This window comes from Chlamydotis macqueenii, chromosome 5 (genome assembly GCF_036417535.1).
Source record: "Chlamydotis macqueenii isolate bChlMac1 chromosome 5, bChlMac1.mat, whole genome shotgun sequence".
Classification (NCBI taxonomy): Eukaryota; Metazoa; Chordata; class Aves; order Otidiformes; family Otididae; genus Chlamydotis; species Chlamydotis macqueenii.
The window spans coordinates 57,106,489-57,167,436 of NC_141560.1; the positions used below are offsets into that span (position 1 = coordinate 57,106,489).

Consider the following 60,948-nt stretch of genomic DNA (forward strand, 5'->3'; position numbering starts at 1 on the left):
GGCCAGGGCAGACACAGAGTAACCATGCTCTGCAGATTGGGGAGTGTGTGGGTAAAGCAAGGAAACCTAAACCCCTCCTCCAGGAAACAGAATGAGATAGAAAAGTCATGTACAGTTAATTGGACTCCACCCTATCCTGCTCAATTCACTCCATTAGTGAAGGCCTGCTCAGATGTAGGGGGTCATCTGGCTTCTCCCTCAACTGCAGAAGATGGGCATAAAGCTACTGAAGAAACTGGTCCTTGTTCTCCTGGTCCAGATGGAAAGGCTCAGCCAATTCCTTGCAGAAGCTGTGTAGGACACAGCAGTCCTCAGGGCTGCACGGATTTGTGCTGCTTATGTGGTTTGTGCATTTCTGTCTAGTCTATCAGTCAGGGCCTGCCATATTGTAGTCAAAGAAAAAAGCACATTCCACTTATTCATAGCATTTCATAGCATGTGGTTTAACTAGCCCTGTCCTCCATTGTTGTGTGGGTATAGCTCCATCACCCAGCAGCACAGAAGGGTTTCAGGCTCTTCCACTTTATGCTGTGAATGATGTGTAAGGAAGGCTTCAGCATCCTCTTTGAACCTGATGCTGGAGGCAGGGAAAAACACAGATATTAGCCTGTCATGATGTCTGTAAATCTGTGTTGGTGGGTCCACCAAACCCTACTCATAATGGAGTAGTAGCTGTTGTGGGTTAAGTAGTTGTAGCTGCTCTGGGATGGGCACTGGATGGAAGGGTGGGCCTTGTCAGATGGGGAACCTGTAGAGAGTGGTGGCCTGGATGGATTCAATGACTGACTTGTGCAGTCTAAACTGAGAAGGTTTGGAGGATGGCCTCAGGATCTTTAATCATGACTTTGTCCGTGTTGGTTTTGTTCACCACAGCCTGCTTGGCTCCTGGCTAGTGAGACTCAGAGATCACTGTGAGGGACAACCACCGCACAGCACAGGGCCAGTGAGACAGTGGTTCCAGCAGGGTTCACTTTGAAGTTTTGTACCTTTCTGCTGGTTGAGCCACTGGTCTGAGCTCATCTCTCTGGCTCAGAGTCTTCAGCTGACAAGGGACAAAGTGAGTATAGCAATAAAGACTTCCAGAAACTCAATGCCTTTATCTTCTTCCCCAAGCAAAGGGTTGCTCAGGAAGAGCCGGTTCATTCTGGGTGTCCTCCTAGAGAAGCTGCTGTGACTGCAGTAGGAAGCCTCTCATTCTGCCTCCAGCTGTAGCCAAACACAGCACTGTGAGGAGGTCTGGAGAGCAGGCCTACAGTATCACCTGCAACAGGACAAGGAAGGAGTGAGGCAGGAATATAATCTGAAGCAAAAAGTTTGTGCATGGGAGGCTTTGTAGCAGGGAGGATGGCTGAGGTGAGATGTGGCAGGAGGAAAGACAACTTGTTGGAAGACAGAGCTTTGAACTTCATGCATGGATTTTTGGTCTGGGGAACCAGACTGGCTCTTGTCCGAAACAGCACAGCAGTGCATACCACAGTTGTAGGGACCTCAGCACAGTTGAATTTAATCTCCTGATCCACTCCTGTTTCACTGTGTTCCTTGTTAGCAGGCAGTGCTCAAGCAAGAGCTTAAATGTTTTCATTTGTGGGGAGCCAAGTGCACAAATATTTGCTTGTGTCTTATAAGCTGTTTTGTAGAAGTGCAAATCTAATGCACTAGACTTGATGCCAGAACCCAGCAGAACTGCAGGTCGCTTACTGTGCTTCCCTACAGGGCTCCCCACAACGTGATAATGTGAGAAAAAATTGCTGGTTTCCTGTGTGAGCTCTGCCGTGGCTGGGGAAGATGTGCTGACCTCAGGGCGAGATATCTTACAAATGCTCTCGTCACCACTGAACATGTTATTTAGCATTGTCTCTGCTGGTTTCCATCTTCAGTGCTTTCCTCCTTTTTATCCTTTGCTTTTTAAAACATTGCTGGTTAAAGTCAGGCCCTAGCCTTTGGAATTGCTTTTGGAAAATATCCATACATGAGTTCTACATGGGGAAGCAAGGAATTATTTAGTTGGGTAAGAGTTTGCTGGAATATTACTGATTAGCATTCATTTACTATAAGGTAGTAAATAAAAATGCCATTTTAAGCACAGGAGTGAATTCAGTGAGTGGTGAATGCCTGCATTTCAGTGGGCTCACAGTGTAAGCTCCTCAATGTGACTGTTTGTAATTAATAGAAAGATAAATATAAGTTTAATGGTAGGTTACATGATTATTACAATTTGTTCTATTATTATTTTTTGTGATTACTACTTTTTAAAAAAATATATATTTTCCCCTAATAGAAGATTTGATAGTAAGCCAAAGCATCTTAAAAATTTTGCTTTACTGTATTATGGACTTTTAAAAGAGGGAGTCGGAGTTGATAGTAACGTAACATCCTGGACATGTGTTTATTTGATTTTTCTGAAGGAAATTATTTAGCAAGTAGAACATTCATCTTGCACGATGTTTATCAGAGAAGACAGAACTAAAAAAAATTATACATTGAAAAAAATAGTGTCTGATTACATACAACATGTTCTGCCAGATATTCTGAGACAGCACCAGAAGGCACCACATTTCAAGTGGTAACAACATGTCATGGAAATATCTGAAAGTCTCCTTTTCAGCAAAATGTCTGTTTATCATGCACTTGTTATCAAGCTGGCCTGTTTGTTTTTACCTTAATTTCCCCATTCTTCAATCAGTAGGTACATTTTCGCTTTTCATATAGCTTCTGATTTTCAGTAATTTAAGAGCATAAACAAGCATAATATAATTTTTAATAATATATATTTAAAATTAATTAATTCCTACAGTAGATATATTGATCTAATTGTTTCATATTGACTTCAGTCCCCTGTTCTCATGTACATAAAATATTACAATAAAACCAAAATCTATTTCAACAGCTTCTTCACCCGTGGTGCTGCTGGTGGTGAATTAATAGGCTAATTTAAAGGAAGATACAGAGTGTCTGGAGAAGGAGCAAGTAAAGGGCTTGTGTTGTTTATTCCCCAATATGGCTTACTTGACTGATGTAGGCTTTCTGTGTATCAGGTTTATTCCTTAGCAGGTTCGTGCTTGAATGCCCTGTTTGCAAACGGGATAATAATATTTCTTCTGTCTATTTAGACAGTAATTTCTGTGTGACATAAACTGGGTCTTACCACATGTTGGTACAGAATCCACCAGTATGATCCACTAATACTGGTTCTGTAAATTGGTGTTAAAAAACAACTTGTACAAACATGAAAAGTTAAATGGTAATTCCTTAGCTGAAATCTCAGTATAAACTAATTTCCCATATTTTAACAAGTGCTTTTCTTCTTGTTAGCAATAGGCCTTGCTGGTCAAAACATGACAAATTTGGCAAAGTCTGCTGACATCACCTTTGAACCAAAAGCTCAAGTGCCTCTGAAGCCAACCAGAAGGTACTCTGAATATAGAGTATTCTGCTATGCATACAGAGTTTCCTTGAGGTATGTGGATTGGGGCAGGAGGAAAAGGAGAGGAAAAGGAATTGCTGAAACTCTGAAACAACCTATTTTCTCACCTCCAGTCTTCTTCATCCACTCCTCTTTCCTCACACCTAAATTGGGGCAAGCAAGAAGACAACAATGTTACTTGAGTAGTCTCTGTTGAGTTCTAGAAAAACATCCTTCCTAGTGTAAGCTGGTGTTCAATGGTACCTCAGAATACCCCAAATCCTGAAAAGGGGGTCCTTGGCCTGTTGATGGGGAGAAGGTGGAAAGGGAGGTGACTTCACTGTTCATTGTGTGTTAAGATGTACAAGGTGTGTGATGAGACCGCTAGACTGCAGAACGTGGTGGAGGAATCTGAGGACAAGACTGGCAGAGGAAATCAGTAGAGAGGGAGTTTGCCAACAAGGAGTTGCCTTCAGAATGGGAAGAGAAAAATGGTAAGACAGGAGAAAAGATACATTTTACAGGATTTTTACATTGGCATCTTGATTCTCATGTTCAAAGAAAATGAACTGCTGAACCTTCTCCTGTTCACCCTCAACTAATCCTTACTTGATGAAATGACAGTGACTGAGGCAAATTTTTATAGGCTAAGAAAACAGTTTCACTAAGCAATCGCAGTGATTTCAGCAAGATGTGACATTTGAAAACACAGACTAGCCTCTCCTTTGTTTAGAAATTAGGAAAAAAATTTTTACGATGCGAGTTATAGAACACTGGAACAGGTTGCCCAGAAAGGTGGTGGAGGCCGCATCCCTGGAAACGTTCAAGGCCAGGCTGGATGAGGCTCTGAGCAACCTGATCTAGTCAGGGATGTCCCTGCTCCTTGCAGGGGGGTTGGACTAGATGACCTTTGAAGGTCCCTTCCAACCCTAACCATTCTATGATTCTATGATTCTACTAGCAGTATGAGATGCCCTGTGATGTTTAATAGGCAACCATGGTCAGTAGCTAAGAGTTGACCAAAATAGTAAGGGAAGCTTCAACTGTTTGGGCATCTTGGAAGTATGAAGAAACGTGGCATTTTGGTGACAGGATGCATGAAAAAACAAGTGGGGACAGGAAAAATATCTTCTTGAAAGAAATGCATGACCCCAAGCAGCTTTTAAGCCAGAGAAAGAATAACCTTTATATATCTGTGAAACTCTGTATGGACAGAATTTTGCTGTACAAACCCCATTGCTAACGACAGCACTATTTTAAGACACCACCTAGGTGAAGAATCCTTACTGCTCTATTTTTAGCCCTGCTCTATTTTTAGGCCTATGTTTTATTTGAGGAAATTTAAAAGGTGATTTGAGCGTTTCGAAGGACAGCTCTTCTGGCTAGATTATCCACATTATATGGATTTTTGGTTGTTTCAGTCGCTACCAAGAGATCAGAATGTGACATCTTGAAGACTGAACAGAGGGTTTACTGCCACCAGAACAGTTCTGATGGTTCAAGGAAGAATGCTACATTTCATATAAACAAAGGGCAAACCTTCTACTGTCCTCAGAATGTACCCGCGTTGCACAGGTAAGTGCACACTGTAGAGGAAGAGTGGGCATCAAAAGCATGGATCCATATGTAAATGTGCCTATTCAAAAATACCTCCTGTATCTCTACCCTATACTGCAATCTCAGTTGTTTAAACCACTCCGAAGTACTGCATCTTTTAAATCTCACCATTTCATAGTCTCAGACATCTGGTAAACTCCATCTGTGCTATGGAACTATGCTATTTCAAGGTCATGCATTTCAGTAAATGATTCCTAGTGCATTTTGCTCCTGTGTGGATTTAGATTTCTCAGAATTAACCAGATGGCTCTCTGTATCCAGCTGAGGTATAGAAATACGGGGACAATGAATTCTAGAAAAATCACATCAGAAAATCGATGGGAATGGGTCATGAAGGGTAAAAGGAAATAGAAATGAGGCTGCAACTGAGTGGCCTTACATAAAGTGAGTTTATAGGAAATAGTGGAGTTGGAAGTTTGCTAAAGAAATGCTGTGAAGCACAAGCATACATCACGGTGCAAAAGGAGGACAGGAATTCTAGTAAGACCAGAATGCCTCAGTCATTAGCTCTCCTTTGATCTCAGAGTAAGAAGGAAACATGCAGAAAATGAAATGTAGGCCATCGTACTAAGGAGTTATACCAAAATGATAACACAAGCATTTTAGGTGGAAATTACAGTATAAGCTAGCAGGAGAAATAAAATGCAAGGAAGGCTATTTCTGAAAGCATGTAAGCAAAAAGAAGGAGTTCAAGCTTAAGTGTTGTATAATACCAAGAAGTGAGGGAAGGCACAAGGGAAGGGGAAAGTTGTGGGGTTGTTTTCTTTTTCGTTCTTTTCTAGTATACTTAACTGCAATCAAATAACTAACAAATTCATATGGAACAATACACATGTTGTTTCTTAATTACATTGTCTCTTTTTAGACGTTTTTTTTAATTCTTGTAGTCATTCAGAATTTCTGTTCTCTCCACCAGCATGCAGCTTCTGAAAATGTAGGGCATGTGCTTTCTTGTTTCATCATCCAGGTTATTACTGAAATATTTAATAATACTAGACTGTATCCGCTCTTCTGGATGGTTGTGTGGTACTATCCTCAGTTTTATCAATGAACCAGTGAAAATCACTGAGGCCAGTGTTCCCATCTGCCCTGCTCCTGCTTCAGTGCTGCCATCTAATATAATACGGGGAACTAGCCTGTTTATAAGCACATCATGGAAAACAGTACCAGAAGCTTTACTAAAATAAAGATATAGAATGCATACTGCTTCCTCCTACTCACATACCTGTTACTGGATCATAGGAGAAAAATATTTTTATTTGACACAATTTGTTCTTGGAGAATCATAGAATCATAGAATGGTTAGGGTTGGAAGGGACCTTCAAAGGTCATCTAGTCCAACCCCCCTGCAAGGAGCAGGGACATCCCTGACTAGGTCAGGTTTCTCAGAGCCTCATCTAGCCTGGCCTTGAACGTTTCCAGGGATGGGGCCTCCACCACCTTTCTGGGCAACCTGTTCCAGTGTTCTATAACTCGCATCGTAAAAAATTTTTTCCTAATTTCTAATCTAAATCTACCCCCCTCTATTTTAAAACCATTACCTCTCGTCCTATCGCAACAGGCCCTACTAAACAGCCTATCCCCATCTTTCTTGTAGGCCCCCTTGAGGTACTGGAAGACCGCTACCAGAACATATTGGTTGTCCGTTACCTCCTTGTTTTATTCTAGGTATTTACAAATAGTTTAATTATTTGTTTTAATACTTTTTTTTTTTTTCCAGAAAATGAGGTTAGGGTGATTGATCCATAATTCTGTACTCTTCCTTTTCTTCCTTTTAAACATATTTATCCTTTTCGGTTTCCTGGAGTTCTCACCTGTCTTTTATAAAGTGCTGAGGGTGACCACCAATGCTTCTGACCTGCTCACCCTGTACTTTACAACAAACGTTGTCAGACCAAGCTGATTTAGTCCAATCTGTCTAAGTAATTTCTCACTCTTTCTTCCTGTATTCAAGTCTAACTATCACAATTAAGTGGATATAGAAGAGCAGTACTGGTGTGAAGGCTTTGTGAGAGTAGTGGAAATGTGGATTTGACATCGCAGCTCTCTTGGCTGCACTATTTTACCAACTCCAGGAAAGCAATAGAAGCCAACTAAGATGTGCCCACAAACCCCCAGGTTTTTTACAAGGTGACTGGCAGAGGTTTCTTGGGGAAGGTGGTAAAAGCTAACTGCCTCTTTCCATTTTGGGGCAGTACGATCATGCATGACCGAAAGGCATGTGAAAATCTGGCTCTTCCCAAAGTTTGAGATTCAGAGGCTATTTAGGATATCCAGGCATTTCCTACACAAGAACTATCTTTTTGTTACCCTGGCTCTCTCATCGCTCTGTGGAAACATCACAAATGCAAGAAAGCAAATAGGCTTACAAGTGTTAGGGGAAAATAAGCAGTTTCTGATATCCTGAACGAGGGGAAAGGAAACCAGCAGTGTCTTGCCTTTTGGTGGTGAAGAAAAAGAAACCCCGGGTTCTGTGTCTTGTGTGGGGCAGAGGTTCTGGTCATACTGTGGTACACAAAGTGGCTGTGTGCATCAATCACGGTAGCTCATTTTCTGGCCAAGGAAATCCAGCTGTGGTTTGTGGGATTGTCTTTCACAGGACTGCTGGTTCATTCCGGTCTGATGCCTCCCAAATTGTGGAGGCAGTGGGCAATAGTGAATTCGGCTGCTCGGCACCATCAGGCTGGAGGGGGCTCTCCTGCAGTGCAACATGAGAGATGGGCAGCTCACTGGGGTGCGAACGTCAGCCTGGCTGGCTGCAAATCCCCCAAACTGCCCTCATGCAAGTGGAGTGTGCTGCCATTGGGGACGCACACTGAGACGAGCATGGGGACAGAGAGCTGCAGGTGTTACCTCAGCTCTCAGCCCTGAACTTGCCACCCATGAGTTCACTGCAGCAAGTCAGGAGTTGCAGGGCTCTGCAGCAGCCGTCTCACCGGGGGCATGTTCTGGTGCCGCATGGCAGCTGCCTGCTCCTGAGAGACAGTGCTCAACATGCCGCCTGCATTGGGAAATTGTGGATGCAGTTATCCACTGAGGCATAGGCACCAGAACACAAGCTCCTCTGGGATGCTGGGGGCCCTCTAGCCAGGAGGGTCTGAAACAGGTCTCAGAAGGTGCCATGGAGATCCCTGTGATGGTCTCGGGCAGCTCTCTGGCAAGGGGCACAAACAGCATCCGAGGGCATGCGTGGGGCTCGCCAGCCTCCAGGGAACACTCTGGTGTGGTCCTGTGCTGCGAGGAAGATGGGTCAGTGGTGACCACAGTAGATGGAAAGAGGTTTGCTGTGTAAGGGATTGAAGGCATCACGCTTCACAGTGAAGCATGGACATGGCCATTCTGCTCCAGAGGACCCTCGTGCTGAACAGCATGGAAATGCTGTCTGCCCCGAGGTTGCTTCTGCTGTGTATCACAACCAGTGGTTGTACTCCTATTTACTCACTTTATTTGGAAAGAAAGCAGAAAAGGTACAGTCTCCTTTCCAACAGAGTAAGGGTCTTCTTGCAAGTAGCAATTTAAAGGTGATGTGCAGAGCAATTTTCTTTTGGGCTTGGTTTCACATTTTTAGGGTCTATGGGGAAGGTCTAAAAGTTTTGGGTTTTTTCCTGCTTCTTTTTTATCCTAGCAATAAAGAAATAATAATAAAAAATATATATAAATAAATACCTGTGTAGAAATATATAAATACATAACATCTAAATATGTATGGGAAAAAAATAATCAAGATTGGATTGCTTGCTTTACTAGAGGATTGCCTAAATTCCTGGGTGTGCAAAACCTGACCTGCTCACTAAAGAACTGATGCTGGTGCATTCTCTAAAAAAAGATAAATTCGCCCACATGTTAATTACTCAGTGCAGTTATGTAAGTGTTAGGGAAAACATATACCATCATAAACTTAAACAATCTTGTCTAAAAATCCTGTTCCTACACAGTTTATTTTACTCTTTTCTCTTGGGATGTTATTGTTTTGTAATTACTATTGGGTATAAATGCACCTGAATTGCTAAATTAATCATAATAATTCATAAAAATTTACAAGCCCATCTTACAAATTACAGGAAAAAAAAAGGGAGAACACAGTATTTTTCCTTTGTAGATTAATTTCAAGCCTCAGAGAAAATGTCACATTTTGAAGTGTTTACTACAGACTACTTTACTGGAATAGGTAGATACAAAAATAAATGAACATTTATAAAAAGCTGTAGCTACTTTGCTGAAAATAGTTTTACTTTTTACTCAGATAGAAACTGATAAGTGTGTCTGAAGAGATGTGGCATATCTTTTCTTTTAGTTTCTGGGTACTCACTGTAAGTGTAACAAATAGTTGACTTTTTTTATACACAGGAAAAATTATTGCCTTTTATGCTGAATTAGGTTTTACATTTGGATCCCCAGGAAAATCAAATTGTTTATAATTTTTCTCCCTAAATTCTTGTTTTACAGCTTTGAGAAACACAGTTTCCTCTCGTCTTCTTACAGTGAGCAGTGGAGTTCTTGGTGGGAATTGCAGCACATGGATCTCCTTAGGTCACAATATCCACACAGTATTGGGGTAATGTTGAAGGCCTGCTTGAACGAGGTAAATAAACAAGTGCCACCATGCATAGAATCCTAAATTAGTAGAATAGCTCAGTGTTAAAGTTACCCACCATGCTGACTCATGTCCCAAAGATTTTGGAACTTTTTGCTGTGATAAGCCTGTGAACTAGTTTTCTTTTAAATAAGCTGTTCTCACAGAGCACTTTTAGCTTTCAATATGTCACTTACTGCGTACACGTCTTCTAACCTTCCAAACCCACATCTTTGCCAGGCTGCCAATGTAAAACAAAGTTCTAGATCTTTCCCCCAAGCACTTCCTGAAATCTTTTTTTTCCCTGTCGTTACATAAAGCGCTACGGTGCTCTTTCTTTTAAGCTTGCCATCTGGATGTCATTCTTGATTTTGTCTCCTTTTAAGTATGCATATTCAGGCTAGACCTGAAATGACGCAGCTTCTTTCTATGTAATGGTTCTAAAAGCTGTAGTTGCTTTCCCAGACGTTTCATCAAAACTTTGGTCATGTCTTCGTCATCTCAGGTCTTGGTATTTCAAGTTCTTCCTCTCTGTTATGAAATCCTGTGTTTCAGGGATATGCAAACTGGTGCTGCAAAATTTGCTTTCCTGCCTGCATGGACTATACAAAATGCCTTTTGAATCATCTTCCCCTACCATCTTGTATCAGTCACAAGTTTCTTGTCTTCACCTTCTAGGCACCTCACCACTCAACCTTTCCTAGGTTGGCTGATCTTGAAATGAAACCTGGCGTGTGTTGTATCCCCATCTCCATGTCTTTATTCACATGTAAACCCCTTGTCTCCTGAAGCCAGGGCTCACAGCAAGAGCTGCTGGTGAGGGAAGACAAGGTGCTGAATCTCTGCCAGGGCTCAGGGTGCAGGGAGTAGAGACTGGCACTTCCAGGGCTGGTGCTGCCCTGGCTGCCCTGGTACCTTCCTCTGGAGGGTCCAGCTTCTGTCCATTGACAGCACGGGGAGTACAAGACAACAGTTTCCATGTATAAAACTACTATTGTGCACTGATGTATGAACATGTAAGGTTTAGGCTATAACATCTCTGTAACTTCAGACTTTCTCCCTCTGCCTATGTTTATATAACAAAGAGAAAATAATTCTTACTGCGATCTCTGGATGCAGCTATAAAACTACAAAAAAAAATATGCTGTTCATTAATTGCCATCCATATCTTGTATTTCTGTGGTCACCATCTTGTGCTTTGCAAGAATATAACTCTATTTGTGAAACTAGATTTCATCACCAAAAATAACAAATCCAAAGAATTTAACAGTAATAGTTTTGGGTTTTGTTTTTTTTTTGCAATAGAGACTTTTTAAAATTAATGGATGATTGTGTAAATTGTTTTAATCTTTTAACATATCTGCCAGTGTTGTTGTTTAAAAAAACCTCAAGATTTTCTTGCAGAATTCCTAAGATTGGATAGTCATATCAGTGAGAATACCTATTTAAAAGGATATATAATAAAACTGAAACCTGAAAAAATATAAGGGAAAATAAAAATGTTTGGTTTTCTAGATATTAGTGTGTTCTTAAAAGTCACTTAAAATCTGCTTTTCCTGTCAGTGCCATTCCTGACAGCGTAGTTTGCTGTTTACTGTACTAATTGCCAACTATGAGATCGTAACTTATTTTATTTAAAAACAGCCAATACTTGATAAACTAGCAGCAGTTCAGTTTCTGCTTTCACTTCATCATAGTCGGAACTTTGTCTTTTTTCTTAAGCTAGAGAACATAACTAAGAATTAGGAAAGAAGACTTGTTCTGCTGACTTAACACTCACACAGGTTCCTGATCCTGACAGTGGCCAGTAAGCGATTTGTAGGCGAGAGCACCAGAACTAGGACACGTATAAAGTAATTCATTCTTCATAGCCTTTTAGAAGCTTCCCAAGTAAAAACTATGTCCCTGGTCGCTGTGCTTAATAGCTCCTTTATGGTCTGTGACTTTGTCTGACCTTTTGTCACTCAGATGCGGTTTTGTCTTGCACAGCCCCTTGTGGCAGCGACTTCCACAGTTCAGTGATTGTGTCTGTGGAAAACAATATCTTTTGTTTGTTTGTTTAAACTTGTTTCTTCATACTATCACCAAGTTCTCCTATTTTGAGACTTTCTCTGTTCAACTTCTCTGTGCTGCCTAGGACTTTCCAGACCTCTGTTTCACCTCCCACTCACTTATCTCTTTTCCAAACTGGAAAATCTTAGACTATGTATTCTCTCCTGTGTGAGTTGTTCCTTATTTCTGATCAGACAGGGCAATAAGGAAACAGATGTGAAAAAGTGGCTTATCACTACAGGAGAATACCAAACCAAGAGGGCCTGAGTCCTGTCATTCCTCTTCCAAAATACGGTTGCGAATTCCAGTGGCAGAGTGCTTCCCTTGTTTCCCTCTCATAGAGTTACCCCATTAACTCACGAAGTAATGGTTTGTTTCCTGAATGTTCAATGCTCTTCCACTGAGCCAGAATGAGAGTTGAAAGATGTTATTTATTATATTGTTTTTTGGTTTTACAGTTTTGCTTTTTTAAGCAGAGAAATCCAGTGCAAGAACTGCAAAGTCCAGCATGATAAATTAGGAAGATTATGGGTACATCATTGATTTACCCCATGTGTATATATGGTATCATGTTAGTTCTTAATTAGCTCCACAACATGTTACTTCTTTGCTAGTCACTGCCTCAGGCAGAGAGCTAACTAACGAGGTCTTCATAGGGAAGGAGGCTCCTGCCTGTGGGACCCTCACTTTAATTGTTGCAGCGCCAAAACGTGTCAAATGCAGAAACTTTGGGTTTCTTGGGTGAATGAGCAGAAGGCTACCTGGATTGCTGTCCCTGCCTCCCCACACAGCTTCAGTGTTGTACTGGGCAAGTCCCCTCCACAAAGCTGTCATACCTACAGGCCGCTACTTCTGTTTTCATTACTTTCCACGTGGCAGGAGTGTACCTGCTTTAGAGACTTCTTGGTGTGGCTATGCCATTTGCAAGCATGATCACAACTGACTGTTGTTCTGTGCTGGCAAAAGGCTGTATGTGTGTTTATATATGTAAAAATTATATGATTTTACTGCTAAATTTCTTTTCTAAAAGGGGAGAGGAAGGGAAGAATTAGCTGAAGGTAGGCCTACCAGCAAAAATTCTGCTTTGTAGGATATGCAATGGCCATCTGCCTCGTGTTTCGGGTGTCCAGAAACATGTTGGACAGTAAATTATGACCCAATAGGCAGGTCACTAGTGAAAGCAGCAGCCTGCCCCCAGCAGAGGCAGTAGAGATGTAAAGGACCAAGATGAATTTACCACAGACTGCAACCAGAGTGCTCTGACCATGTACAGAAAACGATTAATATGGGGCTATGACAGTCTGGGGTGGGTGATGGCCTTGATCTGAATGGCCTAAATGAGTGGGAAATCCATTCACAGTCACAAGGAGATGTGCTGAGGAGTGGGAAGGGCTGAAGTCTCAGGGACTCTTTTTTTTCCCCTTTTTCCCCCTGGTGAATCTGGGCCTCACATCAACGGTGTTTTGGCTTTACACGGCACTGTGCCTTGGCTCGATATTTCTACGTGGGGGGACCCTGCCCGCCGCGTGGGTATTCGAAGAGCTCGGTAATCTGGACGAAGCACTGGGCGGCGGGAGGACGGGCGCCCCGTAAAGCCCGTGAGGAAACGCCCGGTGACCTCTCCAGCGCGCTGCGCGGGAGGAGAGCGCGGAGGAGACGGGAGCCGTCACAACCTGCACGCTGGAACAAAGAGCTGCGGTGCCCCCGGCCCCAGTAGCCAAACCCCCCCCAGCTCCCCCGGAGGTCCCGCCGGGCCGCCCGCCCGCAGGAGCGCAGCGCCGGGGCAGTGAGCGACAGGCCCCGCCCCCCTCATGCATATACTCGCGCTCATTAGTATACCGATGAGGCATGCCCCGCCCTCCGGCGGCCATTTGTAGCCGCGGCGCCCTGGCTGCGGGGGCGGGCGGTGCTCGCTCCGTTGGGCGCTGCGGCACCGCACGGCGGGGCGCTGCCGGTGGCGCACGGGGGCGGCGGGGCCTGCGGCTGCTCAGCTTCGGCAGGCCGAGGAGAAGGAGAGGGGGAGCGAGAGAGGCGCCGGACACGGCGGCGCTGCCGCGATCGGCTCCGCTCGACTTCCCCATGGCCGCGGGCTGCAGGGACGGCCCGGGGCAGGAGAAGTACCGGCTGGTGGTGGTGGGCGGCGGCGGTGTGGGCAAGTCAGCGCTCACCATCCAGTTCATCCAGGTGAGGGGCCGTGGCGCCTGAGCGGGGGGAACCGCTCCGCCTGGCCGTGGTGCCGGGGCCTGGGCGCTGCCCGGCGCGCCGCGCGGTGGCGGGGGCGGGGGGGGGGAGCAGCTCCCGGAGGCGCGGCGGGCTGGTGGTGGCGGTGGCGGCGGCGGGGCTCGCTGCGCTGCCGGGCGGGGAAGCCGAGGGCAGGGAGGTGGCGGCGTGACCTTGAGGGGCGCGGGACGGCGGTTGGGCGCGGCGCCCTGGGGCGGCGCGAGCCCCCAGGAAGGTTCTGGAGGGCGGGAAGGGGCAGACGCCGCGCCTGGCCCGCCGAGGGCCTCCGTCGCGCCGCGCCGCGCGGCTCCAGCGGCCGGCGCCGCTGGGGTGGGGCCACCGGGGCGCTGGGACCGGTAGTCTCCCGGTGGGGCGGGCGGGATCCGCGCCGCGCTCCTCCCGGGAAGCGACAGCGGCGGTGAGCAGCCGCGGCCAGGGGAGCGGTGACACTTGGCGTCCGGCTCCGAAACAGCCGCCCCGGGGCTGAGCCTGCGCCTCCTGTGCCGGCCCGACGAGGGGTGGGTGGGGAAGCTCTGGCAGCCTCCCCAGGAGGAGAGGGGAGCACGCTGAGCTGGCTCAGGCCAGCAGTCGCCCACCGCCTCTCAGAGCTCTTACTGTTGGTGCATGCTTCAGCTTCCAGATCCTTGAACTCTTTTTTTTTTTTTTTTTTTTTCCCTATTCAATTCCAGTAAAAAAACCATGACAGAATAGGTGGTGTAACGTATGTGTATCAGTCTCTTGAGGAAGAGGCTTTTTTTCCTGTTCCACTACTAATTCAACCATACCTCTCTTATTTGTTTTAGTTTTTTGCCCTTTTGCTTTTAGCATTTCTGCTGCTGCCATGGGAGCATTGTTAACCTGCCTCTGTGGTCGAAGGAGGAGACAACTACTTGCATGTGTGTTGCTGGTATTACTGGTGGCAGATGAGCAGATCTGGAGAGAATGACTTTTTGTTTGTTTTCTTTAATTCTACTGACAAGAGGCTGTAATACTCTACCTACCCGTAGGGCTGACTGTTTGACAGCAAGGGGAACTTAATGCTTGGGGTAATGATATTCTCAAAAAAAAAAAAATTGTTAGAACAGATGATCTGATAGCAAATAGACTATTTTTTTACTTCAGATTTTCTTCACTAAGGTATAGATCCGTGTGCTTGTTAGCTGTTGTCTGCTGAGAATTTAAGCTCTGCAGTGTAGACTAAGTAACTACATGGAAAACGACACCTTCAAAATCTGAGTAAGTACTGGATACTGGGTGCTTAGAAGATCCAGTATAGCACAGGACATTAAAATACTCACACTTTAGGATAATTAGGTCTTTGGAAATTAGTTTGAACAGTGTGTTTGAGATGGAACAGGAATCTGTGTTGTACAGGTAGGTACCTTGTTTGTCGGACGTGTAGGTAAGCTGGTCAGATAGTGGTAAGATACTGACTCACTTTTCTGTTTGAAGGTGATGGAACTAGAACAACTGCAGTCCTCTTGATGTGTGGATTGAACTCCTCATTGCTTGTATATGGAGATAATTTCTGTGGTTGACTGAAGCTGATTTAGAACAGCTTCACTGTTCACTGTTTAGAACAGTGCCATTCACTCAAATGTGGTATTATTGCTTTAGATGATATTGCATGCCTCTTCCTGTGGGCATCTAAACTGGTTGTGACAGTAATGTGTGCAGCTGGACATAGTGTAAGTTCAGCTCTGAGATGCTACTGTCTTGGAAAATGTTGCTGAATGGATCTCTGGAGTTTCTGTGTTAAAGGCTTTTGCATAATTTTAACTTCACTAAAAAAAAAAAAAAAAGCTGTAATTTCTGTTAAAGACCTAAGCAGAAAAAGAGAAAGTGAAGTTCACACTTTATGCCTTGGTATGTCCATTTGTCTTAATAGTAGTAAGGTTCTGCCAAGTACTGGATAATTTCAGTATTTGAGTTCTGGTAGACATTCATTCTATAAACTAAAAGCTTGAGCTACACCCCTATAGCAATAAAAGTTTTTGCTCAAGTGCTGTGACTGATGCTTATCTTCCAGTGAATATCTGAAAAGAGGAACCTGCATCTGCTTTGTTACTATGAGGATGTCTTCAAATTAGTGGCAGAAAAATAAATCGTTCACTTTGAAAGAGTAATGAGGGAACAGCACTGTAGCACAAAGCTGACATATTGAGGGTGAATTTTTTGAAATAACCTAATGTCAGTTTGTTTTATGTTATGTACATATTTTTTTCCTCTCTTGCCTCTTGAGGTAAAATCTTAATACCACAAAGTGATGTTTAGCAGAAAATTAAAGCTTTTGACGAAAAAGAGAAGTAACTGGGAAGTAAAGACCTTTTGAGCAGAACTTCAGGTGTCTTAGAGAAGAGTTTTATATTGTTTCCTTGCTTGCCGTGTAGTTACGGACAATAAGAGATGAGGCTTGGTGTATGATTTACATACCACAGTATCTTCCTGATATATGATATTATCAAGCGTGTGCGATGCTGTGCAGCTACTTCTGTAGTTTTGGTGTAGCAAGTGTATTGCCAGATACATTGTTTGTCTTTTAAGACTGCATAGGAACTACTCCAATTTGTTTTAAAATTAACTACAAACAAATCATGTGCTTCATTTTTGGAATTTCTTAGGATTAAGTGACAAACTCGTAGTTTCCCTCACTAAAATGTGAGTGAGTACTAGTTTTTGCCACATGACAAATTTTGATGTCAAATGAAGGATTTAAATTCTCTTTTGTTTCTTTATTGCTTGTGTTTAAAATACAGTTGTCAACTACCTGATTTTGGAAGCTTAAAAATGAAAGTATCTTCTTACTTATACCAGCAGATATTTCCACACTTGGTCTTGCTTTCCAATAATCCTATATTTAACTTTTAGTAAATCAGTACTCAAGTACAGTTACTCTTGCTTCTCCCTCAGTGGTGTTGATTATTTTCTAGTAAACAAGACTGTTGTGGTGGTAGGATATAATGGGAAAGCATGTGCTGTGATTTATATTGTATCCTTAGAAGACTAAGGAGAATTTGTATTTGAAAATGGGAAAATTCTTCCTTCCTTTGAGATGAAATAAATGAGAACAAGAGGAACTTAAGATGTAGGGAGAGCCAGTTAATCTTCTTTCTTTTGCCAGCTTTCTTGTGCGCAGTGCATCCTTTCCAGCCTTGTTTAGGTGTTGGTGGGCAAACAGGTCACATTCGTTCTAACAACAGTAGCAATGGCTGAGGTTGGACTCTTATTGTGGTAGTGATCACCATGTAAAGTGTACCGTGTCTGTGTGTGAGAGTACCAGTTCCTGAAGATTGTTGTGCCTCAGTCTGAGCTGAAAAAACAATGTTTTTATAAGGAGGCTGAGTGAGCAAATCCGTGTCATACAATGAAAGCTCTTTTGCATACTGAGTTCAGCATGGTTGTGCTAACAGTCCAGTAGAAATGGTACATGAGATGTCACTTGTGTATAATTGCCTGTGATTTTTGGATTCACTTTTCAGAAGTTCATATAATAACTTGAAGAAACATTAGAGTACAGATTAGCAGATCAAAGCTTTTAGTGGTGTGTTCCTCAAAAATTCTTCCTCTGGGGAGGTAAACACAGCTTAATATTGCCCTTGGTGGGCCAGGATTTCATCCTGGAAATATAAAATAATGTCCTTTAAATCAGGATGTGATATATAATTTACTGCTGTCAAGTCTGTGCACTGTTAAGACAGGAAGTGAAGATGTTTGAATTGTAGAGGAGAGTTGATGGGATCTGTTGCAGCTATAAACTTTAGGAAAGCAGCAGTGAATGATAGTTCAACATCACACCACAGTATTCTGGAAAACTGTAAGTGATAGAACTAAGCATTCTTTCTCTTATTTAAAACATACACAAATAATCCATCATGCTCGCACCCCAAGAGGCTGAAGACGTTAAAAATGCATTGCAGCCAGTTAACTGGCCTCTGAGCAGGCTGAGGTATTTGGGAGAGTGAGCTGTGCAGAGCACACAGCTGTTGCCACAATAGCTTTTCTCCAGCTGTCATGCAGAGGTCTGTCACAAAATACCCCACATTCCCTTCTAACTCAGCCCTTTGTAATATTCAGGTTTCCTTGCTCAAAGGGAGCCTAGCAAATACCTAATCACCCTCTGCATTTTTTTATCCTGCAGTTGCCATTTGTTTCATGCCTTTTTTTTTTCCTTTGTTTGTTTGTTAAACTGAACAGTGTGTAGCTAGTTGTAGCAGTATGCAGCAAGAAAGCCACTAATGTTTTATTCTTCTAAATCTGCTTTGCAAATTAATGGATGCTTTTGATCAAAATTGTTAAAATTATTTGTCATAACTTTTTCCTCTTCGTAAAACTATAGCTTTTGTTTGGTGATAGTGACATGTATCTTTTTGCATACACTGACGTTGGTGACTTACAAGAATGTATTAGTTAGTGTCACTAGAGCCTTGAGATGGTATTGACTGGATGTAATCCAGTGTGGCTTAATATTAACTATGGTAATGCATGGACGTAACTGAGACTGCTAAAACACTTACTGTAATATAAAATGTATGTAGTGGTCCAGTGCCTTGGGTTTTTTGTTTGTTTACTGATTTCATGCTGTATTTACAAGCTTAATTCTTACTGCCAAACTTGTAAGATAAAATATTTTCCTACTGCTCTTAAACTGTCAGTATCAAGTTCTAATTGGAGGTGAGCTTACTGTTCTACTAACTAGTGAGTAAAACGAGTTGGATGTAGATTTGTTGACTCTTTAATGTTAATATCGGACACTTGTCTGAAAGCAAGCATATATGCCTTGCAGATGGGAGGTGAGCAGCTGTTCAGATTTTTTTTTTTCCCTTTTCCAAGCTGCTACTTTCATAAGACTGTTAGTTCTCATTAAATAGCAATAAAGCTAGAGGTTTGTTATCTCAAAGTGTCTTTTATCTGTGATGTAGCTGTTGGGCAAGAAAATAGCTTGTTCTTAACTTTATGGTAAAGCTCTAAAATAAAGTAGTAGAGCAGATTGAAAAGCAAGAACTGAAAATGCAGCTGGTGTTTGAGCCAGTGTGCTGGATGTTTGACAGACCCCGATGTCTTAGTGTACCACTTTCGTAGGCTAGACTTAGGGGATGTGCAAATGCCTCTGCAGTTTCTAGGTATTCTGACTTAAGTGTTGCTGACCGTCAAAAAAATGTTCTTCGAGTAAGTGCATAAGAAAATCAAAGGAATAAAATGCCATGAATTCCAGGCTGCAGATTCATGCAGGGCTACACTAGGACTGGTATGCTTACATTTTGATAAAGCGTGGGGCCTTTTTATGGTAAGTAGTACAATATAGCGCAAGGTGACAAAATACAGTTTAGGAGAGTGAGTGACTGTTAGCATCTATTGAGGTTAAAGGTGGGAAATAACCTAGTGGAAACAAAGCACTTGTGATGCAGTCACCTGGAATAATAAGGGCTGCTTGTTGCACTTGTGAAACTTGAACTGCTTGACTCCTCACTTCGTAGAGCACTGCTAGCAAACAAAGGATTTGTCTCGCTTAGGTTAGTTATAGATCTGCAATCTGGGGAATGTAGTAGATTACGTCAGGTATAGGTATATATAACTTGCAGGCAAGAAGGAGCCATCAGTTTGCCTGTTAGTGTTCTGGTATAGCTAGCAGTGGTACAGTGGATGGTAACTTGGCTAGCAAGGATGCTGTGTATTAACATACATATAGGGTAGAACTAAGCTGTATTCGAAAGCTGGCATACATTTGGAGGATGCTTAAATTTTGACATGCTGATAATTCCAGTTTTGAGGGATTTAGAATCCTTTCCCAAAGTGAAATATCCCAAAGTGGGATAACTTAAACCACACTGCAGTCAGAAAGTACCTTTCTGTGTGTTGACCCCTAGCAGCAAGTAAATATTGACATACCTTTTGGTTATCAGGTTGTCTTCTGCCACTTGCACAAGGAGTACTGGCACAGCTTTCCAGATTGCTGCCTGGTGTGCCCTTTGCACTCTTGGGGATGAATAGGCAGCTGCTGGCTCGTAGCCCTGTTCCTCCTTCCCGTGCTACAGGGAGAGGCTCCTGCTTCTGATTTTGGCTGGAGCTCTGAATTCCAGTATTCAGTAGTGGTGGTAGAGGGTGGCTGTTACAAGTAGAGCCCTTATATTAAGAGAATTTTGAAGGACCCAAATGGCTCATGTTTGTATACCTTATGCAACCTGTCTGCTTTTACCAAAAGCATTACCAGCACTGAAAATGTGTCTGAGCTCCTTGACGTACCCGAAGATAAATACCAGCTTCGTGAAGTGAAATGTAGCAGTCTTCTGGCTAGCTGGTAGGAAGCTAGGTTTTTTGGAGACCTTCCTATATGAGTCACTCTTTGGGTCTAGACTGGTATGACACAAGTGGATGATTTCTCCTTTGGTTCTGACTATTCAGGTGGCTTAACTGCACTGGTTTGGTAGTCTTGTCTTCAGTTACGGCCATAAGCACGGTTAAAGGAAAATGTAACATCCAGGTAAGTGTAGCACTTGCATACTTGAAATAGAATGTATTTATAGTAAAACCAGCAACAAGACTGAAAACACACCCATAACTTCTCTTTTTTGTTGTTGTTGTTTTTGTTGTTGTTTTTGGTTTTTTTTTTTTTGTTTGTTTTTTTCTTTTTTCCCTGTTACTTTCTGTAAAACATGTCCAAAGATTTCTGGATGTAGCTTTGATCAAGATAGGTTTTTGCTGGAAGAGATAGAATGGGATCCAGATTGAAAAGCTTAGTTAACGCCGGTAGGCAATATTTGCCTGGCAAATGGTTTGCCTTACAAAGCTGCTGCAGTTTTGTTTTGAAATGCTGACAGGTAGTAGTGGTAGCCTGTTACTAGAAATTCAGAGAGATGAGTTGAATCCCAGGTGAATTATTTCTGTCTGAGCAGTGAGTGAGACCCTACCTATTTATTGTAAACTGTTTCTCTCTTTACTAAGAGAGATATGCCCTATGATTGTGAACAATTTTTTTTCTTGGCTCTTTTTTACCTTCTGTCCTTTGCTGCTTTTATGTTCTGTCTTGCACCTTAAGTGTGATTGTGGCTTGGGTCCAGGATAGACTGTAAGGCACTCTGTGGGAACAGGTAATACGAAAGAAAATATTTCTTTCCTTTCTTTATAACTTAATTACTTGAAGTAGATGGCAGACAAAAAGGATGTTTACTTAATCTGTTTGCTTTGCCTTTTCTTACTCATTCTCCTCCAACAACACACCATGCGTATACTTAAGCTAGACACATCCCAATGTGTGAACTGGCTGATACGCAGCACTGCTTCTAGGTGGAACTTCCATGAGATTGAAATTACGTTTTTTATAGATTGCTTGCTCTTACTAGTTGCTTCTAAGAGGGCTGGCTGGAATGCAGTGCATGGGCTGTTCGTGGTTAAGTTAATAAAGGTCATGTATTCGTGTTTGAAGTGCTTGGTCTTGAGACTGATCAAGCATTGTGCGCAAGGCTGCTTGTCATTAAAGTGAGGTCAAGGTTTCTTATCTGCTGCTGGAAAGGGAAAGGGTGAAGAACTTGTGCTTTAGCTGTCCTCAAGAATACACAGAGCCTCGAATCTGATTTGGGTGGAGGTTTCTGAGGAGTAGTGCCCTTCTCTAGTTACGTGGAGAAGTGTTTTAAGCTCTACTTGCAAATGGTGATTCTGTCGGATGATCAAGTTTTGTGGTGATTTTTGTAACAAAATGTGCTCACACAAAAGCTCACAAAGGACTGAAAAGGAGAGGGTGCATTTCCAAAAGCTTGTGTGGAGCTCCCCAAAACCACGATGGAAAGTGAGGGCTGTGTCTGCAGCTGTGAAGGATGTGCTGAAGCTGTGACAGGTCAGAGTGGTATGCAGGTGCAGCTGGAGGAGCTGTTTGTTTGTTTGCTTCGTAGAAGGGGCAGCCAGTGAGTAAAAAATGGTTTTACTCTTCAGGCCTGAAGAACAGGGCTTTACTGTAATTGAGGGCTTAGTTTGATAAGCTAGTACTATCAGTAAGGCAAAATGCTCAGCAGGTCCCTGTGGTGCCACAGCAATTTACCACTACAGCTATTTACTTGATCTAATTCACTGAAACTCCACAAGTGCTCAGTGAAAAATAATGGGGAACTTTTTTGCCTGATGTCAGTTATGCCGTCAGGTTCACTGTGCACCTCTGCAAAGAGAGGCAGTTGTGCTGTTTTAACCAGACCAGCACCACCTTCTCAGATGTGTCCAGAAAGTAAACTATAGTTTCTGGTGAATCTTGACAGGAGTGAGTTCAGATGATAGGAATGTACACAAAAGGGCGCTAGTAAAGATAGTGTAAAGTACTAATTGCTAGGACCAGCATGCATTAATGATTAACTAGATGTTAGTACTGACACATAAAAATGCTACAGTTCAAGACAAAAAAAAAAAAAATCAGTGTAACACTAATAACCAAAGTATTCTGCAAAGATCTTTATGCAGAAGGCCTATGAAAAGCGTTATTTCTCAGCAGATTAACCTTAGATACTCATAGTCCCAACTATCATCTGTCACTTTCTTCGAGTCTTTTAAGCCAGAAAATAAACTTGAGCTTCCCCAGAATGCAAAAGGAAATTTTTTTTCAGGCTTATTCTGAGTGTTCTGTAACTGTAATAATATAATATGTTGAGTCACTGGTTATATTTGCTAGGAAAATGTGAAATTTTAAAAGCACTGCAGTTACCGTTTTGAGTTTTTCTGCAAAACTTAACTTGCTCGGCTCATACTGTAAAGCATCTTCAGCATTGCTCATTTAAACAAACATAAATTTATAAACCTGCCAGCAAATACCAATATTTTGATGCTTATGTGGTAAGTAAACCATGAAATTGTTAGATGCCGGTAATAAATCTGTGTGAAAAAATCTGACATATTTGAGTAGAAAAGTGATCTGCTAAACTTCTGTTGTTAGACTTAATTCTGTGTAAGGAAAGTAAATAGGATTGCAATAATATGCACTGCTTGAGGTAGGGGGCTTATAAATTGTTTTCCTAATAGTATTTCTGTATTTGTCTCTCGTTTTATGAATGTGCTTTATAATCATGTGTAAAAAGTCGTTGATAATACACAGTAGAGCTGTGCTACCAGCTCTACTACTTAAGAAAAGAAATTGTGTTATAAATGCATAAAATGTTTTCCTCTATTAGCTCATGCTAAGAAGTCCAACCCAAGAAAATAAGTAATGGTGATGCATTTCAAAGGATTCTGGCTTTGCATGACCCAGCAATACTAAGAATGCACTTGTAAGTGTGTTTTAATTTTGTCTTGCAATTTCAGTTGCTGCTTAGGATTTTTTTCTAGTTGTTTGTTTTCAGAATCCTGCAGAAACATACTGTCCTTGCATCTTCTTTCTGCCTCCTCCAGACTCTAAATAAAGGTCTCTGAATCCTGACCACATGTCTTGATTGAGATTTCTAAGACAGAAATATATATGCTGTACCACTTGATTTCCCATGCTTTGACTTTCCTTTAGCTAGTGTCCCTCCTCCCCATGAACCAGGTTCTCGGCTTGCTGGGAGTTCTCAACTTGAGATATTGCTTGGGGTCTTAAAATATTATGGGCGAAGGCAATATCCTCCTGTGCTCAGCAGCACTCCTGTAGTGCTGCAGTGAATTTGGAGAACTTTGTCCATAGGTTGTGTGCCATGATAAACAACTTCTGGACTGTCAATTTGGAAGTGAACATGTGAGGCCAAAGTCCTTCTTAGCATGTAAGCAAGGTAAAGCAACTTTATCAGTTAAGCCAAGTGTGTCTTGCTTTACCATCTGAGAGTATTAAAATGAGAAGTTTTAAACTGTGGAAATGTATCTTATTTCCATCTCTGCAGGGGTGGATTGTGTATGGTGGTTTGTTTTTCTAGAAAATAAGTCTTCTGCCTGTGGCATCCAGTGAATGGACCACTTGGAGTATCTTGCTTTGCTAATTTTGATGCTGGCTCTTAACAGGTTCTCACCAGCCAACGGTGCTGTTGACTTTGGTCCCATGCTTGTTCTTCTAGCTTTTTGAAGTCCAGAAGTCTCTTCCCATAAACTAAGGGGAAAGATACTAAACTGCTGTACAGTCTTGTGTATGGTTTTCTCTAGCTTTTGGTGCAATATTATTTTGTTATACAAATGATACTGCCAAAGTACAAAACTATAATGCTCTCATCTTGTTTGATTGCTCCAGTAACTAAACATTTAAGCTGTATTCCGTACCTGGGTTATTGGAGGATTGATCATCTGGAGACATCTTCAAAAAAAAAATAATCAGAAGGGAATTGGGTTGCTTACTGTAACTTCTTGAGCATGATTGTAGCATTAAATGTTTCATGAAAACAGATCTTCAGCAGTAAATATAATTTAAGATGCTTCTGCTTTTTAGCAGTTACATGGTTCATAACTTGCTTTGTTACATCGCTTCAACCATCAAGGACGATGCTGTAAAAAGGATTACAAAAACACAGGAAAAATTCTTTGTAGCTAATGTGGACCAACACAGTTATGCTGAGATCTGTGTGCAGGCAGAGTGTGGGGGGCAGGGATGGGACAGGCAGCAACTTCTGCAGCGGGTTAACCACTGAAGATGTGTGTGCAACTGCGTGAAGGCTTGTGCAGTGAGGGGAAGTTAACCTGTTCCAGCTCTGCTCAAGATGGAGAATGCCACTTAAGAGTGGTTGCTCTTACTGTGTGAAGCAGACTGAAGAAGATTTGCAAAATGCGTCCTGTGGATAATACTGATGAGTGAGTCCTGTTATCTTATGAGAGCGTGTTCAGCTGAAGTGTCCAACTTTAGGCTCTATCGGATCAGCTAATGGAGCAAGAGGTTTGATTTCTTTCAGGTTCAGCTAGAAATGTCCAGGCAGCTCTGAGGCATCAATCTATTGTCTTCTAACTAGTCTAGCTAGAGTAGGTGCCTGTGCATCTCTGAGACCACTAAGGCTGAAAGTTAGTTTATTGTCTGGCAGTGGGTTAGCTCTTTGATTCCCTTGGTTCTGAGAGTATTACTTTGTGCAAGGAAATGTTTTTAATTTGAGTGTTTTACTTTTAACAGGGTTGTTTAAAGCCTGAAAAACTTAGAAATTCCTGCATCTGTGGCCTAAATCTACTAACTATAAAAAATGTTATGTCTCCTTTGGAGTTTTTGCTTTGTTTCTGTCTTGCTGAAAAGGTACACTCAAATATATTGTTGCATACATCTCAACTTCTTTAATTTTAAAAGAGACACTTCAAAGCTCAGCTTTTGAAGTAGTTAAAGACGCTTTTTCCTTTTGCTAGCTGGAAGTTTTTGTACCTGTTAGAATGGATATAGTGTGTATCAGGTAACCGAAGGATTTGGCAATTTTTTTTTTGTCTGTGAAACTAATTTTCAGTCATGTATATTCTAGAAAAGTTGATGAAATTCACTAGTATTTGTATAAATTTGAAATTGCCCAGTATCTATGTTGATGGGACTGTATGGGACTGTATTTCTCAGATCTGAAGTAGTAGACTTCCTTGTCCCGGTATTATCAGCCTTCTTCCAAGTAGGTTACATTCCACACATTTTTGATAGTGACTTCCCCTCCTCCATAGTTGCTTTGACTTGTTTTGTGGGAGGACTTGAATACTTCAACTGACACACTGGAAGCCTTCTCCCAAAAAAAAAAGGAATCTTATAGTAGAATTGTTCATGTTGAGCAGAATTTGAAAATGATCTGATCTGTGCTGACTGGATGGCTGTTCATAGGAATTGTGACCTGGAGTCTTAAAATTCTGCTGAGTTAGGGATATTACTCAAGGTTTAAGAGTTTGGGAATTTTCTATCTTAAGAGCTAAAATTGCACCTTGAAATTCTGTGTTCTGTGCATTTCTTCAATTTACAAATATTGTGAAAAAAGTAAAAGCCCTGCATCTCTTGACATAATGTCCTGAAAAAGGCGCTGGCTGCCTCTCTGCGTGAGGGAAGGTGGTGATCTGGAAGAATTTATTCGGGATGATTGCGGAAGATTAATAATTTAAACTGCAGCCACTTGCTTCAAACTAGGTAATTGAGATTGAGTTTTTTAACAGCTGAACAGTTTATGTTAAAACTTAACCTTTTACAGTTTTACTGTACTGCATGTACGTTAGCTAGGTGTTTTTTACACGACTACTTCCATGCCAGTCGAGTAGCCTGAGAAATGTAAAAATATCTCAGCTTTTTGACAGTGCTAGTAGTTATTATGAGATGCTAACGTGATTGCCTAGCACTATTCAGCTAGGTATTTATCATCTTTGTGTAACTTCTTTCTTGAATGGATTATGACACCTGTGGTCTCTCAAGTCTAGAGAACACATGAAATGTGGTTAGTGAATGTGACTCTGGTACTTGATTCTCCTGGGCAAAACCTTGTGGGTATCTGTTCTGTTATTGCTGACTCAGCACCTCTGCGCTGGAACACTGACTTTCTGCCAGCTTCCACACTAGCACTTGTAAGTGTGTGCTGTTGCAAACCAGTGACAGCCTGCTGTCCTATCAGTGGGCTACCACAGTGATTCACAGGAAGATATCCCTAGATTTGTTTTTATTTCTTCAGGATCTGACGGTAATTTCCTAGCACCTAGGCTGTCAGTGCCAAAACATATTTGAAGAGGACTTTATTGTAACTCTGCTTTTGTTCTGAAAAAAAAAACAACAAACCAACCCAAACAAAAAACAACAATGCATTAATGTGGTCTTGAGTCTGTTCAACAAGCTCGTAGTGTATATGGCCCATCTAATCAGTTTTGAGTTTTGGTCATTATGAAAGGAAATGTCTAGAAGACTTAGGGTTTCAATTAAAATACTTACTAATGCTGGAAGAAAGCTCAGAAGAGAAACTGCTTGCCTTTAATTGATAGCATCCACCTTGCCCTTGTAAATAACATTAGTTTTGCTAGTGTTAAAAGCTGGCAGAGCTGCGTGGTGGTAATGCTGTGTTCAGAGGTTACGTTCACGCTTGGCTCTGTACGAGTTAACCAACAAGAAGATAAGGTCTTCTGAAGGGTTTCTGCTGTCATACTGATGTACTGCTTGTCTGGAGACTTCACCTGTGATTGCTGGAAATCTGAATAACACTGAATAGTCCATTATTCTAAGTATGATAAAGTTGAAGAACCTGTTTCTAATCTGTAAAAATGAGAGAAACTAATGTGCTTTCCTGTGGTTTCAGTGCAGAAGGCTGGCTGCCTGTGCGTTTCACTCTGTTTTCTCTTCACTGAGTGCCTTTACCACAAGATCACAACTCAGTAGAATATGGGAGCGGAAATAGCAGTAGGTTGGTTTTTTTTTTTAACAAAAAACAAAAGCCAAAAACCCCTCTGATCAAACCCCATGCATACTAAAACCTTCTTCTGAAAGTAAACAAATTGAAGGTCTTTGCACACTGCTCACATATTTTAAGATGGCATTCACTCTGCTGCTGCCTCTTTATACATTTAAACAAAATGTTTGCATAAGTTCTTTGCTCAAGAAAGCAATCAAATAATTATGTTCTCTACTTACTTAAAGTCATACTTCACTGTCTATGCCTGTCAGACCAGGGAAGAATATTGCACATTACAATTTGAATTTAGGAGTTGCTGTATAGGTGGCTCTCTTTAGGAAAATGCGTGCTTTTAGGTCATGGAGTATGTTCTTTCCTTCAGGACAATATGTTTTAAGCTGTCTTCCCCACTAGATGTATGATAAAGCTGCTTTTTCAAGTGCTTCTAACCTGTTAGAGTATTAGAGGGCTGCAGCATGCAATGAATTTGGCTCGTTTGGTATGAGTTCCTCACTTCTGTACATGTTGTGAATTGGGCTCTGCTAATTTCTTTGTTAGCTGCTCAGTTTCTATCAATATGAACTTGCTTGGAGAGAGGAGAACTTGAATTTGTTTTGTTTCTAATGTTTTTGTTTGGTGATTTTAATTGCTCTTTTTCATGCTACAGAAACTCCTGGGTTGTCTTCTTTCTTCTTGTACTTTGCATGGAATAGCGAATTGTTCTGGTGCTGTGCTTCCTGCACTGCAGCATCAGCCTCTGCTTCAATTATGGCCTCCAGAAATGAGCTTGGGAATGGATGGATTGCTTTGGGAGGGGTCCAAAAGGCAACTTAAGAGCAGGGTGGTTACATTTCAGGAGTAAAGGCTTCCCTCCTGGAAAATCCTATTGGACCTGTCAAGTTGAAAGACTGTAAACTAGTGCAGCCATTTATGGCATTTGATAGTGTTAAGTTTTAATTTGTCATGTCAGGATAATAAACAAAAAAGATCTTCCTTGTGAGTCACTACTAGTCTTTGTAAAAGTCTAATACTTTCTGTGCTATTTATTGTATTCATACTAGTATCCTGAAGAAGGTAGCTTAATTGAAGATTTCTTACAGGTAGGAATCTTCAATTAGAGAGAAATAGTGGGATGTAGTGGAATAAACTTGTTTTAAGTGGAGAAATACAGCTAGCATGATTGAGTTATTTTTCATCAGCCCTTGTCCTTCCTTGCTTTGATCGTACTTGTACGTGGTATAGATAATGTTTACTGATGCTTTTCATTACCTCTATTCATATGATGTGCACCTGAGTTTTCCAGTTAGTAAAGCTTTTCTCCTCAACTGATGTCTGTAAGGAAATAATATATAGAGAAGTTGGCATGTATTTTCTAATGCAAATGAAGTAAGTCGTGATCTAGCTGCTTGTAAGTTTAGAAAACAAATTTATTTGAGAATTTATGTAAATTCTTTGTAAGAGTGAGAGCACACAGGGGACAGAAGGGAAAACACCTTTCTGGAAACCCCCAAAACAAATCTTGATTATATGCTGTTACTGAACTGAAGTGTCTGAATCTGAACCCTTAGTTTTTAAGTTCACACCTCTAATGAGCCTAAAAATCCAAAAAGCCTGGCCGTCTTGAGGATGAAATGATGAACAGTGTAGGAGAAGCACAGATGCTTTAAATTTTTAGTGGTGTGCATTCCTTATTTTCCTTTAAAACTTGAAAGCCTGCTAAAATACAAGATTGTGTTTTATCTAGAACAGGAGTAGCAGGAGAGGGAGATAATTGAATCTATTGAAAGTAAAATTTGGTAAAGAGCTTCCTGAAAGGTTTGTGTGGACCTACATGGTGGTCCTGAAGATTTAGCTGTGCTGCTCTAAGAAATGCCAACAGGAAACTGGCTCAAATGTATTTAAGCATAGAAAGTTAAAATGTTGCAAAAGGATGAAGAATATTTCGCTTGACTGAATTGAGCTGAGATCTGTTTCAGATAAATTGGTGGTGCTTCTGCCCTCTTCTAGCTTGGATGGGGCATTTCCCTAAAGTGAAGCACATAAAAGGATAAGCTACTATCAACAGAAAGGAAAGAGGGGAGGGTACGAAGCTTCAGGACACCAGAAGAGACAATACTAGAAATATCCTCTTTGAAAAGTTTGTGTGTCTACAGTGCAGGTGGTTTCCCCTGAGGTTTTTAATGTGAGGGTTAGGTAAAGAGAATGGAAGAATGCGAAAAGGAGGATGAGCATTTTTAGATCTGATGGGAGTTTGTGTTCTCTTGATCATAAGTTTTGTAGATTCATTTAATAGTCTCCACAGAGTTTGCTGCTGTACCGGAGGAAGAGTATTTTCATGTTAAATCTCCATTTGCAGTATGAATTTGCTAGCCAATTACTTAAGCAAAGCTGTGTTTACCAGCTTTAGATGACAGAACCAAGAGTGGAGAATGGCTGTCTCAGTGCTGTGCTATCAAAGGATATGTGGCTACATTAATATTTGGAGCACTTGTGCTTCAAACAGTGAACTGCCCCACCTGTAGTTGCATGAGAAAAGCTCTTCACTGGAGAGCTCAGGTTTTGCCTGAGCATCCAACTCTTCAAAGAAATAAAGCACTGTTTCTTTCTAGCAGTTTGTGTGCTTCTGAATGAGACTGTCTATACTGTTTGCTCTCAATTTGATCTTTAAGCTCTCCTTCCCCTTGAAGAAACCTCACTGGTGAACTGTGGGTAGAGAGCTATTCTGGAACTTGCTCTAACATATTGCTAAACAGGATGTTTGAGGAAAATACTAAACCTTGCTTTCCAGTGATCCTAAGGTCTACATGACTCTAGGAAGTGCTTCTGGCTCAAACTGTGAATTCCTGAAACAACAAGGGATCATCTGTGGATGTAATGTTTAATGCAAGTCATGTTTTTTGTCTGTTACTTAGAATCACCTCCACCATGGGAAGTGATGCTGCTTGGTGTAAAACTGCTCCAATCTTTCGTTTGCCTTCTTTACTGCTACCATAAATGGCCATACTGTAAAAACATTTGTTGACTGCCTGTGGTGTTTGGTTATGTAGCACCTCAGCTGAATGTTTGCCTGCAGTTTCTTGATGTGGTTTGTAATAGATGTGGCTTTTTGTAATGTGAAAGTAGGTATTTACAGGTAAAGCTTTAGTTTGTGGCACTGTATAACAAGAAGCAGATCATAACATGAGAATAAGTCTACTAACGCTCGTCTTTAGCATACTGTGTCACTGGGTTTTGTTAGTTGAATGAGGATGGTGCTTTTTTTTTTTTTTTTTTTTTTTTTTACCTTGGTTATAACAGCACTTGGTTTGGGGTAATTATATTCTCGCTGAGTTAAAGCAGTCTTTACTATTAAGATATGAAGTTCTATAAAGGAGTAAAAGACAGGATTAACTCCTAACTGCTTAGATCCTCTAGCTCAAACATCACATGAAATATTAATCTAATATTGTTAATCCTGTAGATGTTAAGTAGTGTTGGTTATCTCTGCCTCTTTCTGTTCCATGTGTTGTCTATGATAATTCCAAACAAAATGTATGGTGACTCTGAGTTTTACATGTCTCCCTGCTCTCTGATTTAGGGTGATGCTGACTAAGAGTTGAACTACACCTGCAGGTGCAGAGATGAAGGAGAATAAACACTGTGGTTGGTTTTAGAATAAGCAAATATTTTCCTGGTAAATATGCTTTTTTTTAGATGGAAATTGATGCTTGCTTAAATATGTAGACTAAATAGTGAAGGCAAAAGCATTTTAAATAAAATTTGAGAACATAAGCATGTTTCCATTTGACAACTTGCTCTTTTGACTTTAAAATCTAAAGTTACTGAGGCTGAAAACTCTGGCCCTGCTTAACAGCATTTGAATTGTACTTACTGGGGCTTTAGGATCTCTTCCTTTTCTCTGTAGATCATCTACTGTGCTGATTTTAGCAAGACAGCACTCATAAGCGGTTCTGCACTGTGAAATCTTGCTCACATATCAGGATTAGCAACTGTAAAACCACTCGATAGTTTCTGGTTCCTGGAATTTGAATCTGTACATGTTTCCCCATATGTAAGTTGCAACAACATTGGTCACATTGTGCTTTAAAAACCTTCTTTAATTGGGAGTATAACTCCACTAAAAAACTTACTTCACTCAACCTCTCTAGTAAACATGGGTACTGTCCAGTTTGATATTCTTGAGCTAAGCATAAGCAAGTACAGAATGGGGGTGAGGTGTACAGAAAATGTTAGGTTGTAACATTTCAGGTGTTTGACACACTTCAGGTGTTTGTCTGCAAATTTGCTGGTGTAAAAGTGAAATCACTGATTCAGAGCAACTTTCCACCACTGAGGTGCGGATATAAGTGTAACACAGGCATGGGCACAGAGCTCAAAGAGAAATAAAACTTGGAGGCTAGAGCTACTGCAGGATAGTATGTTTGGGTTGACTTGTGGAACACTGGCACAAAGCATGAAACAGTAACTTTTAAGACTTCAAAACCATGAGTCTGTGGTTTTGGTTTTTTCTTTTTGTTTTTTTTCTTCTATTTAGCATAACATTTTCCCTATTATCTCTTGTGTTTCTTCTAGAAACTTCAGCTAACTGTCTCTAATGTAAAAGTTCCAGTACACATGGCTTTGCTTCTGAAAGGTCAGAAATGAAATGCTACATTTCCTGTTATAAGTAATCCTCACGCGCTGTCCTGCAACTTACCACTTGATGAGAAAGCCAGTCTGAATTACACTGTTGTCAGAGTTGATCCAAAAATCTCCTGCTGGTGGTAGTGGGAGACTATGAAGACATTCTCCAAGGATGTTAACTTCTCTGCGAACACTGATCAGGCTGGAAAGAAAAGTATTGTACTCTGCTGTTACCTGTCATGGAAAATACTCAGTATTACTTTTTTTCAAAGTGGTTTGTCCAGCTTGAAGCTTTGTTTTAGTAAATGAGTCCACACTGTAGATTCCTTGAACTCTGAGTATTGAATTTCTGGTAGTCTGGTGGTTTTTAATAGAAAACTGGCATTACTGAAAATAGTGGTATTAATTTGAAAGACTGCTTGTGAAGCAGTATTGTCTACATCTGTGAGACCAGCCTGTGTTTAAAATACTTGTGCTTTTCTACAGGCATCATGCCTTGCCATGATATCAGGTCAGCCTGTATCACTGAAATATCGGTGTCAGGTATCTCTCTGCTGAGATGGGGTACGATTTCCCCCTTTTACTTACAGGCACGCTCAAGGGTGGAGTAACTTATCACATTGGTCTGCTCAGTTTGGTTGACAATGAAAGTCTCTTTTTTTTTTTTTTTTTTTTTTTTTTTTTTTTTTTTCTTCCCCTCTGTCAGTATCAGATCTGTGTAACGCAGGTGAACAAAACAAAAGAACTGCTTGTGTGCCAGAAAGATCTGAATGCGTTGTCACTAACACAAAAAGGCTTACACAGCCTAGGAAGCTACCCCTAGGAAGGGGTACAGCTACCTAGGAAGCGATCCCCTTGCCTTCTTTTCACTGTCACAATTACGCAGGTTAACCTGACACCTTAGGTTAGAGACAAGGCAAAAAATACTCGTAAGCTTTTTTGTTGCTTGGGTCTAAATCCCAAACTAAAGTTACTTCTCCTTGATGCGTCTCTGTTAAAAACGTGATGCTGAAATGTCAGTCCCTTGGAAAAACTTCTATTTGAAGGCAGGACGTTAAGGTTATGGAGCTTTTTGTTGGACTCAGGAGTGATTAGCATGCAGGTGCTCTGTTCTCCTTCCTGGTCCCTGTGGCAGCCTGTGTGTTGGCACTACCAGGAGCTGCCGAATCTGAAAGTGTAGGTCATGTAGAAGAAACACTTGTTGACCAGTACAAATTCTCTCCTCTTCTCTTCTCCTCTGTCTTTACTACTTAGCGACAAACTTCTGAGAAATGGTTTCTGGAGGTGTAAAGTACATTTCATCTTGGAACACAGTGTGCTGACTGATACGGATGTGCAAAAATACCTGGTGTCAGAGCATGGCGAGTACTCCCAACTGCTGAGCTGCCATGGCTGGCAGGACTGCGGCATGGGGCTCGTACGTGTTGAGTTTATCAGTCTCGCTTGGTATGGCTTTCACATCATGTCTGTGGTGGTGCAGGGAAGACTTAAACTCCTTGTTAAAAGTACGCATTTAGTACATGATCAGAGTCGTAGCTTTTTTTATCATTAACTTTTCCGTTGATGGCTTGCCACTTGCAAGCTGGTCAGATATCTTTCTCTAAGGGGAAGTTGCTGAGTTTTCATTTTAGTTGATTTTGCCATTTCTTCATAGGTAGGCAACTAATTCTTTCATTGTCATTTAAAATTTTCCTGACTCAAAAAGATAACTGCTTTGTGTATTTTACTTGGCTGGATGAGGATTTTGGGGGAAAGCTAGTAATAACTAGCCTTGCTAATGAAAATAAATGGGTAAATAACACAGCTGCCATTTCAGCATTCTTGGCACTTCTGGTTATGGCACTTTCAAAACTTAAAGATTATAGTAATTGTCTGTAGTCTGCAAAATGAGTCCAGACAGTCTAGTCTCAGGCCAAAAGGTTGGAGTTGAATAAATATGTAATTTGGGCAAATAAAGCTGTTAGAACTGTGCTTGCCTTCTGACACATTGTTTCTTATTAGATAGGAGTGCTATTTTATAGCTTTTTCCTAAATAATTATCTTCTAATGATCATTCAATAAGTTTTCAAAAAGTAAAGTACTTCAGACTTAACTGATGAAGCTGTGTGTTTTCACATTGGATTTTGTCCAAGGTGTTGTTAAAAAATTCTGTGGGATTAACTGTGGTAATCGAAAAAACTTATAGGGCAGGAACTATTCTATTGCTGTCTATGATCACAGTGATCTCATAGTATAAGTGAGGTGTGTTAGTGGCTCTGAAAGAGTAATCTTAACTTTTCATTACATTTGTGCTAATGATTCTGTGTCTGCCTTTTCTGACAGAACAAGTGGTATAATGTAAACTTGCATAAGCTTTCATTCTTTTGGTTCAGTCTCTGGCACTTTTTAATAAAGAAATAAATATATATAACCACATTATAATAAATTATATATATGAGTTGGGGGGTGAAAAGGCATCTTTTCGTGATATGCTGTGAGCTTTCCTGGACATCTAAAGGTGGTGGCAGTTGACTAGTATTTGGGTGGGGGATTTTTTAAACTTTCAGTGTTCTGGTTTTGTTAGTGAGGGGGGGCCTAAGGTGGTAGCTTCTGTAGGAAACTGCTAGAAGTCACTCCCCTTTGTTCAGTGGACTCGGCCGGGCCTAGGGCGGACCTGCTGCTGGCCAAGGCCAAGCCAATTGGTAGCAGAATGTCCCGTGATAACGCCTCTGCGATAACGTATTTAAGTAGGGGAAAACAGGAAAAAAAGGGGGAGAAGATGTGAAGCAGCTGAGCTGGGGGCAGAGAGGGGGAGGTGCAGGCCTCATGGGCCCCTTGCAGGCCTCACTCTCTGGCCTCCCGCCGGGCAGCCGACTGGGCCCAACTCGGCCCGGCCTGGCTGCAAGAAGTGGAAAGGAGATGAGAAGTGAATAAGATGTAAAAAGAATCCTGAGAGACATCTGCCAGCCTGTTGTGAGGAACGGCTGCAGACGCCAAGGTCAGTTCAGAAGGAGGGGGAGGAGTAACATGGCTCCTGGCCAAGACTCCTCTGCAACTCGTGGTGAAGACCATGGTGGAGCGGGTTGTCCCCCTGCAGCCCATGGAGGTCCACGGAGGGGCAGAGATCCACCTGCAGCCCGTGGAGGACCCCACGCCAGAGCAGGTGGAGGCCTGAAGGAGGCTGTGGCCCGTGGAGGGCCCGCTGGGACAGCTGTTCTAGAGGGACTGCACCCCATGGAAGAGATGACCCACGCCGGAGCAGTTTCACGAAGGACTGTGGCCCATGGGAGGGACCCCACGCTGGAGCAGAGGAGGAATGCGAGGAGTTCTTCCCCTGACGATGATACAGCGGCATAAAACAACGCGTGATGAACTGACCGCGACCCCCATTCCCTTTCCCCTGCTCCGTGCCGCTCGGGAGGGGAAGGTAGTAGAGATAATGTTAAGCCCGGGAAGAGGGAGGGGTGGGGGGAGGTTATCTTCTTCCCTGTCTCATTCTCCTGCTAATTTTAGAAATAAATGAATAGTTTTCCCCAAGTCGAGTCTGTTTTGCCTGTGACGGTAACTTTAAGGATTTCTCCCTGTCCTTATCTCAAACCTTGAGCTGTTTTTCTTATATCATCTCCTCCTATTCTCTCGGAGGGTGGGGGGAGTGAGAGAGAGAGACTGCGTAGTCTGGTCCTGATCGGGGCTGAACTACGACATTCAGTTAGCCATTTGAACTCACTGGTCTCGTAATTGTGCTGCAGGCAGCAGGGAACCGAGGTAGAAGGTCAGGAGTGGTGATGACAAAACCTCTGTCTTCCACTGGCAGGAAATTGCTGGTGTAGTTCAATTGTACTGTGAAATACTATCCTACAAATAGTTAATTCTACTACAGTTAATTCTACCTTTAACTACAGGCCGGTCAGCCTCACCTCTGTTTCTGGCAAGGTCATGGAGCAGATTCTCCTGGAAACCATGCTAAGGCACATGGAGAGCAAGGAGGTGGTTGGTGACAGCCAACATGGCTTCACCAAGGGCAGATCGTGCCTGACCAATTTGGTGGCCTTCTATGATGGGGTGACAGCATCGGTAGACAAGGGACGACCAACGGATATCATGTACCTGGACTTGTGCAAAGCTTTTGACACTGTCCCACACGACATGCTTCTTTCTAAACTAGAGAGACATGGGTTTGATGGATGGACCACTCGGTGGATAAGGAGTTGGCTGGATGGCCGCACTCAGAGAGCTGTGGTTAACGGCTCAATGTCCATGTGGAGACCGGTCACGAGTGGCATCCCTCAAAGGTCCACGTTAGGCCCGGCCCTGTTCAACATCTTTGTCGGCGACATGGACAGTGGGATAGAGTGCACCCTCAGCAAGTTCGCCGACGACACCAAGTTGTGTGGTGCCATTGACACGCTGGAAGGGAGGGATGCCATCCAGAGGGACCTTGACAGGCTGGAGAGGTGGGCCTGTGCCAACCTCATGAAGTTGAACCAGGCCAAGTGCAAGGTCCTGCACCTGGGTCATGGCAATCCCAGGCACAAATACAGGCTGGGCAGGGAATGGATTGAGAGCAGCCCTGAGGAGAAGGACTTGGGAGTGCTGGTGGATGAGAAGCTCAACATGAGCAGGCAATGCGCCCTTGCAACCCAGAAGGCCAACCACATCCTGGGCTGCATCAAGAGAAGCGTGGCCAGCAGGTCGAGGGAGGTGATTCTCCCCATCTACTCTGCCCTGGTGAGACCCCACCTGGAGTACTGTGTCCAGTTCTGGAGCCCCCAACACAAGAAGGACATGGACCAGTTGGAGAAGGTCCAGAGGAGGGCCACAAAGATAATAAAAGGGCTGGAGCACCTCTCTTATGAGGACAGGCTGAGAGAGTTGGGGGTGTTCAGCCTGCAGAAGAGGAGGCTCTGGGGAGACCTGATAGCGGTCTTCTAGTACCTCAAGGGGGCCTACAAGAAAAATGGGGAGAGACTCTTCAGTAGGGCCTGTTGTGACAGGACAAGGAGAAATGGTTTTAAAATAGAGGGAGGTAGATTTAGATTGGATATTAGGAAAAAAATTCTTACACTGAGGGTTGTAGAACACTGGAACAGGTTGCCCAGAAAGGTGGTGGAAGCCCCATCTCTGGAAACGTTCAAGGCCAGGCTGGATGAGGCTCTGAGCAACCTGATCGAGTTCAAGATGTCCCTGCTCCTTGCAGGGGGGTTGGACTAGATGACCTTTGAAGGTCCTTTCCAACCCTAACCATTCTATGATTCTATAATTCTATGAGTTCTAACTGGAATCATTTTAGAAAGCTGTAGGCTCTGGGTTTAATGAACTAGTTAACCTGGCTGTATCTCGGTGTTAAAACAAATGTTTTAAGGGGAAGGACGTGGAGAACTTAACCTTCCTCAGGCTTTCTAACTGGATCTTTCTGCTGAACTGTGGTCCAAGTCCGCATCTACTTCCAAGTTGTTATAAACCTACATTACTGACAACAGTGCCTGGTGTTGTAGAGAACTTGAAATGTAATAGTAAAGGTAGGAAAGGTTTTTGCGACCTAAGATCTTTATTTACTACTTTCAAAATAAGAAAGGTATTAACTTCAGAAATTTTTTTATCTTTTCCTATGTAGTCCCAGGGCTATACATTTGCAGATATTTAAAATGTGAAGTGGGAGTTCGCATTACTAAAATGCACTGGAGTAGCTGAAGTGAGTCTTTGTTTTACTGGCTTGTTTGGGCTAAAAAAACTTCTTACTGCATTAATGTAATTGTAGGGGTCCAAATGTCCATAACCTGGCTTGACAATCCGAGAAGTGCAATTAACAAGCAATTTGTTTGCAACTTCAAGGTATTTTACAGTTTGAGATTTGACAGGAAAGGAATACTTGCACTCTCCTTAAGAGCATATTTTTGCCGTGGAATTAAATTTTCCAATCGGCATTTCTTGTTCCTCAAGGAGTTGTAAAGTGACTGTAAATGCCCTAAACACAGGCCTCTTCGTAGCCTCTAACCCAAAGTCTGTTGCTGACTCTGTTTTAGTTAGGTTTAAGTTACTGAAGTTAAGAGCTATTTTAATTCATTCCAAGTTTTACACTGTTACTGTACTTATATTTATAAATCAAAAGCCCTTATGTTTCACTGTATTGTATCTTGAGGTGTTCTAATGATGTCATGCAGATGAGATAAGGTATTCTAGAATACCTTACTTCTGCCCTGCCAGGGGATTTTTTTTTAAAGTAACCTTACTTTCTCTTCACCTGTAGCTATATTCCCATTATCTGATCACATGCATATCCTAAAATAGGTATTCGCTTCTTTAAAGATACTTGAGGTGAAAACTGAGTTTGTCCTGAAGAGCTTGTGTGAGCTGCTATGTTGAAAACTGCCTGAATCTGCTTAAAATTTTATAGATGAAAAGATGATACGTACAGAATATTTTAAACATTCCTTGAATTGCAAATGGCCAAGATCAGGAAGATTAAGTACTTGGTGTGTTAATTTCTTGCTCATATTTACTGCAAAGCAAAAAAGAAATGAAATTAAATCAAGACTCATCTGTACTTGCAGTATAGAGTACATTTTAAAGTCAACAGGTTTTGACTTGAGAAACTGCATAGCTGCCTTCAAAGAACTTTGTAGGTGCTTACTGGCATTAAAAGTCATTGATTCAAGGTGTTACAAAGAAGTCCTAATAGACAGTGAAAGTGTATGTACTCTGATCTTGAATAATGAAAACTGCCTCACCAGGAAGTATTCAAGAGGCCAAAGTTTAATGCTTGTGTTGCTTAAAATAGGTCTCTGTCAGTGTAGCTGGTGTTTGGTGTGGTTTGATTTTGAGAAATTTGATGAGAATTACAAATCTGAGGCAAATATTCACAGACTGGTGAGCTACTGATGCCGAGTTGATGTACAGTGTGGAGAGCTGTAAGCTAGTAACTGAAAGGAGATAAAAGCACAGGTTGATACTTTTTAAAAAACAGCTCTCACCTTTTAAGCTCAAACTGTATCAATCTGGTTTTTTTTAAGGAAGATAATAATTAAAAAGATGTTCAGATGCATTTCAAAATATATATTTTATAAAACCCCACTTTAATCGCTATTCATGTTATATGCATGTAACCAGTACCCACTCTGTCGGTAGTTCAAGTGTTGAGGCTTTACATTAACGCTTTACAACAGTTACCCTAACGATATGTTTAAGCTTGGCAGGATGTTAGCAAAAAGGCATGTAATCTTTTTCAATAAAGTAGTTGTAACAGTTATTCTTTAAACCTCTATGGTTTGAACATGCACTGCCTGAGTTATGTCTCAAAGACACTTTATTTTCCCAAGTGAATCTGATATGTCTGGGTGGATTTTAAGGTTCCCTCTCTACCCTGAATCTTGTAGTTATCTGTTTAGCAGTTAGAAAGTCTCCAGATTTCTACCTGTAAGCTCTAGCTGTTTTGCAAGTTGCTCCTTGGGTGCTAGATTTGAGGGAGAAAAGAAAGGAGATTCTTTCCTGTGCTGCTGTAGCCCAAGCAGGGTTGGAAAGAAGGTAAAGCTGCCTTATTATAGGTAGCAATTAGGGGAATGCCAAAAACTAATAAGCAGTTTTGGGGAGTCTTGAAAGGTGTACAACTGATGGATGTTCCCTTTCAGAGCACATAAGTCAGCTTAATTTCAGTGTTTCATCTTCCTGAATCTTAGTCCACCGTGTGACCTACACAGTAAGTTGATGCTCTAGAACCAATGTGGCTCTTAAATCCCTAATGCAAGTCAATCTTGCTGAACTGTGAATGGAATCTGTGGACTTCCATAGCGTATGGCTATCTAGAGAAACATCATTAGAAACTAGTAAGGTACTAGATGAGATTTGGAAGAATAAAGTGCTCATTTAGTAAATATGAAAATCAAAGATGTGTAGACAGAGTTCAGGTATGCGTATTAGCCTTCGGATTGAAGACACTACCCTCTCTACCCTTTCTCCCCTTGCTGCCCCTGATCCTAATCCATGTTTCCCAACACCTGTGAGGGAAGAAAAGTTAGGTTTTTTTGTGGTCGCTACTTTGGGTAGTGACCACAACAAAGCCCGTAAAGAAAAGAGCTGTGTTATATTTGGCTGTGTAGAATAAATATTCTCATGGGCTGAACACAGATTTCTTAATTTTCTTTTTGGGATGTGCTTGTTCAGTGATCACTGTATATGGAAGAGCAGGGAGTGGAGTGAGGGAGGAGTATATGGCTGTGTAATAGGACTAATTTGTGCTTTGTTTAGTGTTTCCAGACCAAGTACAAGCTCTTGACAATCTGCATTGCATAAAAAACTTAAGGGGAAGACTTACTGATATGTAATATGTCAGAAGTTTGTTTTATATCCTACCATATCTTATTCAGAATTTAAGATTTGTATCTCTTCTGTCTTCGAGTTATGTGTTGTGTGATAATCTAATGGATGCATTCTGAGGCTGCCATGGGTTATTCAAGAACTTTACATTCTCAGATATTATTTTTTTTTTCAACAGAACCATTAATATTTGATTAAGCATGTGCTTGATCATAAATATCAGTATTCCATGAAAATGTAATGCTACTTTTTCAGGAACAAGTAAAAGAACTTTTCAACTTGTGTATTAGCTTCCATAGGGTTTCGCTTGTATATGGCTCATGTGACATCTTTTTTTCACTACAACTTTCTTCAGTTTAATTCTCTTCTCTCTTTGTGTCTCAGTTTTCACTGTTCATGAAGTTATCAAGTGTTTCACATCACTGGATAATTGTAGTAATTGTAGTTACAAATGACATCTGTTTCCCTGGATAGCTGTAACAATGCTGGCAGTATACATTAGAACAGTGGGAAGCAGTGTAAATTGAGGGAAGCATCATTGATTGCTTCCAAGTACTGGCTATCTTTTAATTTATATTTAATTTGTATTTTTTGGAAGAAGAGTACTCTTTGTATAATTAAAAGAAAGTAACACTTAAAGATTTGTGCGAATGTGGGCTAAGTGGAGTAGGATACACCTGACCTTCTGTAGCATGATCCAGTGTTTTATTTTTTTCTCTGCAGTCTGATCTGTATTAGCATAATTCTAGACCTTTGGTCCCCCACTCTCCCCAGTGTTCAACATCAAAATACTTCCCCTCATTTTACAAAGTGTTACTGTTTATGCCAGCAGAGCATGCTCAATGTTATCTCAAGCACTTCTGTTTAAAACGATACTGGGTTGTTGTGGGTAGCTCCCACAGTCTTTCTGGTATTGTTTCATGCAGTGCCCGAGCCCTTTACAGTGGTGGCATTCCTGTTGTCAACCCCAGGAGCATCAATCTCTCAGTCTATGAACACGAACTGATTAGATCTGAATTGGACTTTACATCCGTCAAGTGGGACAGGCGCAGACAAATGTTATTGGTGAAGTGCAGATGAAACAAGGAAAAAGCTAGAAGAGAAATGATGGTGTTATTCAAAGGAGAAACTACCAAAAGAAATAGTGTCATGTAGCACTTGCAGCCTAGGAGACGTCTTGGGATCATGTATTTCAGGTATTTGGGAATGTACTCAAGTCTAAAGCTGAAGCTTTGATGCGTAGCGTTCACCAACATGTTCAACATGGTTTTTTGTTTGGTTGGTTGGTTGTTTTTTTTTGCTTTTGGTTTTTTTTTAAGTTCTGACTTACAAATTATAGCTGGGAAGAATTTTGGGGCTATTTGCAATGCTGGAATTGTAGATGTTATTTAAATCCAGAGCTTGTCTGTAACTTCAGCTGGAGGGTTGGAAACCCTTCTATTTCCTTGCCTTCACTGGGTTGAAACAAAAAATTTAGACATGTGGAAAAAAATTTAAATAAGCAACTAGTGGCTCTTTGAAACACTAAGTTTATATTTAGTAAATACAAATGGAGTTTTACAGACACAACAAGGATGAATATGTATTTTGGGCTTGTACCACTCCTTTAACTTACTCATAGTGGTGTACTTTCACTGTGCTGGACTGCCTTTCGTGGCATGCCCTTCAAGATTTGTGTAAAGATAAAAGTAAGCATGTTGTGCAACCAGCCTCTGGACTGCAGGTTATAGCAGCTCCCTGTTGATAGCATCTGACTTCTCCATCACCTTAAAATGTAAATGTTGGTGGAAAAGAAAGTAATCCAATGACTTTTCAGCTTGTGGACTGTTGATGACCTTATGAAGAGTAAATGAGAGAAGCTGCCTAAGAGCTGTGAAACTTCACAGGGGTTCTCCGTCTTTCCATGTAAGATGGCTTCACTTAGGTAGTTGTTCTTACTAATTTATGAAGCGGGACTCCTGAGCTTGTAATCAAGTCCAGCTAATGGAGGAATTCCCTTATGTGTATTAAAGGCAGCATAACCAAAGGGGAAGGTAAACTGAAAGCAGATTTTTCACACGTTCTGCTTGCCAAACGACTTGAGTGATTGCAACAATGATTTAGGGATTACTATTACCTTAAAAGGAGAAAGCCTGCTAGAGCAGTATTCAGTGTAGTAGTGTCATCATTCCTGAGCACCCCATGTAGAAACTCCTCTGAAGGTCAGGAGATTATGTCTGAAACACATGCTTGTCATCTCAAAATGTATAGGGAGAGATTGTGGTGGTGGGTTCCCCAGCTTAAGTGATAGAGGTGGTGTGGGGAGGTGAGTGTTTTGTTGTGGGTGGCTCTTTGTTTTTGGTTTTGTTTTTTTTTTTTTCTTTTTCTGCAAGAGGGCTTGCATCCCTGGCAGGCTTTCCCATCTCTGGATTTGATTGCCTCAGCAGTCATAGAAGGAGGAAACCTAGAAACTTGTCGCTTAATATTTTGAGTAAGTTGAGTGGTTGATGAGACTATTGGGCTCAGCTTCTCATTTCCCTTCTAGAAGGTAGTTGGAAAGAGCCTTGATTTTGTTAGGGATTAAGGGAGTAGTGTAACAGAAGAGCATGTTCAACTTACTATCTTCGTAGAAGAAATTAGTTTCTTCTAATTATTTCCTGCAGGCAGTGGCCAGCTGTGGTGGAGCCAGCTGAACGAGGCTTAGCTCCTCCAATTCATCATAGAAACTCAACTGCTCTTAGAAGAGTGGACCTACAGAGTGGTCCAGTGTGTTTTGTACCACTTGACATCCAGGACACCTGCTGTAGCTTTCTGGTATCTTGTAGTTTAACTGCTTTGAAGTGTTGGGACTTGCACATACAGCTTTCATAAAGGAGACAGCAGTAGGCAGGCCTGGATATTTGAAGACTGTGCTGTGTGCATGCTCCTCTAATTTGACTGAACTCAGCATCCGTTTAAAACCAGTAGGTTGGCGGTGGTTTGCATCTGCAGGAATAGCATTCTTGTTAGTCTTTTAAGCAGTTCTTCCACAAACTCCTTGACCTCTACAAAGCTACTTCCACCAGTGTATGGTCTTGGGTGTGCAGGCACCTTCCCGCTTTTGCAGGATGACATTCAGAAGTCAAGGTACAGCCTCATGGAGTATTTCAGGACATACTCAACTATCCCTTAGTTCTCTAAACACTGACTGTGTAGCAACAAAAAGGTCTATTTCTGCTCAGATTGATAAATACTGCATCTGCTACATCTAATTTTCATTAATCAGCCCTGATTGAATCAGGCCTGCAGGCTGTGGTTGACATGCTCCCTGTGCCAAATAGTCCCAGTGCAATTTGGGAAGACTACTTCAAAACCACCAGCTATTTCAGGCACATTAGTTTTGTCCAGTGCCTGGAGGTAAACCACAATGGTAATTGCCTCGCAAACCTCTCCTGTAGTGGCTGTGACAGCAGATTCGGCAGCGCAGCTCCATAGGAGGAAACAAATTGCTCATAAGAGGCTTGTTAGATGGGGGAGTTCTGAGATCTGCTCATTCTGGATTTGAGATGCAGCTGATGTTGGATCAGGACAACTTACTCTTGTTCCCTTTTTTTGAGGAAGGAACAGTGTTCCATGTCTCTGTACCTAGTCTAGCACTCTTGCTTTCTGTGTAGTTTCCTTTTTTTTTCTTCTTTTTTTTTTTTTTTTTTTTAATCAAATAAACAAAAACAAACCTCCCAAGTAAACAAGAAGGATTGGGGGAATCACAAAAATGCCCTGGAAATTACAGAACATGCTGCAGTCCTTGGCTCTTGGACAGATAATAAGGAAGAATCCCTTACATTATTACAGTTTTCTTCTTCTGACCTCTCTCAGTGAAAAATATTGCCCTTGCTGGATATAAACGTGCTGCTTTAGGTGATCTACTAATACTGATTCATGGAAGTGAAATAAATTGATTCAAAAGTCTCCCTTTTATTTAAAACTTGGCATACCTTACCACTTTATAGTTGTAAAGGGTTGGACAGGAACTTTAACTTTTACAGGACGGAGAAATGAAAGTTGAAGCTGGAGAGGAGTGGGTAGCAACTTCAGAGTGCATGCTTTTATCTTCCAAATCAGAACCCTGAATTTCTAGATAAACTGATAGCAACACCGAATCTTAGTCACTTAGTGCTTTTTTAAAAAATACCGTTTTCTGTTGCCTTAATGAAATGTAGGACTTAAATCCCCTTCCTTGTGATTTTCCCTTCTAAAGTCAGATTCTGTAAATGATTATATTTACTCATTTGTATGTTCACATAAGTGAAGTTCTCTTCCATCTTTCAAAGACAGTTAAAAGCCACAGAGACCTTGAGACCTAATTTTTAATTTGGGAATAAATTAATTCCTCAAAAAGTCTATTCTTAAGCTCCTGGATAATGCTTTTTGAGTCATGTATACAGGCAAAAGAAAAGACAAGAACAGTTTTGAAGGCTATGGGTTTTTTTTCTCTTTAAATCTTCAGAGAAGCAGAGTAAAGGGACAACTTGCGGTTGGAACAGCATCTTCTGGGAGCTTGTTCCATGGTGAGATATTCTTTTCTCTGCAAATAGGCGCTTTTCTGCTGGAAAACTTGGACTTACGTCTGTGCTGCATTTATGATCACATGCCTGTTGGTTTGTTTCTTTCCTTTCTTTTGTGTGGATGGGATTTTTGGGTGGGGGAGGCGGGGATGGAGAGGGGAGATTGCTTAGCCTGGATGAGTATTCTAAAACAAGGGGGAAGCCATTTCTTATAGAGGAGTGAGTGACTTGATTTACATGAAGCACTGTGAGAAAGGAGTGAAGTATAGCATCTCGCGTATCACAGATTTCTTTAGTGGGACAGGCTGCTAAGATTTTATCCTCCTGGGAGAGGAACATGGTTGGTTTAATGTTATTGCTGCCTAAAGGTAGCTGGTTGCACAGCAGTGCCATTGATGCAGAGCTACTGAGACTACTGTGTAGGTGTATCCTGAGAAGACTGTTTACTGATGTCTATCTAAAATGCAAAGGAGATGTGCAGAGCTGTTCAGTGTAGGGGTCAGCAGTTTTTCAGATCTAAATAAATAGATCAACAGCAACCTGTACATATTCTTTCTGTAGCCAGCTGCACGATGGTGAGGTGGTGATCTATGAGCACAGGTTATATATAGTATACACAGCTGGTAAAGTGTGTTACAACCAATGATGTGTTCCTCCTAATAAGGCAGCTGCAGCTCAGTTGATGAGCTCTGCTGGGGAGCCCATGTCCATGCTGTTAAACCAGAAAATTAGTGTGGATGTTCCCAAATGGTGGCAGACAGCTGGATGCAGTTAGGACTAAGTACTGTAGCCAGCCCTTGTGGGCAACTCCAAATTGAAACTGGACAAGAGCAAATACAACCACATTAATAAAACTGTATCTGCAAGAACAGAGTTAACTGTATTCTGTACTGACAGTGGTGTGTCTGGAGAAGATAAGTGCACTAGTGCTGTAATTTCAGTTTTCTTTTTTCTTTTCTTCTTTTCCCTACCATAACATCTGTTAACTTTGGTAAGTTTAGAGGAACAAAGTGGTGTCTTGTTGGTGTCTTTGAATTTGTGTTATGGGAAAGATGCTTCAGTGAGAACTATTAATTTTGACGTGAAAAGGAGAAGCACCCTATTTTTGGCAGTATCTTCTTAATGCAAGACTATTCTCCTTTTCTTGCTTCCTAGCAGCCAATATGTAGTTTTAAAGTGTTCATGTTTCCTTACTTGCTTACAGAACTGAATAACATAAACAGATAGTACTCCTTCAGTTACTGTGGTATTCATCTGAGCATGTATGAACCTGATGTGCTTTATTTCTGAACAGTCAGAGTGGTACGCATCCCCAGACCCTGCTGCACTGAGCACAGAGGGGGAGGAATTTGATCAGAGTTCAGATTTGTTCTGCTACTGAGTTTTAATTCTGAGCAAAGATAGCTTGATATGACTGCATGCAAACTAAACATTCATCCTTTGAAATCTAAACTTATCATCTTTGGATAGTATCATTACCGCAGTATTCAATATTGGGTCACCCAGTCTCAAGAAGGATGTACCTTTAGAAATAAGGTGCTTCACTCTGCGGTTTCAGTGATAAGTAATCGACTGGCAGTATCTGGTGGAACCTCATGTTTAGGCAATGGTTGACACAGGTGTTTCATGGCTTATCTTGCTTTAAGGAAATGTCTTAGAGGGTGCGTGTTCTTTAAGTCATTAAAAGCAGGAGAAAAATTCTGGGAACAAGAATGATCCACTAAACTTTATTCAGCTTACAAACTAGATGCCACTTGTGCTGTGTGGAGCTGTTGCTAGAAATGGTTATAAAACTGCTAGAGAATTCTAGAAACAGCTGGGAAAATCTGGGCACTTCCTAGAAATTACTGGCTGAGGGAGTGGGGGAGGAGATCCTGGAAACTTGAAAATTCCAAGAAACTTCTAAACCCTACCAGAAGTTCAGAGAAACTTAGCAGTTACTACTAGCGATCTTAAAAGCTGCTAGAAACGAAGTGTTTCTAGGGATTCATTCTGGGAAATTCTAGGAGTTACCAGAAATCTCTAGAAAATGCTAGAAATTCTGTGGGAATCCAGTAAATTCATTGACTCTGATAGTAATTTCTACAATTTACAAGTGTTTACTAGGAATAGGGAAACCATTACCTGCTGTCTTTTTGGATAAAGCAGCAAATGGTTAGATGCTCATCTTCCGTAAGCTGTCAAGTGTACAGTTTTAGCATCTTACTCAGTGAGTGTCCTGTATGTGTTTGTCTTATACACAAACTTGTTTTGTTTTTATTTTATTTTCTGCAGTCCTATTTTGTTACGGATTATGATCCAACGATTGAAGACTCCTACACCAAGCAATGTGTGATAGATGAACGAGCTGCACGCTTGGACAGTGAGTAGCCTGGCTAAAGCATGGTGCTAACAGCCTGTAGGTGTTGGTGCCTGTGTTTACCTCTGTATACATAAAATGTAATGCAGGTAAACAACTATGTAGCATGTGTTTTTTATGTAAGTGTGCTGCTGATAAAAGCTACCTGTCTGTGTGTTATTAACGAGATACATAGGATTTCAGGGCTTACGCCTTGTGTGTGTTTCTCTTTACAGTAAATTGGACATCTAAAAGAAAAAAAAATATTCCCAAAGCCTTAGTGCCTATGAAGCTAGGAAAAAATTTATATTTCCTGGCAGTTACCTGCGTGGCATGGTGGAATGAAAAACACATCAGTAGGCTGTTTTGTGCTGCCTCTCTCAAGTGCAATATAAATGCTTTGCTTTAAAAGTTTCAGGTCTCTCTTGTAAGTGATTTCTTTAAGGACAAACCAGCAACCCTCACAACCCCCATTGTCAAGTCTCTCTAAGCATTTTCCAGGTGTTTCAGCTGGTTATGAATTAGCAGAAGTCAACCAAACTTTGTTCAGTTTGTTTGGTAGGTCTTTAGTTGTTCGATCAGTGCAAGAACTCGTTTGGAATCTTAACAAAAATCCAATAGTATCTGTGAAAAGTGATTTTTGCTTAGTTATGATGTACAGGAGAGGCTCTCTCAACATCCTATTAGGAAGGATGTTTTTTTCTCAGTTTATACTGTAAGAACATATACTGTAGTAATCGATGTTTTGCTTATATTCAGTTCTAGATACAGCAGGACAAGAAGAATTTGGAGCCATGCGTGAACAGTACATGAGGACAGGGGAGGGTTTTCTGCTTGTTTTCTCAGTCACTGATAGAGGAAGGTAAGCCTGATGTCAAGTTATTGAAACAAACAAGTTGTAATTAATCTTAAATTGCTGCTGTTCACTCTTAGATTCTGTGGTGTGACACTCTTTCAGCACTGAAAACCCTTTTTAAACAAGTCACTTACTGAAAGTACCTGTCTATTGCAATAGATGACTTGAAAGTATACACAAAAAACTGACAACTACTCAGGCACTTCATTATAGTCCAGAATATTAGTTTCGTGGAAGTTACAGAAATTTAAACTAAGGATGACTGCTATGATGTCTGATCAGTTCTTAGAAATATCCCCTTGCTATGTGCTCATCAATGTCAAGAGCTGACTCTGGTTTGCTGAATGGGTGTATCCAGTACCGAGTATGTCTCTGAACTCTTTGCAGGCAGTGCTCACTCTGCTTACTCCTGTGAATTGACTGGAACCTATGTAACTGACTGACCGCAGAGTTGAGATGAAACGTATCTCTTTAGAAGCTCACAGAGCTTGGTCAGGTAGCTCCTGATCTAAGAGTAGGAAACTGCCATGTATATACAATCACTTAATATTTTGGCTGTGATCTTCCTCCATTGAGCTTATCAGTTATGTAGTAATAAAGAAGTGCTCAGAGATCTGAGCACTGATCTCAGGGATTCCCCTCTCCCTCCTTACAGATTCGGTCTGGGCTCTAATAAGTTACTTCTGATTTTATTAACAGCTCTACCTATAATGAGAATTAAGATAAATATTTTGTGGAGAATGAGTGTGTTTCCATTGGATCTTTATCTTACACTTAAGAATGCTGCTAAGTGTTTAAATTCATCTTGATGTACTGTCCAGAAGAGACTCCTACACTTCTATCAAAGATCTGGATCTGTGGATTTAAGACACACAGAGCACTTGTCTTAACATAAGTATTTTTGCTGCAGAGAAGTGTAGATTTTTTCGAAGTTGTCATGTGAACTCCTTGGTTTGTCTAAAAATCTTCAGTTTTTGTTTGCTCTTCTGGCTAAGGGTCTGCCTTGATTTTGTGTCTTGACAGATTAAACCTGCTGTTGTAGTTCAGCCCCGATCGGGACCAGACTACGCAGTCTCTCTCTCTCACTCCCCCCACCCTCCGAGAGAATAGGGAGAGATAATATAAGGAAAATGGCTCGAGGTTTGAGATAAGGACAGGGAGAAAATCCTTAAAGTTACCGTTACAGGCAAAACAGACTTGACTTGGGGAAAACTATTCATTTATTACTACAAACGGCAGGATAATGAGACAGAGAACAAGATAACCTCCTCCCACCCCTCCCTCTTCCCAAGCTTAACATTGTCTCTACCACCTTCCCCTCCCGAGCGGCACAGGGTGGGAAGAGTGAATGGGGATTGTGGTCAGTTCATCACGTGTTGTTTTATGCCACTGCTTCATAGTCAGGGGAAGAACTCCTCACATTCCTCCCCTGCTGTGTTGTGGGGTCCCACCCATGGGCCACAGTCCTTCATGAAACTGCTCTGGCGTGGGTCATCTCTTCCACGGAGTATAGTCCCTCCAGAACAGCTGTCCCAGCGGGCCCTCCACAGGCCACAACCTCCTTCAGGCCTCCACTTCCCCCGATGTGGGGTCCTCCATGGGCTCCAAGTGGATCTCTGCTCCTCTGTGGGCCTCCATGGGCTGCAGGGGGACAACCTGCTCCACCATGGTCGTCACCACAGGCTGCAGGGGAATCTTGGCCAGGAGCCGCATTGCTGCTCCCCCTCCTTCTGAACTGACCTTGGTGTCTGCAGCCGTTCCTCACAACAGGCTGGCAGATGTCTCTCAGGATCTTTTCTACATCTTATTCACTTCTCATCTCCTCTCCACTTCCTGCAGCCAGGCCGGGCCGAGTTGGGCCCAGTCGGCTGCCTGGCGGGAGGCCAGAGGGTGAGGCCTGCAAGGGGCCCATGAGGCCTGCACCTCCCCCTCTGCGCCTCTGCCCCGGCTCAGCTTCTTCACATTTTCTCTTCTTCTTCTTCTTTTTTTTTTTTTTTTTTTTTTTTTTTTTTTCTCTTCCCTCCTGTTTTCCCCTTCTTAAATACGTTATCGCAGAGGCGTTATCACGGAACATTCTGCTACCAATTGGCTCGGCCTTGGCCAGCAGCGGGTCCGCTCTAGGCCTGGCCAAGTCCACTGAACAAAGGGGAGTGACTTCTAGCAGTTTCCTACAGAAGCTACCACCTTAGGCCCCCCCTCACTAAACAAAACCACAATACCTGCATATCACTCTCCTCTCTGAAATCCTTCAAAGACTTCTGAAGAGTAGAATTTTCATTTTTGTTCTGATAACTATTTGATTCAAGACTTGACTTGCCTGACAATGAAGTGTCTGTTAGCAATGTCTGTCCTGTGTGTGTGGTGAAAGTAATTCCAAGCAAGAGGAAATCTAGACGACTTGGTACCTTTCAGCTCTTCCTCCAGTTGCTGCAGACTTCAGAGCAGAGTGTTAAAATGCTATATCTAAATAGAGGTCAAAGTATGCTTAGTGGCATACCTTCCTTCTATTTCACCTTTCTTCTTATGATTGCTTTATATGGATGAGGTGGATTTACGTTGTCATGTCCGACTATGTAATTTTTTTAAAGGCAACTTTCTTACTGGTAATTGTCTTGCTTTTACATTTTGGTTTGCAAATGTAAGTGTAAATGGCTTCAGACTATACGACTGGAATTAAATATAGTGCTTGGGAAGTCTGTGCTCCAAAGAGTATGTAATTCTCTGCAAGCATCTGTGCCAAAGCTCCTTATGCAGTGATGTAGCTTTAACGGTGTTTACTTTAAAGCAGTGATTTTTAATTCCGCCCCCCGCCGAAATCCTCGTTTAGACCAGAAGTAGCTTGTTTAATATACTGTCCTCAGAGAAGCTTTCGGCTTTGCTCATCTTCCCTTAAGCACTGCTGGAATATGCCTTACTGCTTGAACAGCATCAGTATCTGGTATAACTTAGCTGGTAACTGGAAAGCCTTCTGATCATTTAGTCCTACCTTTTTTGTGTTCTCAAGAAGTAAAATTTTCCAGCTCTGATAGCCTGCTTCAAAATTCCTACAAGTAGCTGTGGGGGTTACCAGCTAAAGTACTGATCACTAGGGTCCCTAGACTGTACTATGAATATTCTAGCCAGAGTTGAACTCCAAAGTCGGTATTTATAGAATCTACTGTTGTTGCTTGATTCTCTGCAACATGTTGGATTCCAGGTCTTTCTAGATCAAGATGCAGCAAGCACTTTGCTTACCCTGCAGCCCCACCTAAGTCCAGTGCATAGCACAGTGTTAACTCAAGGATTTTTTTTAGTTTGAGTGTTGAATGATTCTCTTAACTGGTCATGCTGTGACAGAGGACTCTTTGGTGGAGCGCCTGCAGCTGTCTGCTTGTGTGGCATGGCATGGCAAGTCTGAGTAGGTGACTCATAATTTCTGAACTTCTGCAAAACCTGAGTCTCTATGAATTAGTACACTCATGCTCTACTTTATTCTTTTACAGTTTTGAAGAAATTTATAAGTTTCAGCGACAAATTCTTAGAGTGAAAGATCGTGATGAATTTCCTATGATTCTAGTTGGTAATAAAGCAGATCTGGACCACCAAAGACAGGTAATTAACTTGCTGTTAGTTTCTGCTCACTTTCTTCTAGAAACTTTACAATTTTCCTTACAAAAATAGAGTGGGAACAAGTAACATGAAAAAAAAATAGTATCATACTAACTAATTCCAATGCAAGAAACATAACTGCACTCAGTTTTTGTACTTGAAGGATCTTAGAAGCATAATGGCATTCCATATGCAGCCCATTTTCTGTCTGACTCAGTTGGGGTTATGTTGAGACCATGTACAGAGTGGAGAGCTTTCTGTCATGACTTGATTACTCAGGCACGAATGTGTCTAATTCCTCTGTTCTGTTACTCGCCATAGGACACTGTGCCAAGCAAAGTGCATTCCAGCACTAGCTCTAATGATCTTGAGACTTCAGTGCTGTTGCTTTTACCATTCACTGCTGTTATGTATAAATGTGTAGCCATTCGCTATTTTCTATCTGGCCACTCATCTTCTGCATAACTGACTTAAAGCTTTGAAAGTTGGAAGTACAGCAACACAGTTACTGTTGTATTTCTATACCTTAAAATGAAAGTTTTGAAATGAGTAAATTTCAACTTCATGTCTAGTTGTAAGAGAGCTTAAAATATTTGGTTCAGAGTGATTTAAAGAGGGAGCTTTAAATTTGTTTTCCCTATCTACTCTTCATTTTCATGAATCAAACTGATTTGCACTGAAACAAAAATAATCCTACTACCTTATCAGAAAAGGAACAGACATCAAACTTGTATTCTTCTTCAGCAGGTTGCTTCAGAAATTTAATATTTTTTCCTGAAACAGTAAGATGACTTTTAAAGCTTGATAGCAAACCAAGCAAAACAATTGATTTTGATCTGAGAGTAAACTAAGTATTTCTAAAATTGCTGTAATTATTTTGAGAGTTTCACAAGGAAAACACATCTTTAAACAATAAGATTTTCTCAAATTTGCGTACCAGGACATGACTTAGTGTGTGTCAGCAAATGCTTACATAGTGTTTGTTCTCTGCTAAATAAGATATTGTCTCTGTCAAAAAACAGTTGCTGTAACAAGAAAAAAAATTAGGCTCAAAACAAATAACATTAAAGAGTTTAGTGGGTTAGTACATTGTTGTTTAATGAATTTCTTGAATACTGCATAAGACCTTCAGTACAAAAAAGTTTGTGTTGAGTATGTTCTCTTGATTGTCACAGCCTCTTTACCCCAGAATCTGAATAGAAAGGTCATGACAAAATTAAAACCTATGCTGAAATGTAACGTCTTAAAAGAAGTTTTCACAGAAGTAGCTCAGGAACTCATCAGAAGTAAGTTCATGTACTCACAGATGCAGAGAATTATCAGCCTGTCCCTGAGATTGGAGTGAAACTCACTCTTCAGTTACTGTCGTGCCCCCATCAAAATTCACAAATTTAACTTTGCAGATCCTGGGACATAATGGAGTCTATCTCATGCACAAATGTTGGCATGGAAGCTTTGTAGGTGAAACTGAACTGTTCTGCAAACTGTAATTGCTTCGAAGACAAATATCCAGATGCTTTGGGAGGGAAACAACATCATTGCTTTCAGCCCCAGTTCTCAGAGGATACCTGTAAATGTAGTCGGTAATCCTGTAGATTCATTTCTAGAAACAGTTAGGAACTTTGTTCTTTCTCCTCCACGCTCCTAATGTTATTACACTGCATCTGTTTCCCCTTTAAAGGAAGAGTTGCCTGTCACCTGTTCTCGTGCTAGTCCCTCTGAACCTGATTCCTAGCTGCTTTTTCAGATGGTGATAGGCTGACACACATTCAGGTTCAAAGCAGCTGTTTTCAAATTGCTTAACTTCGCAGTTTTGCTTATTATATCTGAACACAAATAAAAGCATATGTCCTGAAAAGCTCATTTTGCTTTTTATGGCTATATTAATTGTGCTAATTGATTGGATGCTGACAAGCATAACTTTTGGTGCTATCAGTCACACAATTTACATGCCAATTGGTGGATTTGTGACTCCCATCATAAGTTTGGGGATTAGACTGAAATAGCACTTCTAGGTTTGCTGAAACAGCCAGTAATATGTTCTTAACTCTTCCCTGCCCCTTCCCTGTCACATGATTTGTTTCAGTTGGCCTTTAGACAGTCTGAAGGAATGGTTTGGGGATGCTGAGCTGACATAATTGGTCCCCAGAAGGGAGAGGCTCCCCTCCCTCTTGACTTCACATTCCTGCTTTTTCCTTTGCTGGCCCTAGCTCTCACTTCAAACACTTTGAGTTGAATCATCTCTCTAGACAGGGAGAAAAACAGATGAGGTGGAATAGTTTTGAGGCCTGTGTGAGTTAAATGAGCTTGCAGAAAGATTGAGTGCTAGTGCTCGAAGCATGGGAAGGGGTGGGACTGCGGCTTGGAGCAGAGCAGGGAGGAGTTGGGGTGGGGAGAAGAAAGTGAGGCATCACCTTTTGGCAGCAGCAAACAGTTAGATGTTATCAGCTGGATGTTAAATGCAGCCAGACTCTCTGCTCTATCATGTGAACTCTCGATGAAGGCATCCATTCAGTGAGTTTGACCAGCTTGCTGATCTGACTGAAAACTAGTCCTGCCGCCACATCTCCCCAAGTACAGTAGAGCACCAGATGTTTTAGTAATAACCACTACTGACGAAGGAGTAGACTTGTCAGTTCAGAATACGCATAACTTTTTGTAGATAACTGCTGGCTTAAGCTGGGTCAAGTCTGATCATTCCCCTGATGGCAGGGTTTCAAGGAAAATCTAAGTTGCAACAGGAAAGTGCTTTGGTTTCATTAAATGCTAGCTTTTGATTTTGCATCATGACTGAACTAATACAATGACCTAGTGCTAAGATCATCTGTGTTGTTACATACCTTTAAAGCAAGGTTTCAGAGAGATCCTTGTGACTTTAGTTTATGCACAGGCAGATGATGAGCAAAGTTAATGATCCCAGGCAAGCACCCTCATGCTTTGACCTTGATCAGCATCAGCCTAGATGCTAGCAAACAAGCAGTTAATATGTTGGTTTTGCAGACTCACTGCTTCACAAATAGCTTGGCCTGAGGTGGCTTATTCCAGAGGATGGCCACCTGGGTAGTGGCCTGCTCAAATTCATTAACATTTTGTTTTGGCCTTTCTCTTGGCTATTGTGAACTTGTATGAAAGTATGACAATAACTTCCTGAGGTGGTAGATTTTATGGCCATATACAGTGATGTTCTCACAGATGGAGCATACCTTCAGGTCTTCCCATGGCTTGCCTGATTTTGAGCTTTATAGATAGCTAGCAATCAGGCATATGATGCAGTGTTGTGCAAGTCGATCTGTTTATCTGTCAGTGCTTCATAACTACAGTTTGTGTGTTCTAAAGTGACCTTTTGAATGACAATGCAGATAAAACAGATTTAGAGAATGGTGATCTACCCCCTACAGAAAAGTGTGATGGTAGCCCGCTGTAAGCATGAACGAGCAGGATGGGCTGGTGAGGCAGAAAATCAGGATGACAGATGCACTCTTCAGGAGTGACAGAGCTATTTGCAGGAGTGGGCAGTGTTCCTACACAGGGAGCCCTGTAGGGTGACCAGAAGGAAGTAGAAATGGATTCCTCTCAAACTTGAGGAAGCACTTAACTGTTACCTGCTGATGTAAGTACAGTATGGCCTTCAATCTGCATAAGTATCCAGGCACAATACAGATGCAGTGTTAGGTTAGATGGCCTTGTAGAGTTGCTTTAGGTGGAGGAAAGACTAAAAACTTCAGAGATAAATATTTCTGACAGTTCTCAGATGCAATAGTGAAGAGGGAGGGCTGTGGGAGAGACGTTCACAGGACTCTTGTGCAGATACTCAAATGGAAACTGTTTCAGTAAGAAGAGTGTTACTTAGGGAGTTGGGGAATAACTTGCTCACTTAAATCTTATATAATCATGTTTAATTTGAGAAATTTTTACCAAATGTCTGAACAGCCTGAATGAATGATACCCAAAACCAGACAGTAAAATATCCTAAAACAGAGGTTGAGCATTGTGATTCCTATTCATATTCAGCCTTAAGCTTATCAAAACGAAGAGATTTTAGCTGCAAAACCAATGCACACACATACACACGGAGTTACTTCCAGAAAATCAGTGATTCTCTTTGGTTCTGTCAAAATAAAATACAGTGTTCTTTGAAGAAAAAGAACTTAGTTTTTATTTTCCTGGTGACATTTAATAAGTCATCCCAATCACACTTACTGGGAAATCCGTCATGACAGAGGGTTGTCATGCTTGAGAGAATAAAAAGGTGTAAATTCATATTTTTGTTTTCAAATATTTCTATAGTATTTACTACGTTTCCCTTAGCTAGGGAAGTGGAGCTAGTATGCTCTAGCCTCTAACTTACAACTTGGGCACTGCATATGCTTCCGTAGTGTGCCAAAAACAAAGTTTTGTTTTTGGTTTTTTTTTTGGTTTTTTTTTTTTTTTTTTAAAACTGACTTACTTTGTTAAGGTCACTAAAATTGACCACAAGCTTCTTGACAATGTAAATAGACAAAAAGATTATTTTGGAATTAAGAAATTACAAGTCTTCTAACAAATACAATAAGGGCTTTAATGTTGCATCTATAATATTTTAAATGCAGAAAACTGGGCAAGTGTACCTTAACTTTATTACAGTGCACTTGTACCTCTAATGTGCTTTAGATATAATAATGAAGAAAGTACCATGTTTATTTAAAAACTGGGTCCAGTTTCTCCTTGGTACTATGCATTCCTTCTCAGTTATTTGTTTTTATTAGACTTTAGCATCTCACTTTCTGGGGCTATACTAGACTATGCAGGAATGAAGAAAAGTAATGGGGGTTAGTTTTGCAAAAACTCATACTTCTACCTTGCTTTTATCTGGTGAGTGAGGCAGAGATGTAGAAAACATTATACAAGCCCTGGTGCAAACTTTGGGGGGTTCTGCAGTGTCATCGACATGCCAGAAAACAGCTACAAGTATTTCTCAAAATGTAGCCTTCGTATGCTTTGGAGTAAGGATATTTCAACATCTGGGGTGAAAGGTAGAAGTGATTTTATTGCAGCTAGTGGAGCAAAAATCTTGAATATCATTCAGTTTTCAGACACCAGTGCAGGACTGAAGTATGCCAGTCATTTTCGCTTTGTGCGAAATGACACAGCTGCTGTTAAAAATGCAGCTCCAGTAGTTGATCTTGGAGTTGGGTTGGGTTTTGGTTTTGGGTTTGTTTTTTTGTGTTTTTTTTTTTTTTTTTTTTTTTCCTTCAATAGATGGCAGTAACACTGAAATAAATGTAGAGTTTCCATGAATGTTTGACATCAGTAGATGCATCCTGAGTTATTCCAGGTAATGGCACAAGGTGCTGGGGACTTCTTGTAGGGCTTCATGGAAGGTCTAGTGGGAAAAGACCTCAATTCAGCAGTAAATATTTGAATGTAATGCCAGTGGGGATGCTAAGGACAGAGGAGTCAAACGTGTTGAGACACCGTGCATGAAGGCTCTCAAATAGTGTGTGTAGCTATTAGAAAAGTATTTTGCAATCTAAAAAGTGCTTCTGGATCCTACACTGTGGTGAAAGCTCCCAGTTATGCTCTTCTGTTTCAATCTTTCCATTTCTGTGCAGCTTCTTAATCTAAGTGAATACCTGAGTGCCTTTTCAAAACTAAATTAAAAGAAACTCTCACTTTTTGTTCTGACTGTATCAGTCCTCTATGTGCTGGTTTAACATTTTTCTATGAAAGCAGTGTAGTCTTTGACATTTCTTCCACTAGCCATTGTCTTGGCAAGATCTGTTGTACTTCCTTTTATCACTGAAAGCTGCCCTTTCCTCCCCGGCCCTGTGGATGACCTTCCTGTTGAAGCCTCGCATGCCTTGCACTGCTCAGGTTGGCTTTCTGTTGTCTGACCTTGCTCCTTTCTACTTCATCCAAAAATATGCAGCGATGTCATTTGGTTTTGCCCTGTGACCAACTTATTCCTCCTTCCTATAATGGTCCACTAGCTTCCTGCCTTCTGCTTCATCACTTCAAATTTTATAGCAGCTCTTTATGATGCTCATTATTTCCTCTGTTGTCCCAAGGAGTTGAGAGGTAGACAGTTTATTTCATATCTCTGGATAGCCTGAAGGCTTAGTGGATTTTTAGATCTCTTGTAATTTAAGCTATGTTTAAAACTGACTGTATTAATATTTTGCTGTGTCATAAATAGATTTTTTTTTTTTTCCCAGACTTTTATAAAGATTCAGAATCTAAACATCAGTTCTTGTTTTAAAAGTAATCTGATTGTTTTTTCTCTAAATTTAGCTGGGACAGGGAGAAGATGAATTTAGCAATAGCGTTCACAGTTCTGCTAGTAATCCAGCAGATTTTATTTGACTGAAGCACTTGCTCTGGGGAGGAATAAGGAATTATTGTCTGCTTATGAAGGAAAGCTTGGTCTTGTACAGAACTGAAGACAAGGCAGCTGCAGTGAGGGAAATTCCTTAGAGGGTTAGTCTTTATTTGTTGCAGAAACTTTTTTTAAAAAAGTCTTCAGTTGCATTTGAAAAGATGTATTACATGGATTTGTTTCCCAGTTGTATTATGTGGACAGTGTGGAAATTATTCTGTGGACAAATAAGCATTATTGTTTGAGGGAAATGTTTCCTTAACGTGTATATGCAGTATCTGCTGATACGAATGTGCCTACACAAGCCTTGTACTTAACGATTGATGTCTGGTACAGGTGACACAAGAGGAAGGTCAGCAGCTAGCACGGCAGCTTAAAGTAACATACATGGAAGCCTCAGCAAAAATCAGATTGAATGTAGACCAAGCTTTTCATGAACTTGTCAGAGTTATAAGGTAAGTATGTAACTTAAGATCAGATAATTAATGCCCCTACATTAATGAGTAGCTCCAGCGTATGTATTGAAATGTAGTGGTAAATCTCTGAGAAAATTGTGCCTGCTGTTACCTGTAAACTTCAACCAATGCTCTCTGTTATAAAATACACCTGCTTATTAGGAAAAATGTTTACATGAGTGCTATGTGTATTTGAAAGATAATTTCTTTGCATTAATCTCTCAGGTTTTGTTGCTCACCTGGTGAGTAAGCTTGATAAATTAAATCTGAGATTGGCTTTCTCTAAAAATGATGTATCCTTAAAAAATAAAAAAGCAAACCCAAAAATCTGTCACTCATTTAATCAGTAGTTTGAGTGTCAAAAGTAAGTCCATCCTCTATAAAAGTGTAAAAAAAGTAACTTTTTTTAAAATAATAAACTTTATTTTTATTTAACTAAAAAGGATTCTATGAATTTCATTTGAAATATCTATTTCCAGGAAATTTCAAGAACAGGAGTGCCCTCCTTCACCAGAGCCAACACGGAAAGAAAAAGACAAGAAAGGCTGCCATTGTGTTATTTTCTGAAAATCCCAAGAACCAAGCTATCAACTGCCAGATTTATTTTTTTTATTTTTTTTTCTTTCCATCATTTTGCATCACTTCTGGTATTGGTCTAGCCTTATATGTGCATGTCCTAAAAGTGGTCACCAGAATAGCCTTAGTCCAAGAAGCTGGCAGAATAGTTCTTGAAGAAGACTCAGTCATCCTGGGGCAGACTTCAAAGCAAAACACTAAGGCTGCTTCTTTAATACCACAGTTCCTTCCTTCACTCCCTTAAGAGCTTGCACCTTGTGGAGTTTTATTTGCAACGGAGATGAAACAAAACCAAGTAGGACAAGGTGTTGAAGTCATGCATAAGTTGTCTCTTGTGAATTAATTTATTTTTACTTCTGACGTTTCATTAGCTATTGCAAAGACCTATATTGAAGTATAGAGAATACTTTTTAAAAAAGGGGTGGATTGGCTTTTTTTTTTTTTTGCCCTCAGTTAAATTAGACTTGAGTATTCAGCTAGCCTTAAGAAACCTACACTGAATTTCATTGTCAGCAAAAATTTTCATCTCTCGTTTATGCTGCAGCTTTATTTCAGTGGCCAAAACAGTCTACTGTATTTATTTTGTGAATCCAGAACAGCTACAGGATAATTACTACTACTATTAAGATATGGCCGAATACCTGAGCTCATTCTGGATTAAGGCTTATTCAGCTTATTAAGAAATTTCACATCATTTATTTGGAAACAAATTGTGTCTTCCTTTGTATTTCTGGGTAAGGGATTAAGGAAACCTGAAATTGTAGCTGTTTTTGTTTCATGTGATATAAAAATGAATTTGATCTTTCCATTGTCAGAGATGATTAAATGTTTTTGCTATATACTTTTATACATTATTTTCTTATCAGACTAGTTAACAAGTATTTTTATATGTTTGTAAGCAAATATGCTTTCACAGCATAACTTGTGTATATGTAAAGATGAGTATTTAATTCTCACAGTTCACTTTTAACTGACAAAATGTGGGATTTGCCAAACTGTGGTAAACTTCTTACTCTTCCAGTTGTACCCAAGAACGGCCAATTATGTGCCTGCCCAACGCACCCATAGAGTAAAATCTAGTGTTGTGTTTTAATGACTTTCAGTATCCCTTACTAAAGATTGATCATTATGTGAATTATTAAACTGTAAGACTTTTAACTGATTGTTTAGTTAAACTGTGGATGGTTGTTTAATTGAGTTCTGTGGATTGTGTTTAAACAATTCAAGAATATGTTCCCTGATATTGAAATACTGAGTGGTATTGCACAGTTGTCACCTTACTGAATGTGTCCAGCAGTTCTTTGAAACTTGATTATTAAGCAAACCCTTGTATAACTTCAGGTGCTAGAATTAAAGATGATCTAACCATTATGAAGGGGTAAGCATATTGCCTCTTTCTGACTCTCTTCCAAAACCTGAATTTTTTGGGGGGGTGGCGCAGGGAAGCGGGTGATGAAACCTAGTTAGGAGATAGGTTGTGCAGGTGTGCATATCTTTCTTCAGGCTTGGAAGTAAAGAAAAGGCATTTCAATTGAAACCATGGTAGAAGATAAAAACTGATGTTTACTTTGATTTATAGTCAGTGGTCCCATCAACAAATCTTTCGTGTTTTTAGGCTGTCACGTGCTCTGCTATAAATCTGTAAACATCTGCTGAGAAGACAGTGCTTAAACAAGTTCCAGTTACTTTTACTGCAGCAAAGCATCAAACCTGGAAGTAACACCAGTGCCATGCATAGCAGAGGAATTAAAGTTTTTTTATGTAATTTAGATTAGGTTGTGTAGTGCTGTCTTTGAGAGAGAGTGGGTAGCCTTGTCTTCCTCTCCACCCCTGAAATATAGTTACTGGTTGGTGAACGGCTACTATTAACAACATGTAGGAAATTCAGAGTAGAAGTTATGGTGGAAAGAGATTACATTTTAAGTCAAATGTAAGAAATTAGAGCCTGTAGCAAACACCATGTGTTTACTTAAATACGTAAAGCTCTCAGAAGTTGGCACACTAAATGTGTGGAATTGGAATTGAGTTAAAACAACAAATGACAGCATATGTGTTGAGATGAAATTTTTTGAGGTGCAAATACCTTTTCAATTTTTTTCCTTTTTTTTTAACCTTTGACTTATGAAAGATTGGTTTTAAAATAGACTTTTATAGATACGTCTTTTAATCTGTAACTATCTAATTCATAGAGAAGGTGGAGAGCGCCACACCCTTGCATTTCCTCATGCAAAGGAAAGCA

General features: G+C 41.0%; 1 protein-coding gene across 1 annotated transcript; it reads left to right on the forward strand.

The window, feature by feature from the left end:
- Positions 1–13,530: 13,530 nt before the first annotated feature.
- On the forward strand, positions 13,531–60,080 carry RRAS2 (RAS related 2). The gene is made up of 6 exons (XM_086748290.1): positions 13,531–13,829; positions 46,816–46,903; positions 47,639–47,741; positions 51,218–51,326; positions 58,015–58,133; positions 58,613–60,080. The coding sequence occupies exons 1-6, from the start codon at positions 13,725–13,727 to the stop codon at positions 58,698–58,700; spliced, it is 612 nt and encodes a 203-aa protein (XP_086604416.1). The 5' UTR covers positions 13,531–13,724; the 3' UTR covers positions 58,701–60,080.
- The last annotated feature ends 868 nt before the right edge of the window (positions 60,081–60,948 follow it).

Bases quoted from the DNA above. Each gene is read 5' to 3' on its own strand.
- RRAS2 (XM_086748290.1), top strand. From the start codon at position 13,725: ATGGCCGCGGGCTGCAGGGACGGCCCGGGGCAGGAGAAGTACCGGCTG. The intron at 13,830-46,815 runs GTGAGGGGCCGT...TATTTTCTGCAG, and splicing joins TCACCATCCAGTTCATCCAG to TCCTATTTTGTTACGGATTA. The intron at 46,904-47,638 runs GTGAGTAGCCTG...GCTTATATTCAG, and splicing joins ACGAGCTGCACGCTTGGACA to TTCTAGATACAGCAGGACAA.